Genomic DNA, 69,453 nt, shown 5'->3' with positions numbered 1-69,453 from the left:
GACTCAGCTTTTTGGTGCTATATATCATGTTGTCACATCCTTGATTACGGAACATTTCTTTCTATTAGTTTTTTCTATTAGATTTGGTTTTGTCTGTATGGTATTGATATCAGGATTGTTACTGTTCCAACTCTCATGTATTGTGAATTGTGATGATCGCTCCTTTCCTGTATCTAAGGTCAGGTGTCTTGTCTTCTCATTAAATATTATATCTAGTGCTTGCCGCTTTATAGTTTATAGGCATATGGATACTTTTGATTTTACCCCTATGTTTGATATTCCATTGTTATGCAATGGTTACCGTCAGAAAAAATAAGTTAAATGTTTCAGATTTGCACTGCAACGATTTTTTATTTTTTTATTTTTTTTTATGTGGTAGAGAGATTTGATCCCATTCAGATCCCAAAATTGATGGAATCTATAATTAATCTGAACTTAGTTTCTTTTCAGACAGTCTGCAGGTCTATTTTGACTTTTGCAACTCTATAATGTATTTTTTTGTAAACTCTTACAGGCGGACTTCATCACTTACGCCATATAAGTTAAAGTGCGAGAAGGAGCCACTCAACTCTCGGTAATTTTTTCTTTTATTTTAGTTTAATAGATCTGACTAAACTAGGAATTATTTGATTGCATATTAGGACATTGAATAAATCATGTTTTTCCTTCCTGGCTGCTGCAACAGAATTATATCTGAATGGAGTTTGTGTGGTTGTAATTTTATTTATATGGTGATATAATGGTTTTCTTGAATAAAAATGCTGTAGAATCTGAAATGTTGAATTGAATGAATTTTAGAGTGAAAATATATGATTGTTTAATCACTGGCTTCACTGCTTCTATTTTGATGACGTTTTCTTTTCCTTTCGTTTCTTCATCATCAGTTTCGCAAACCCAATGCAAAATGAATAAACACTGAGATTCTTCTTTAACGTATTTGTGTTATTTGCTTCTGATTTCTTGTTTTTCATCTCTCTGTTGCTGTTTAGCCTTGGTGCACCTGACTTTCATCCACAAACTGTAAATTGTCCGGAGGAGACTCTCACCAAGGAGTATGTGCAATCTGGTTACAGAGAAACAGTTGAAGGGCTTGAGGTAACCAAAATAGGCATTTTTCATTCTCTTTGTTCACGTTCTCCTTTGTTTTTATTGGGCTTTTCTTGTCAAGCCTCCTTGGACCTCTTCAATAGAACGTAAAATATCCACATTTACAGAAGACAATTTATTATAGTCATTTTGTAGATATACAAAATTGATGTCTCTTATATGACAGTGAAAGGTGTAAACAAACTTTATCTCTTTTATGGATTACCTGTTGGATGATTGGCTTAGAGCACATGTCTTACCTTCTGTTTTTTTTCTAGATATGAATGTTACATCAAGTAGCTTAATTCTGTCTGTTGCAGGAAACTAAAGAGCTCTCAGTTACACAAGTCAATACTTTTACGGCACCTGTTGTCCTTAAATGCAAAGAGGTGAGAACTGCCGGGGGGCTGCTGGCAACTTTAATATGGCTTTGTTAAATATTATTTAATGGATGTGTGGGCTGTATTGACGTGTATGAAACTTATCGCTGCAGGCAATTAGGAAACGTCTTAGAGCTATCAACGAGTCTCGTGCTCAGAAGCGCAAGGTAATTATCTTTTCGTAATGCAGCCTTTATATTTGCTTCTTGCTTTTCGATGGTGGGTATCCTAATTTCTTTTATTGGGTGATATTGAGTGAAACTGACGTCCTGCAATTCAATCCTATAGGCTGGCCAAGTTTACGGAGAGCCACTTTCTGGTTCCTTGTTGAGTAAATCTTGTGTGTTTCCAGAGCAGAAGTCTTGTGGCGAGGACTTTAAAAAGAGATGGATTGAGGTTTGTGTTCTCACCTTTTTTTATTTTATTTAAATCTTAGTATGTTATTGGAAGTTATTGGAAATTGATAATATTGGCGGGCTGGCAAATTTTATTAAAGTTTCTGGTACTTGAGTACTATCTATGGTGCTCTCTTCATTACAGAGTTTGTGCCAGTTGTACTTGAAATTTTACAGGTTTGCTGTTATGTTCAAATTTCATAGCTGAATTTCACAGACCTTTCTGTAGGTTAGCAAATATTTGGCCTATGGTTGTCAATTTTTCTTTTGAAATTCCAGATCAGGAACTGGTGTTGCTTAGTGTGATTTAGTAGTGGTGGTTCTTGTTGGAATGTTGTTTTTGATGATTATGGTCAGTGTTAGTCATGGCAGAAGTTGTGGTTGGCTGGTGTGGTGTAGAGCCAGAAGTGATGGTGTGGTGTGGCGTGGCGGAAGGAAAGATATTGTTAAAATCTATTTTTTGTATTCTTTTGGTTAAATTTAACAGGAGGAGGTTAGGAGGTGTATGGGGACCCCATTTTTTGGGGGTTTGGATGGTTGTCTTTCGATCAACAATTTGTCTTAATTACTTTGTTTAAACTTCAGCTTGTTCTGAAGCTGTTCCTGATGGTTAAAACATGTGAACAGAATAGGGCCTTAGTTTAAATTCCAAAGAGGGAAATATGTGACCGCTGACAAAGAACTAATGAATACACTAAGGGTAGGGTCAATAGGTGAAAACTTATGCCTTCCGCTGAATGAGTCGAATATGAATAGAAACATGTTCGTTGTTGAAGGGAGTACTACTTTTGTTGCTCATAGTACTCATTTTCATGCATGAGTTTTGGCTGGATTGCTCATACTAATGAATATTCTAATTTATGCGTACTCAATCTGTATGAAGATTAACTTTCGGATACAATTTAATGTAGATATTCTGATTAGGTAAACATAGTAATGGCTCTATATTGTTGGCAAACATGCTAAACTATTTTATGGAAATAATATCTCTTGCTGAATACTATTTTTGTAATAGTGTCTTTAGTAAGGCAAAATGCGGCTGTCATGAAGTGCTTTCTCCTTTATTGGAAAAGCTCATTTTAATTTTAGAATCTTGCATGATTAGCTTCCTTTTTTTTTCTTTTTCTTTTCGAGTATAGATGAGACTTTGTTCTTAGTTTAATTTTGCTGAAATTTTGCTTAATTCAACTTAGCTTTGCTGAACTTAACTCGTTTTTACTGTAAGAGTTAAGCTGAGGAGAACATAGCTTGAGTTGGTATATATTGTCAAAATTTTTGTAAGAATATAATTCAGAATTTTGGAAAATATGCTGATTATATAAGATTATGTTTTTGACACACGTGCTGTAAATGTGCTCCTCTGATATATGTTTGTGCCTTCCTTTTCCAGGGCTTATCCCAATACCACAAAAGCCTTCGGTCTTTAGCAGATCATGTTCCCCATGGCTACAGGAAAAAATCGCTATTTGAGGTTCTCATCAGAAACAATGTTCCCTTGCTGAGAGCAACATGGTTTATTAAAGTAACCTATCTCAATCAGGTATGTGATTTCCCTCCTTCCCCAAATCACACATGGAAAAACCATTATCTTGTGTTCCTTCTATTTGCCAATCGTTAGCTCATTCACCTAGGTACAATTGGTTGTGAAATTTGCACGTTTGACTTAAATGGGTAAATTAACTGGTTGTGAAATTTGCACGTTGACTTAAATGAGTAAAACATTTACTAAGATAACGAGCAAAAAATATTGTGAAATAATATAATGTTCGACTTAAAATGGAAAAACTTTTTATGAGTTGAAGTTTGGAAATTATTAATATTGCTGTTGGGGTAATATAGAAGTTTACTTTTGTCTATATATTGTCCATTGAAGAGTAAACAAATAAAAGAGTTAAAAAAAATATGATCACTCCGTCCCATATTCTAATTCCTATATTTCTTTTTGGGTGTCTCAAAATGTTGTGCTTATTGTTTATTTATTTTTATTTTTTACTTATTTTCAAATAAAAAATACTCCTATATTTCCCTAAATTTCCGTGCCATAATTTAATTAGTTTACCTTTTTACATAAAATACCCATGTATCCAACACTTCATCAAATATCATTTTTTACTTTTTTTTTTTCCAATTATAACATACCTTAATTTTTAAGAATATTTCACAATCCCTCAACTACCCTTAATTCTTGTGATAATTTTGAAAAGGGCACTATATTATGGGGTGGAGTATTATAAAAGTTGATTCTTTGAGGTTAGAGTTTGACACAGCTAGTTACCCCACGAAGCCATTTGGAAGTGGTGACAGATGTGACTGTTTGAATTTACACTTTTTGAATGCACTTCAATTTTTGCATATTTTGGTATTGTTGTTGACTTGTTGTGGTATGCTTATTGGTCAGAATTGTTGTCCGTTGCTAGCAATTTGAGGGCATCATGATATTCTGATATTGTTGGCCTAAATTTGTTAACACAACCTATTGATGGGATGCATATCATTGTTATTTCCACTTGACCTCACAGCAGTCTTTCAGTTTTAATGTGTCATCCTGCATTTAAAATTTTGCAGATTAGGCCTGGATCTTCAAGTGTCTCCAGTGGGTCTCCTGACCGAATTCAGTTATCGCGTACAGAGATTTGGACAAAGGATGTCACTGATTACTTGCAGTATATTCTGGATGAGTTATTCTCTAGGAATAGTTCTCATTCCCGATCACAACAAATGCTATATGCAGGGTCAGTGCAAAAAAAAAATGATCAAGTTTCATTGGCTTTGGATTCTGAGGAGCCGTCATTGCATACTAAGTGGTGGTATGTGGTGCGTATTCTTCATTGGCACCATGCAGAAGGACTTATTCTTCCTTCTCAAGTTATTGACTGGGTATTCTTGCAGTTTCAGGTGATTTTCTTTTCTTAATTAGATTTTAGATTTCTGACATATTCACCTAATATTGTAGAAAGCTATCTGATTTGATTGATTTTCTGTCTTATTAATGAACTGTCTTCTTGTGTACACTGTAGGATAAAGATTTATTCAAGGTCATGCAGTTCCTTCTGCCAATAATTTACGGAGTATTGGAAACCATTACTACATGTCAAACATATGTGCGCAAACTTGTTGAAGTCACTCTGCGTTTTCTCAAGGAAGCTTCCACGGGCTGTTCTGATCCGGTGGATAATTCTCGAAGAGCATATACTTGTTCTGCTCTTGTCGAGATGCTTCAATATTTGATACTTTCTGTACCGGATACTTTTGTTGGTCTGGATTGCTTTCCTTTGCCGCACTGTCTGATGATGTCTGCAGAAAGTGGTGTGCCACATCATTCTAAGTCGCCTGTGTGTTTTGAACACCCAAAGGATGATTCTGCAGGGGTTTCGCATGTTATAACAGACAAACGTCCTGATGTCAAACATCCATCATCTTGGTTTAGGCGTGTAGTTTCGTCGATCAAGAAACGATCGACTTATTTGGCAAAGGCTGCTAGCCCTGGCTATTCTGGGCAGAATGTTGCTAAAGCTGTGCAAGCCTTAGATAAAGCTCTTGTGCAAGGAGATGTCCAAGAGGCTTATAAGTTACTCTTTGAAGGTATTTCTGACTCCTCTGTTCATGAAGGTTGGATTGGCGAAGTAAGCCCATGCTTAAGGTCATCATTAAAATGGATAAGATATGTTGGTCCTCCGTTAGTTTATTCCGTGTTTTTGCTTTGCGAATGGTGTACTTGTGATTTCAGGGATTTTAGAACTTCATCTTTTCATGATGTAAAATTTACTGGGAGAAAAGATTTTTCTCAACTTTATGTTGCTACTAGGCTCATGAAGCAAAAGATGAGGGAGATACAAAGGTCAGAAAAAGGAAAGAAAGGTTCTGGAAGTAGGGCTGATGTAAGTTATGACAAATATACCTGCATTGAAACATCAGATTATTTTGAAAGCCCTGGCCCCTTACATGATATTATACTATGCTGGTTGGATCAACATGATGCTCAAAAAGGGGAAGGTTCTAAGCGTGTACAGTTACTCCTCATCGAGCTCACTCGCTTTGGGATTTTTTCTCCATTGGCATATGCAAGGCAGCTCTTAGTTAGTGGAATTATGGACAAAAATGGTCCTGTTGTTGATCCAGACAGACGCAAGAGACATTTTCGGATCTTGAAACAACTTTCAGTTTCATGTATGCTTGATGTTTTTGATGAAGATCAGAGTGCTGACAGGTCACTACTTCTGGAAGCAATACATGTATACTCTAATGAAAGGTGCCTTCTTGTTCGTGGATTGCTTGCTGATGAGCACAAGCAAATTAGAAGTACTAATTATGCACCCAAGAAGCAGAAAGAATATCAAGTCTCTCAAAGGGATCATTCTTTACCTCCTTCCATATACCAGTTGAAAACACCAGAGACTTTGTCAGCTGTGTCTTATAATAAGAGCAAGAAAAATGGTCTTGACCTTGAGAAATTGAAACTCTCTATTCTGGAGCTGTTGCTCCTGCCGAAGTCTGCTGCTGATGCTGGAGCTGATGAATCTCAAGTAAACATGAAAAGGTCTGTTGGACTCATTTCAGGCAAGCTAGACATTTCAGATGGAACACCTGGCTGTGAAGAATGTCGAAGGGCAAAGAGACAAAAATTAGGTGAGGAAAAATATTCATTTCTTCATGGACCCTCTTCAAACCCATTTGACGATGAAGATAATTGGTGGGTGAGGAAGGAGCCAAAATCCATGGATTCCCTTAAAGTAGAACAACCAATCAAGCCGAGCAAGCAAGCCTCGAGAGGTCGACAGAAGTCTGTGCGTAAAACACAAAGTCTGGCTCAACTAGCTGCATCAAGAATTGAGGGAAGTCAGGGAGCATCTACAAGCCATGTATGTGACAATAAGGTGGGATGTCCTCACCATCGGCCAGTTCCGGAAGGAGATGCTGAAAAATCTGCTGATGGCAACAGGGCAATCAGTGGCACAGATATTGTTTCTATTGGAAAAAAGTTGAAACGATTGAAATATGCTGAGAAGAGGAGCATTTCTGCTTGGCTAGTTAGTTATGTCAAGCAGGTTGTTGAGGAAACAGAAAGAACTTCAACCAAGGGTGGTCAGGTTAACCGGTCTTTATCTTCTGTTGATGAAAAGAGCTCAGCAAAGTGGAAGCTTGGTGAGGATGAGTTGTCTGTCATACTATATTTGATGGACATGTGCACTGAAGTGCCTTTGGCAATTAGTTTTCTCGTTTGGCTGTTGCCTAAGGCTCTAGGTAATCTTAATGCCTCTATACATGGTGGAAGAAATATGATGGTGCTGCCTAGAAATGTGGAAAGCCATGCATGCGAAGTGAAGGAGCCATTTCTCTTGTCAGCTATACGGAGGTGTGTTGAGTATATTATTAATTGTGTTAGTGGATGTGTTGTGCTTTATACTTGTGCATGGATAAATGGACAAAACATTTGGTTCTTTCCTATGGTCATCTCATGACTGTCTCTTCTGCTATATTGTTTTTGTAATGTGACTTTAACTTTGTGTGGAAGTTGTCTAATTTCTGCATTGAAATGGTTTTTAATTTTAAATTATTTTATCTTATTTAATTAATTTTTTTTTTGTCCTCTTGCTTAACATTAAATAATCTCATTACTTCCTCTGTTTCTCATTTATTTTTATCATTTCACTTAATACACTATTCCTATATTAACTTTTACCATTTTTTATCACTAATAGTAATAAATATCATTATTTTATTTGTTGTTTAGATAATCTCGTTAATATTTTCAAAATATAATTATTTTTTAATAAAAGCATCATTAAAGTTATAAATGGTCAAAGTAGGGTATTTAAACATGTGTGGTCAAAATGATGCAATTAGTCAGAAATGATGGAAGTATAATTTTTTGTTCCATCTTCCATTATATTCTTTCAAGGAAGTCATTTCACTATTCCTTGTCTTGTCCTTTCTTAATATATGATAACAATTATATCACGATGAGATTGCTCCACACCAGGTCAATGGAATACTTGAGCTTTATATAATTTTAGGCGTCTACATTTGTTGTTCTCTTTTGAGTTTTTTTGAATTAATCTGGGGGCATACAAGATCTATTGTTGTATACTATTATATCTTTCTGTTTTTTTTGTATTCATTTTGCAAATTTTTCCCTTTATTGCTGCTGCAAAATTTTATCCCTCTTTTATCCATGGTAAAAAATAGATTTGAAGAAGGATGTATGGTTAAAGATGTTTTATAATGTTTCTGCGTGCACTGGCTTTATTTTATTTGTATCTTGTTGCCGAACCTGCTTTCTTTCATTTTTTTTTCCTCTTTTTTTACTGTTTACCTGTTTTAGGTATGAGAACATAATTCTTGCTGTGGATCTTTTACCTGAAATCTTGTCAAGCACAATGCATCGTGCTGCCGCAGTTTTGGGCTCCAATGGCAGGCTTTCCGGTTCACCAACCTTTCTGTATGCTAGATATTTGCTGAAGAAATATTGCAATGTTAGCAGTGTAATAGATTGGGAGAAAAGTTTTAAGGCAACTTGTGACAAAAGACTCCTTTCTGAACTTGAATCTGGAAAATTGCAAAATGGAGAATTTAGTTTTTCTTTTGCAGTTCCAGCTGGTGTTGAGGATCTTGATGATTTTATCCGCCAAAAAATTAGTAGTAACCGTTCGTCTAGAATGGGTATGAGTATGCGAGAAATTGTGCAAAGATGTGTTGAAGAAGCAGTTCATCACCTTTTTGGCAAGGAGAGAAAGCTTTTTGGGCCTGGTGCTCAGAAGAATGCTGGCATAGACAAATGGGATGATGGGTATCAAATTGCTCAGCAAATTGTTGTTGGGCTCATTGATTGTATTAGGCAGACTGGTGGTGCTGCTCAAGAAGGGGATCCTGCTTTGGTTTCTTCTGCTGTTTCTGCAATCGTTGGCAATGTTGGGCCAGCTATAGCTAAAATGCCAGATTTCACATCAGTCAGTAATCATTCAAACTTTCCTGCTCCAACTGGGTCGCTGAGTTTTGCTCGCCGAGTTTTGCGGATACATATAAATTGCCTGTGTTTACTCAAAGAAGCACTTGGTGAGAGGCATAGTCGTGCTTTTGAAATAGCTCTTGCTACAGAAGCTTCTTCTGCTCTTGCTGGAGTCCTTTTGCCAGGTAAGAATGCTCGAGGTCAATATCATATGTCACCTGATGCTCATGATTCTAGCGTGAATTTTTCAAATGAAGTACCTAATAATTCCACAAAAGTTGCTGTTGGAAGGGCTACAAAGATTTCTGCAGCTGTGTCAGCTCTTATTATTGGGGCAATTATCCACGGGGTCTCTAGCCTGGAGAGAATGGTGACAGTCTTCAGGCTTAGAGATGGTTTGGATTTGGTTCAGTTTGTTAGGAGTTCTCGGACCCACTCAAATGGGAATGCAAGATCAGCTGGGGCCCTCAAAATAGACAATGCACTTGAAGTTTACATTCATTGGTTTAGGCTACTTGTTGGGAATTGTAGAGCAGTGTCTGATGGTGTAATTGTAGAGCTTCTAGGTGAACCCTCTGTGATTGCTCTTTCAAGGATGCAGCGCACACTTCCTATTAACCTTGTGTTACCTCCAGCTTATTCTTTGTTTGCATTTATGATATGGAGGCCATTTATCTTCAGTTTCTCCCCAGGAGGCCGTGAAGAGATTCCTCAGTTGCTACAGTCTTTGTCCTTGGCTATTGGCGATGCAATAAAACATGCACCTTTTCGAGATATATGTCTAAGAGATAGTCATGGTTTCTTTGATATCGTGACTTCTGATACTACAGATGCTGAGTTTGCATCCATTTTAGAGCTGAATGGTTCAGATAGGCTTTTAAAGGCCAAAGCTTTTATCCCTCTACGCGCTAGGCTTTTTCTGAATGCGTTAGTTGACTGTAAATTACCACATTCTGTGTCTTTGCAGGATGATGGTAGTCGATTATCTGGGACTAGTGATGCAAAGGTTCAATATGAGGAAAGTGAAACAAATATTTCTGATAGGCTTGTTAGTGCTTTGGATGCTTTGCAACCTGCTAAATTTCATTGGCAGTGGGTTGAGCTTAGGCTTTTTCTTAGTGAGCTAACCCTTATTAGTAAACTAGATTCCAATGACACACCATCAGTAGCTGAGGCTATCCGTTGTCTTACACCTAATCCTGATAAGGGTGGTCCTTTGGAAAATGAGAACAATTTCATTCTGATTGTCCTTACAAGGTTATTGGTGAGGCCAGATGCTGCTCCACTCTTTTCAGAAGTAGTACGCCTTTTTGGAAGGTCATTGGAAGATTCATTGCTGTTACATGTAAAATGGTTTCTAGAAGGACATGATGTGCTTTTTGGAAAGAAATCTATTAGGCAGCGGCTTGTGACCTATGCAGATAGTAAAGGTATTTCTACTAAGGCCCAGTTCTCGAAGCCCTGGGGCTGGGCTAACTCCAATTCTGACTCAATAGGAAGTCGGGGAGACAAAAGGAGATTTGAAACTCCATCTGTGGAAGAAGGTGAAGTGGTTGAGGAGGACTATAAAAGACATGCCAGAGGTGCCTCAAAGCAGTCAAATCGTGAAGGCCTTAACACCAATCAACAGTTTGTGACGGAGAGAGCTCTTATGGAGTTAGTTCTTCCTTGCATTGATCGAAGTCCTGATGATTCTCGCAATAGATTTGCAAGTGAGCTTATTAAGCAGATGAATAATATTGAGCAACAAATAAGTGGGGTGACTTCAGGGTCCAGTAAACAGACAGGATCATCTCCTTCTGGATCTGAAGGTTTTACTAGCAAAAGTAGTATCAGAAAGAGCATGAAAGGAAGTAGCCCTGGATTAGCCCGACGAGCAGCAGCAGTAACAACTGATTCAGCACCGTCTTCTCCTTCAGCTCTGCGAGCATCAATATCACTGCGACTGCAGCTACTTGTGAGATTGCTTCCTTCTATATGTGCGGATGGGTAAATGCCTTTTCTCTTCTTGGTACTTTATTACATGTGTACTTTGCATGTTGAACTTTCATCCTTTTTGCGTTCAATTGAAAACTATTGTTTTAACATTCACCCTTTTAAAGAAAGGAAACCTTCTTACGTAGTCTTCAAAATAATTAGAAATTCTTCAGAACATGAGATTTCTAAGTAGATGCTTTATTGTGGCTACATGAATATTGTAGCAAACTATTGTTTATAAGAGTGTGCTTGTGGATAATGTGGCTTTGTGGGTGTAGCTTAACCTGGAGGCAATTGCCTTACTATGTGTTCTGTTCTGTTATTTTTGGAAATGCACATCATTTTCTGTTGCTATTTTCTCAGTCGGTTATTGGATTTTCCAGGGATTCGTCAAGTCGCAGTTCAAGGTTTATGCTTGCATCAGCTATACTCCGTCTTCTTGGAAGTAGGGTTGTTTATGAAGATGTGGACATGTCTTTCAATCCTCGACGGGGATCGCCGCTGAAAGAGGCTGAGTTACAGATGGAAACTTGTGCTGATGTTTCTTTGGATTTGTCAGGGAAGAATTTATTTGACTGGCTATTGCTAGTATTACATGCTTTGCTGAACAGTTCTCAACCCAGTTGGCTCAGATTAAAATCTCCCTCAAAGTCTACTGTTGTGTCCTCTAAAGACTTTGCTGGATTTGATCGTGAGATCTTAGAGAATTTACAGGTTTGGTTCTTGTGTTGCTGTGTTTCACTGGTTTGTTGTGTCCATGATGTCTGCGTTTGGCACGTTTTTTGTGTTTTAATAACTGAGTTCCTCTCTCCTTTGATTTTCTTCCCATCATGCTGAGTTCATTCAAAAATCACCTTTGCAAATTTTTAGCTTTTCCATGTTACCTTTTGATTTATTATGTGTTTTTAATAAATTGCCACTTCAAAAGACTTGAATCGGCCATTTTCTTCTTTAAGCAATTAATTTGTAACTCATATATAAGGGTGAAACAATCTAATAGGTAGGTAAAGATGTGTGAAAGTTACTAATTGATGATTTGTTGACATATTATTGGTTCTGTATGAAACCAGAAACAGTCAGTATTCTTCAAGAGAGCTAGGATAAATCTTTGAAGCTGTTTCTGGTCAACTTCTATTTGATGCAAGATGCAATAAGGATGCACTTAACTAAAATGTTTTGCTCCCTCCTTCCCTAAATAAACGCCTCATTTCTTTATTAAGGTATATATATTACGGTATGTATGTATGGTTTTTCTTTTGAAAGGAAAAATTACCAGAAAACCATGTGATGTCAATTGCTCCAAATTGGTTCCTGCCAATCTGAGCTAGTTAGCAACTGGAGAAACAGACCTATTCAACTAGTTGCTGCATGTAATTATTGTGATGTACTTCCTTGGATTAAAGGTCACCCTGAGGGGTGAAGGGGTCATCTATTCTGAGCTCATCTTATCAAGCAACTATGCTCAGCGAAGGGGTCAGCATGTGACTTGTAGTTTTTGTTTATATTCTGTGTGAATGTTAGTGCCATTTGCCATTGGTTGATATAATGTTTTTTCTGAGTGTGTATCTGATAGGTGTATCCTTGGGGTATCATTTCATCTTTTTTTTTTTTTTTTTTTTTTTTCTGTTTGCTTATTGCAGAGTGAGTTGGATCGGATGCACTTGCCAGATGCAATACGATGGCGTATTCAAGCAGCCATGCCAGTTGTTGTACCCAACCCACGAACCTTTATCACTTGCCAGCCGCCTTCTGTTGCATCTACCGCTCTTGCTTCACTTCAGCCCAGTGTCAGTTTTCCTTCTAACCAAGCAAGCCCATTGCCAAAGAATTCACTGCCATCTGTGCGCACAGCTACGTCTGCTGCCATGCTGGGAAAATCAAAATCAGCGGTCTCGCAACCTGATAACGATTTGGAGGTTGACCCATGGATGCTTTTGGAAGATGGGGCTGGTTCAGGCTCATCTTCAAGTAACACTGCAGTTATGGGTGGCGGTGACCATGCTAACCTTAGAGCATCCAGTTGGCTGAAAGGAGCTGTCAGAGTGAGACGGACTGATCTCACATACATTGGTGCTGTGGATGACGATAGCTGATCCTACTTGACCTTGTAATTTATTTGGTCCCAGAATGAGCAGATCCTTCAGGGAAGAAAATCAATGATTTATACGGTGCATTAAGAAGGCAATTATCTCTCTTGTTGCTGCCGTCTGCTCTTGGTTTGCAGGGGCAGGGGGCAGGTGGAATACTCGCTACTTGTTGGCATGGGGGCTGACGATTTGTGCAAGCTGCTGTTAGATTTTATCCTGCCTGAGTGCCCAATGTGTCTGCTTATCTGAAGTCTGCTTCATTAACTAACCTATGATCACCACCGCCACAAGCACGGGTCGGAGGCTTGTATATAATTAGATATAATGGTGACCTTGATTGCTTGAGCTCGGTAAAATCTCTGCTCTGTAGCTTTTAATCTTTTTTTTTTTTCCTTTTGCAATATCTTGTCTCATTCTTCTCCTTCTCTGATGCTCAGAGTATATGCTCACCAGATATTCTGGTTGGTAGCTATCTATATTGAAAAATGTAGCTAGGGCATAGGTGTTATGACTTTTGAACTCAGCATTGAAGAAATGTCATTGTAGATGATGGGCCTGAATATGGCTATTTGCCATTTGCCTAACTTGTTAGATATTGAAACTGTGGTAGCGCATTCACGAGAAAGATTACAGCCTTTTTTCAATCTCTTTGCTGGTACTATGTAAATAATTTCTTACAGTTTTTTCATGTGTGATGTGCAATGTTGCCCTTGAAGAAGGATATTTCCACACTTTCGGTGCATCTACTGAATCATATGATTACATTCTATGTCCTGCGTTGTCATATTTTATAATTTGGCACTATTCACTAATTTCACTTTAACCATCATTTTTAATTACTCCCTCCGTCCCTTATTAAAAGCTCCATTTCTCCCCAAAGGATTGTTCATACTCCCTCCGTTACGATTTACTCTCAACAAAGGGGTGAATTGCGGACTCCTAGGCAAAACTTTTAAGGGGGTAGATTAAAGTGGAGGGGTATGTAATTAGAGGAATTAAAAAGGGAGGGAAAATCAACTTCCATAGTTAAATTACAGACCATAATTTGAAGTGCCATTGTTTGCAAATTACACAATAACCAACCTTAATTGAAATTAGTCCTAATTCCTAATTGTTGTGTTAGTTGCAGTATTAGTTCTCTGTACAGAATCATGCTCCATTGAAAGCTTCCAAAAAAAAGCAAGACACCTCCACTTCATCACCAATCTAAACTGAAATTAGTCCTAATTCCTAATTGCTGTGTTAGTTGCAGCATTAGTTCTCTGTACAGAATCAGGCTCCATTGAAAGCTCCTAAAAAAAAGCAAGACACCTCCACTTCATCACCTACCTCTTCATCTGAAAAAAAAGGGACTCGTGGAAGAGGAGTTTGATGAATTTTTCAACATCAATCAACTGCTTATAGAGTAGAACACAGATCAGCTGCATGACACATACATGCAAGAAGATTCAAACAGTTCTAATTCACTGGTCAGACTCAACTGAGTCATCAAATCAGCAACAAACAGAATCAGCAGAGTCAGGGGAGTCAGAGTCAGAGGCAGAAGCAAATGAGCAACAACAGGTACCAAACAATGGTAGGCAGAGCAGAGAGTTAAATATCCAAGAAAAGAGGCAAATAGTTGATGATATCATGCTGAATATGGAAGGGGACTCACTTCCAAGAGGGGTTCTGTCATCATTGGCAAGAAAACATGGTGTTCAGAGATCCACAACAACAAGGTGGTTTCAAGAAATCAAAAAACACATTCAACAGGGGGATGTTGTAGATGTCAGGAGCAAAAAATTAGGCACCACAGGGAGAAAGCCTAAAGAATACTCAAATGAGTGGTTTATGTCTGTGCCTCTGTATAAGATAACCACAAACAGAAGTTATGGTGCAGCTCTAAATGTAAATCATGTCCTCATACACAGGTTAAAGAAAAAGGGAAGACTTAGGGCTGTCACAGCAACCAATCACCTAGCATTAAGTGACAATCACAAGATAGCAAGGCTAAAATGGGTGCTGCAGCACATTCATCCTGTTCCAAGTGAGGGAGACCCATCATTTATGGATTTGCAACATCACATCCATATTGATAAGAAGTGGTTTTATCTAAACCCAGAGACAAGAAACTTTTATCTAACACCAAATGAAGAGGTACCATACAGAGCACAACAATAAAAAAGGTTCAAGTTAAAGGCAATGTTTATGGGGATGATAGGGAAGCCACTGTATGCACAGGATGGGACTCTACTTCACTCAGGAAAGTATGGGCTTTTCCCTTTTGTGAAGCAAGAAATGGCAAAGAAAAAAAGCAAGAACAGAGAGGCAGGGACTATGGAAACCAAAGCAATTCAAAGTGTCAACAGAGAAGCTATTAGAGAGATGATTTTAAACAAAATCATTCCTACTATTCATGCTGAATGACCACAACAGTTAAGCAAGAACATTGTAATACAATGGGACAATGCAAGGCCACATCAAGTGCCTAATGATGAAGAATTTGTGGCAGCAACACAAGCTAATGGTTTCAACATTCAATTTGTTTTCCAGCCTGCCGAATCCCCTGATTTGAATGTGTTAGATCTTGGTTTATTTAAGGTCATACAGTCTATCCAATATCAGTCCTTCCTAAAAAATTTGGATGAACTTATTGAGAAGTTGGGAGAGGCATTTGAGGTTTTTGATCCAACCCTCAACAGGTACACATGGATAACTCTCCAATCATGCATGATAAAAGTGCTTGAGAAGCAAGGTGGGAATAACTTCAACCCACCACACATGTCAAAGGCAAGATAAGAAAGGGAAGGGACTTTGGAAGACATACTTAAGGTAAGCAGGGAACTCATTGCTGACACTGTGAACTACCTCAACACACTTTTTGTTTCCTACTACAGGGCCTCAACCAGAGACACAAGAGATGGAAGTAGATGCTGACTAAAAAAGATGCAAGCATACAACTTTTTGAAGATGATGATGCAAGACACAATTTTTTGGCATTGAAGATTGACAGAAGATGCTTTTGAAGTTCATGGACTGCCACACATAACCATTAAAAGTAAAACTTGTTTTTTGTTTGTTTTTGTAATGGTTAGTTGTCTTTTGTGAAGTAGCTTAGGTAGTTTAGTTAGGCAGTCATGACATACAAGTGTATATGGGCTAGTACATTTGTAAAGTTCAACACTTTTTGAGAAATGAAATGAAACCATTAACTCCTCAAGGGGTAGTGTACTCAAGACATCTAAACAATGACAAAAATCCATCAGATGGGTGTTTACATCTACATATACCCCATCCTAACAAGGCACCTCAACAACAACTTCTTTATGAAATTGTTGGAGCATCCTTTATTAAGGGGATACAATCAGCAGAGTCCCTTCATCACTTGGATCAACATTCAACAATGAGGCACATCACAAGAGGGGGACTCAATTACTCAAGTATACAAGCAACATCAGGGACTCAGTGCCTCATTCAAACAGCAAGCTAATGGGACTCAATCTCAAATGTGTCAATGCAGAAGCCACACACACAATAATGGGATCCAATTCACCAGAGGGACAGTCACATAAGCATGAGTACAATGGGACTCAATTTCAACTATGTCGAAGCAGAAGCCACACACACAACATTTGGGACTCAATTACACCAACACAAAAACACCAACAACATGAGTATTCCAAAAGCAAGACAACCAAAACCATGCTCATCATCCATACAGTACAACATCCCCATTCAATTACTCATCATAATCAATAACAGATAAATGAACAACAACATTGAAACACAAACACACACATCAGGGACTCATATTTCAGAGCAAACAAGCAATAGCAGCACCAAATTAACACAGAAATTAAAGCAATTAGGGTTTAGTCATAGTTACGCTGTTGTTCAAAGATTTGGGGGGAAGTCATTAGGGTACTTATCCCTGAGATACGCTGGGTAGCATGGATCCCAGTCGCCGTAGTCTTCCTTGAAGACAGATCTGGACCGTTTCTGGCCCCTAGGAGAGGTTGAGGTGCCTTCTTCCTTTCCCAGAGTCTCCTCCTTCTCCAGGTCTGCTTCTTTTGGGGACTCCTTCTCCCCGACTGGCTCTTGAACAACAACAAGAGCAGATTCAGACAGATCTGGCACAGCCGCCACCTTAGCAACCACCTTATTGGGTGGATCTACAACAATAGCATCCTTCTCATCTTCGCTATAGTGGTAAACCAGCTTAGCCCCAATTTTTCCAGTCTTGTACCTCGCAAACGTCGGAGAGCACCTTCGTACAGGTTTCATCACTCCATCACCACGTCTAGCAATGTAAAGAGTGCACTCATTGTCCTTCTCAGATGATTTCAAGGACTCGATTTCATTTTTTTTGGGACTCATTTTTCCAGAATTGCAGAGGAAATGGTGTTAGGGTTTCACAGAGAAAAGGGAAGAGAGAGAACAGAGAAGGAAGAGGAGAGAGAAAATTGGATTGATGAACAGATCTAGGGTTTATGAATTTATGAACTCGTTATAGAGAATTCTCCAGAAGAAGAGAAGATTGTGCTGCATCTTTGAGGAGAATTGAATGAAGAACATTCATTTGAGTGGTTGGGAAGATGAAAGGTGGTTGATGATTTAAGAAGAGGAGGGGGTAATTTTTGGTGGGAATTGTTAGTGTAGATTAGTATAGAGTAAGTTAGATTAGAAATTAAGCAATGTGTTTAACAAACACTTAAACAATCTTAAAAAAAAAAAAAGTAAGGGTAAATCTGTCTTTTTACTCACAAAAACTTACTATAAAAGGAAATTTTTTTTTTTTGCAAGTAATGTGTAACACCCATATATGGTAATTGTTGCGAGTAAATCGTAACGGAGGGAGTATAAAAAAAAAACCCATTTCTCCTTTTGGTGGAGTCCATCATCCACTATATTTTTTTAATTTCACTTTAAATCATTATGGAGTTCAACTTATACTTTTTACTACCTTCGGTTTATATTACTTGCAATAATTTCCTAAAAAGGATAGTTCATATTATTTGCAACATTTTTTCCCCTTATTTAGTAAGTTTTTGATGGAATTTGACCAAAATACTCTTTCTTTTTTTTAAACACCCTAATTAAAAAGTATTAACTTAAACCCTAACATTAATTAAGTTAACTATTTCCACCAAAATCAATCACCTTCCATCTAATCAGCCACCAATACCATTCTTAGCCACCTTCATCATCCTTCATCTTCTTCCTCGCCATTATTTTTCTCTCTCCTCCTCCAACCCCATTTCCATAACTTTTACAGATTTGTGGGTTGGAGGTCGTGGGTTTGTGGGTGCGGTGGTCGGTTTCGTGGGTTGCAGATCGTGGTTAGTAGGTTTCGTGGGTTGCATATCGTGGGTTCGTGGGTGCGGTGGTGGTTTGTGGTTGCAGTGGTGGGTGCGGTAGTGGTTTCGGGGTTGCTGGGTTGTTTCGATTGCTCACAAGCAACTTGTGTCACTAAAAGTGACTTGGTTAGCATGCTATTAACCCCCAAAATTTCCATTTGGGGAGCAGCGTTTAGATTTGATTTTTTGAAAGCAAAGAAAACACGTCTCAATGCCAGCCAAAACAGAGAAAAAACATAAGACAATCTTGAATTGAATACCACGGATTTACAGAATCGGTACGAAAAACCAAGACCCACGAAAGCCACACCTTCCAACTATGCATAACTCCTTTCATCATCCTAACACTTATAATACTCCCCCTAAAAGGAGTATTAAAACACAAGGTAAGACCACTAACACCCACCCAAACAATTTCTTCAAATCTCCAAATTGGAAATATCCGGACAATATATCCAAAAGCAATCTCATAAAAGGAAAACCACATAAAGCTAAACTCACAATCAACAAACTCAATACGGAAACCACCAACCATAAGGAAGAAACATACCCAAACCACCCACAACAAAGTTTGAGAAATTAACAAATAAAAGACAACTAAAGTACTCCATAAACAACATCCCAACCAACAGGTTAACCAAAACTAGAGAAATGATAAAAAGGAACAGGGATGGAAGCCACTTATTGTGGTGCAAACCCGTGGAAGGTGGTAAAGGTAGACTTAAACTTAAAGCCTTTAATATCAAAAACGGAAGCCCTAACCTTATCTTCACCTTTACCGGCCACTGGACGGCGGCAATAAGGCTAGCTTTTGATATGACCATCACCGAAAACCTCTTAAATTCAGATCTAGAAGAGATAAACAACTAACTAGAAGACTAAAGCAATCTACCCAAACAGGAAACCCCAATCCTAACTTTACCCCGGAAACCACTAAGCCGTGCGTGGCGTTAGGACTAGCTTTGGGTAAAAGATCACAAGAGCTTCCTCAATCTAGATCTGAAACAAAACTCTGGTAAAAAGCTCCGATTAACCCACCATAAAACAATACTAAACGGTTAAACTCTTTTTATTAACCTTTAATTAACTAATAGTCAAATATTAGCTCATATATTTTAGTTCTTTTGTATAATTTTAATGAAAATATAGTATAAAAATCGCAAACCGCATTAAAGTACGGTTTCGTCTCAAATTTTTGGGAAACCGCACCAAACCGCAAAATTGCGGTTTGGTTTGCGGTTTGGTGCGGTCTAAATCGCACTCTGTACAGCCCTACTTAAGAAGAAAAGTATGGAAAAGGATGCTCGTCAACGACCAAGGATGAACAGCTATGCTCAGGCCGCCGGCGGCAGATAGGAGGAAGGGGAGATGGTTTTTATTTAGAGAGAGGAGAGAGCATTTAACTTTAGAGAGAGAAAGTATGTTTCACAATAATAATAATTGAGATTCAGTGTAGATGTGTATTATATATTGAATTGTTCATGTAAAAGTTGAATGATTTGTTTTTATTATGAATGATTTATTTGATTGTAAAAGCCTATTAGCTCAAATAGAGAGCAATGTGCCTTGCACATAAAAGTATGTTCAATTCTTACATAATCTAAAATTATAACATAGTGTGTTAATTGGATGCCCAAATAAAAATAGGATATACGAGTATTACGCTTGTCTAATTATGATGTGACTTATAAAAATAGGATATACAAGCATTACACATTCCTTCTATATATACGAGTATCGCGCCATCTTATTTATCATAGTCACCTCTAAAGTAAAAGGCCATTTATAAAAATACTAAACTGTCTCAAGAGTGCTAATAAACAAACGACTTTAGCGGATCTTAACCAATGTAAAATAAATCAAACATATATTATTTGATTTTTCTCCATTTTAGATAATCCAAAGAAAAAAAATTGAGAAGGAAAAAATCAATATAATGTGGGCAGGGCATTAAAAAAAAATGACAGTGTTGAAATAAAACAATATGTCATAATTATGTAAATAAAAAAAAATAATTATAGTTACATGTATAAAGAATTAAAGAGTGATATCTAATTAATATCGTAAGATTCAAAATTGATAAGTATCATATCATATAACTAATATATAAAGCTAAAATTTTAGCGAAGCCACGAAACAACGATACTTGACATTCCAACTTTTTGCCAATTGTTGCGCTAGGTTGGATAGATTTAAATAGAGACTTCATAAGATAAAAAAGTTAGTTTAGAATTCTATTTGGATAGAATTTTAAGATAAAATTGTTAGTTTAGAGTTTTATTTTCGATAAAATACCAATATTTCAGATGTACAAATTGAATTATAATTTTATTCAAAAATATTATTAGATTAAAATTCTAAAAAATTATCACATAAATTTATTTTTTATATCATAATATTTTTTTGGTGCGAAGGAAGTAGTTCAAAGCGTAAACATACATTTAAAATAATATTCTTCACAATCTAATAGAATTTTATTACTACGTAGACTTGTCAATTAGGGTCGGGTCATGAGTCATCTCAAGGTTTCGAGTCTAGAAATGTTCAACCCTTGCCCAAAGTTTTGTGTTCGATTCAACCCTACGGGCTTTGAACATTTATTTTATTAAAATTATTTTTTGTTAATTTTTAATTTTTTTAATGTATTAAATCGAACATTTCCACCAACATTATTATTAGTCATTACATACCTACTAATCGTCACAAAAACACATCAATTCCTAACTAATTTTGTATCAATGATGTATTTTAAAATTTGATAAATAGATTAAACATTTATCTTAAAATTCAATAAACAACCCGAGCATCGCACGGGGCACAAAACTAGTCAATCAATAACTTAATACTAAAACAGATATCGGGAGTGACATATGTCACATCCTGGTGTTGTTTTTTCCCTCCAAAACTCCCCATCCCCTTTTAGCAATATAAAAAATCTTTTATTTTTGGAATATTTGTATATAACTATAATAATATTATTCTAAATCTTATACTTCCTCCGTTCTTTTTTTATTGCACTATAAGGGATTTCACACTTGTCAATGCATTACTTTGGCTATTAATATCTTTAATTATACTTTTGTAAAAATTATAAAAAAATTGATATTTGAAAATTAGATTTCAAGACGAATCTAACTGGATCGCATATGACTATGTTTTACCTAATATATAAATCACAAAAGATGGTCAAAGAAGATTAAGTGAATAGGTGTAAAAATCCTTATGGTGCAATAAAAGAAACACAGAGGAAGTATATTATCTCTATATAAAATGTATTCCTTTCATTTCATATTTAAATGTTTTCATACACATTTCCCTAAAATATAGTTTCAACTAGCCTCTTTTTAATTATCTTTTAGACGGAGTATTATTGAATTGAATACTACCGAAAAAGTAATAATAAAATTGATTCATATAATTGATATTACAGAATTTACTAAAACATCACCTTTTTTTTTTTTTTTCAAATACCTCTAATTTTTTGTTTTTAGACTAATGGACTATTAGATATGTTTATAAAATAAATGTTGTGTTCGACAACTATGTCATATATGTCTAATTCAAAAATGTAATTTATCAATTTTTTGTTATTATGTAATTAAAAAAAAAACAATAATATCTTAGTAAATATAAAAAGATTTTATTTTTTTTATATGCATTGCATTTGGTTTTTTTTTTTTTTTTTAATTTTTTTTTTTTTTGACACAGAGCATTGCATTTGTTTATTTCACATAAATTGCCTAATTTATTTATTACGAAGTATATCACAATTAATTATGAAAAATATATTATTATCGTGTATCGCACGGGCACTAATCTAGTTTTTTATATATAAAGTAGTCCTACGTATAATCTAAATAGGTTGTATGATGTGAAATAAATCAAAAATTTTAAAAATATGAAAGGGGGGGGGGAATATGGTGGGCACAAAGATTTGATCCTTCACCATCTTAGCTAAAGTCAAACTATGCATAAAAAATGCAAAAAACAAATAATATAATTAATTAATTTTCATTGTGGTACATTGTGGTACGTTGCTTTAGTGTTACGTAGCATTTACTGTAGAATTTTCGTTTTCATAAAGTCACATTAATATACAATAACAAATAATTAAAGGAAATAACTCAAGTAAGCGGCAAAGCTCCTGTCAAAAATAAAACTCAGAAAAGCGTCCGTCAAAAAAAAAAAAAAAAAAAAAAAAAAAACACACACACACAAGAAAATGGAGAGAATATTATATAATTGTCCCTGGTTCTCTACCTTAATTAGAATACGTTGAATTATTAAAAATAGGTTGTTCAATATGTAACTCGAAAGACCACTTAATTATTTTGACTCCTCTGTTCCATAATAGATACATCATTTTGATTGGACATGATAACCAACATACTAATTCAATTATGTTTTAGTAATAATTATTAAAAAAATATATCTTGAAAATATACATTGAGATTAACTCAGCAACAATTAAAATGTATTAATTTATTTTTATATATTACTAGTCAAACATGATCAAAGTTAGTTTGGAAATAATACAAAAGGTCAAAATAATGCCTCTATTGAAAAATGGAGGTAGTATGATGTTTAACTTGTTAGAAGAAATTGTGACATGGATGAAGATCGAATAAAAAATGTAGCAAATATGGGGCTTGGATGTTGGTTCAACGTCCTGCCAAAAAAGACTAATAAGAGCAAGAAATTACAGGGCAATATGGATGGGTCTACTCATAAACAAATTAGTCCTCCTGTGATGAACTCCAAGGTTAAAGAATATAATCAGACTAAAACTCAGGAAAAGAATTCTTCTGGTTCAAGATTTGATATTTTGAATCAATGAAATTGAGTTGGAAAAAATAGTCAATACATAATGAAGAAGAAATTGCGGAAACAGAAATCCTGGAGAATGATTTGATTTGATTTGATTTGATAGCTAAAACTAAGGATCGGAGTTTGTTGACCCTCCCTCAATCAGAGTATTTTCCCAATGGATTTTGTAGTCTTGAAGGAACAAATTAAAGAAAAAAGGAATTGAAGATAATCATTCTCATGAGATGGCCACTATGGATTTAGGAAGTGACAATATTTGTTTAGATGATAATCAAGGCAAGGATTAAGATTCTGTGATCATGGAAGAGGTTGTTGCTACTAGGGGTGTTCATAAATCGGTCCGAACCGAAAAAATAGACCGGACCACCTCAGACCAAACCGGACCGAATTAATTGGCTCGGTTTTCGGGTCTAGAAATTTATTTTTTCGGTCCTGTCCGATCAAAAACCTATAAAAACGGTTTTGGACCGGACCGATTTTTTTATTAAAAATATGCGTGAAACCTTAAATAACGGTTAAACCCTATAAAAACGGTTTTGGACCGAACCAATTTTTTTATTAAAAATATGCGTGAAACCTTAAATAATGATTAAGATTATCCTTAATAAGCTTTGAAAACTTTAAATTTATGAGCTTTTTTGTACTAAATATACAAAAAAAAAGACATTAAAGTGTAGACTTTCCTTTACTTTATTCGAGTTTTTCATAAAATTATTAAAAAATTAGTATTCTTTTTAAAAAAATTCTTAAATCGGTCCAAAGCGGTTCAGTCTGGGTTTTGGACCGATTCTTTTAATCTGGTCCGAATTTAGTCCTAACTTAATCGGTCTAGTGTTCGGTTCTTAAAATTCTAATTTTCGATCTTGGGTCCAGTCTTGGATCGATGAACATCCCTAGTCCCTAGTAAAGATATAGTCCGAGTGGGATCACAGTACTCTTTCTCTTAAGGCAAGGCAAGATTCTAAGAGTTTTGGATCTTTCTGAAGGTCAAACTCTCGTGATAATTTAGGAAAAAAGAATCTTTTTCCTAAACAATATCTTTTTAAAGATAATAATCAAGAAGGCAAGGGTAATTGGGTAAATCCCTAGATTCTAGAAAACTTCTTATTCCACATGTTGAGTCTTTAGCGAGGATGTCCCAGTTTCTCACAGTGAGAAACAAATTCGTTTCTCATGGTGGCATTTTTGTGAATAAATCAACAACTTTTTCAACTTTATTCAACTGTGGAGCCCACAATATTGAAAAAGTTGTTGATTTATTCACGAAAATACCCCCATGAGAAACAAATTTCGTTTCTCACCATGAGAAACAGGGAATTTCCCGTCTTTAGCGGCAGTAGGAAAGGAGATTTTTCATTTTTTCTTTCTGAGTCTTTTTCCACGAGACTTGACTACAGCCGCAAGAGTGATCCTCCGAATTTAGTGGATAGTAAAAGTGATAATGAATCCACTCAGACAAACCTATAACATTAGAGGTTTTTATACCACCGGAGTACACAACTTTTCTGGAGTATCGAACAGAAGGACCGTCAATGCTGACAGTGCATCCTTTAATCAACAGGGTACAACTCAATGTGATCCAGTGCACATACCCCATTGGATCTAGGGTACCCATTGAATGCCTTGAGAAAAGCATTCATGAGCATCGTACCCTTCTTTCCAAATGTTTAATATGTCTATCAAGATTATGATATGGAATGTTCAAGGTGCGGGGAAGCACTCTTTTTTGACAACTCTTGGAGAGATAATTAGGATCAACAAACCTACTGTATTGTATTGGCTTTAGTTGAAACTCACATTAGCGGGGAGGTATTTGGCTTTTCTGGAAACAAGAAGTTCTGGTTAACCCTGTGGAAGCTCTTGGACAACACTTAACAGTAGAAATTGCAAAGCATGGTGAGACTTCCTGGTTGTTTTCAGCTATCCATTCGAAGAGAGCTGTAGAGAGTTAGAGAATGTTAAAAGCAATTTTTCTGGTCCATGGCTATTGGCAGGAGATTTTAATGAGACAAGAACCATGGAGTTAGAGGTTCTGAAATGCAACGTAGGTGCCTTCAATTTAGTAATTGGATGGAAAATAATGGATTAATAGATCTTGGCTTTGCTGGTCCGCATCATACTTGGTTCAGAGGAGACTCTTCTTCTACTTGACCGTTTCTTAGCAATTCAGGACTGGAGATTAAAGTTTGAAAAAGGCGCAGTTAGACATCTCCTAAGTGCTTGCTCAGATCACTGCCCTATTATCTTGATTGAGTACGTGCGGTTTTCCCCCAATACCGACAAGCTTAAAACCTTTTGGGTTTCAGGCAGCTTACTTAACTCATGAAAAGTTTTAAGATTTCATGATGAATAATTGGAAAACTCAGAGCCTTTGATACCTTTTCAAGCTTCCTTCTCAGATAAGCTTTAATAGGTGGAATAAAGACCAAGGATAAAATAATGCCAAGGGGCCATCCATGTATTTGAAATTTTACATTTTATTCAGATCAAACAATTTAAATTGTCTAATTTGAAATTTAAGATTCCAAAAAAGAAAAGATAGATTACACCAAATATAAGGAAGATGTCATTAATGTCATTAAGCCATTGTTTTGTTCTAACAAGGTTTAATAAGGCCCCGATCTGTCACCTTATTAAAGAAAAAATTAAGTTCAAATAAGGGTTAAAAAGTTAAGATAAATTCATAAAAGTTAAAATTAAGTTCAAATAAGGGTTAAAAAGTTAAGATAAATTCATAAAAGTTTAATTTAAGTTCTAATAAGGGTTAATAAAAGATCCTTAAGTTCAATTACAACTAAAATAAGTTCTAATAAGATCAAATAAGTTCAGATAAGTTCGGGTAAGATCACATAGGTTCCAATAGATAAGTTTAGGTAAGATTACATACGTTCAGCTAGAAAAAAATCAAGTGAATAGAACCTACACTAAATACAACAAATTTTTTTTATTTTTTTTTTGTAAATACACAAACCCTCAATCTTTATCACTATATGTCAAGACTCTTTTTTTTTTTTTTTTTTTTTTTTTTTTTTTTTTTTTTGTGTTATACGGGGTAGATGATACAGAGTACTAACATCCTCCACAAAAAAAAAAAAAAGAAAAAAAAAAGAAAAATCCCGAAATAACCAAACGCTTTCATTTTTGGCTTAGAATACAAGGACAATTATCGCAATTAACTAGTATTAATCCCGTACGATAAACGTCGGAATAATCTAATATATATATATATATATATATATATATATATATAAAGGGGAGTTTTTTCACCAGTTTTTAGAGAGCCACGTAGAATTTAATTTTTTCAACGCGCCACGTAGGATAATAAATTTTAGTGATAGCCAATTAAATACGAGATTATTAATTTCTTTTAGAATTAAATAATTTAAATGACACGTAAGCAAAATTGGCGAATGAGATTTTCCAGTTTAAATTAATTAAATATAAAATGTTATCTTTTGATATCAGGAATTTTATCTAAATCTATAACAAATTTTAGCACATAAATATGTATATAAAAAAAATTATTTTAAAAAATTCAAACAAACCGTGCATCGCACGGGCTTCATCTAGTGTATTATAATACCGGCGATTTAATGTATCATAATAATTGTTTTTGTATTTGTATTTTTATCTAGTATTTCAATTTCATATAAGAATAGTATAAAAATATATATTTTAATAGTAGTGTTATAAATTCAAAAACCCACTGGTTGCAAAATGAAATAAAACCAAAATTCTAAAACCCATTGGTTGCGAAATGAAACAAAACCATTTGCGATTATACTAATAGGGGAAATGTTTGTTTCATTCATATGGGGTATCGATTTTTTTTTTTTTTTTTTTTTTTTTTGAGGAAATCGTGAGCCAGTTTTATTATTGCAAATCATATTCCTCCAAAGTTATAAGACTTTGGGAAAAAGAATACATACAAATACATTCGGCATTGCCATTAGTGTTCCACCTCACCACAAGGTGAGCCAAGGTATTACCGACTCTCTTCACATGAGAAACCATACAAAAAGAAAATAAATCAAACAAAGCAATTTTCATAGAAATACTTAATTACAACACTCTAAATCCATTATAATGCCAAATACTTCTATAGATATTTAAACTCAATTTATACAAACAAAACTTATATAAAGGTAATCAAAATTCACATAACCATTTCTTCAAAAAAAAAAAAAAAAAAAAAAAAAAAAAATCACATAACCATAAATTGATACATCCTATATCAAGCATCAAGCACGTTACTAATTAACTATATTTTTTAAAAAGGCTTGATTAATGAAGATATTTGACATCAAAATAAAAAATGCAATATAAACCTAAAAAATCCAGAAGCAAGCAAATTGTAACTAAAAAAAAAAACAATGATTAATTAATAAACAATGATAATTGATTATATTTCAAAATGCAATATAATTTAATTGATAAGTGAACCAAAACTTAAAAAAAATATGGAACTTTCAACAGCAACATGTACAATACTTGAATAAAAGAATCCATTCTAGCATAAAATACAATTTGTTGAACAAATTTATTCCATTCGAAAGTATGATTGCTTCTGCAAATAGAATAATCCATTAAAAAAGTATAAATACACTAAGTGATGACCACAAATTAAATTTTCAATGCAACAATAGCGTCTATGAACCATACATTTTTAAGTCCCAAACTTAAAACCAATAGAAATCATATAACGACGACAGTAGAAAAATAACCTTTATCTTGACAAATAAGTTGAATAGGAACTTTGTCGCAATTACTTTATGAAACTATGGAATCGCCTTAAGCGCTTTGCAAGGAATAATAATTTAGAATGTATCATGTGGTTTGATCGAAATTATAGAATTATTGAAGAGGAAGAGAAAGGAGAGGGCAAGAGGCAAGAGGGAAAGGAAGAGGTTTCCAAATTGGAAAATGAGGATTATTGTTTGGAATGGAAATTGGAAATCAATACAATGTAGTACTCCGTACTATTGCAGGGCTTCTCGACAAAAATAGATCATTTAGTGATAAATGGATCATTTAAATGGTGTAGGTTTGAGTCAAATTAAGTTAGTAAAAAACCCAATAACTCCCCCCCCCCCCCCCCCAAAAAAAAAAAAAACCCCGATTATCATTCACGAGTCACGACGACGTTTTGCCAAAATTCAAGCACTTGACCCTTTTTTTTTTGAAGGCAAGCACTTGACCCTTGTGAAAGTCTAAAATTGTGTAATGTAAATTTGATACCTTCTCTCTCCTCTGATAATAATGTCTTCCTTTATTTCCAACATTTCTCCCTTTTTTTTTTTCTCTATTTATGCAATGTAGGGTTTTAATTTTCCCCAATTTACACACTTGAGAGCCAAATTATCATTTCAATTTTGTCGAAACCTTCTTCTGTTGCTGCTAATTATTTCGTTGATACGTAACTTTGTACAAACATGATGACGAGGTTTATTTTATTTTATTTTTTGGGGTTTGTAGTTCAAAACTTGATATACACTAAACTTTTTAATAGTTTTGTTTGTTTGATTAATTTGATTGCCATATTCAAAATTGTTTTGGGTATGATGGGGTTCATGGAAAAAGGCTATAATATTCTGTTTGTTTGACTGTGTTTGATATTTTAGTATGTAGCCTATATGGTACCATGAGATTTCCTGTCTGCATAATTGTGGAAAGATTATATGTTTAGTGTTCCTGAGTAAATATTATCCCTTTGGGATGCAGGAAGCTGTTGCCCGTGTTGAAGAGTTAAAGAAATCGATAGAGGCAAAATTGACTCTTTCCCCAAGTAATTTGAAGCCTGAAAGACCTGGTCAGTGAACTGGTTTCACCTTTGCTCTGTATATGAAATTTGTTCACTTGTCAGTTAAATCACTGCAAAGACTTGCCAATCAGATTGCTGCAACTGCCTGCAAGCTCCCCTCCCCCCTTCCCCTCTTTTGGAAATTGTCAATTGGGTAATTAAGGGGATAGGCCTCTGGAACTTGGGGCATATTAACCTGGAGTTTGTGTGGGGAAGTTGAGATTTTTTTTTGGATTTGTGCACTGCAGTTCATTACAGAGAAGTCTGAAATACAAAGGCCTAAATCATTGACCTAAGGCCCATAGATTCTGTAAAATGAAATTACTTGGGAAGTCCATATTATAATTCATTATTATTATTATTGGAACATTGACAACTGTTTGGGAAACTTCGTTGTAGTTTAGTTGAATTATTTTTTCTGGTTGCAGGGGTTAATTTTTTTTCTATCTAATGAGTAGGGTACGAGTATGTTTGTATATTGAATTTATGAAACTTGAAAGCATACTTCCTTTTTGGTATTGTCTTTGTGATCATTGATTTTGTTCCCTGTTGCTTTTAGATCCTGCTTTCTTGAGGACGCTGGATTCCAGCGTCAAACGTAACACGCATTATTAAAAAGCTTAAACAGATAACTGAAGATCAACGACAAGGCTTGATGGATGACTTGCAAGGTGTCAACCTTGTGACTGAGGCAGTGGCAGCTATATGTGATGCGAAGCTAAAAACTTCAGACATTCAGGCTGCTGTTCAGGTAAGCATAGTTTGTGGAGCTGAACACTGTCTTTCCCCATATATTGTCCTGAGTGTGCCAATGTGCCACTCACCTTTGCTTTAGACTATCAACATTTCGTATTTCTATGGCATAATATTTAAATATATATTTTTTTTTCCTATTATTTCTTACCCAAAAAAACAGATGGAGAATAGGGGAGATCAGGTACCAATAAGATTATGTGCGAAGAGGATGTGCTTTTTGAGCAAGAATGAAAAGTTGGACCGGATCTCATGGTTGCCGGAACACATCATCCATGAGATACTTGATAGTCTCCCCTTGAAAGATGCTGCTCGAACTTCCATATTGTCCAAAACCTGGAAAGGTTTTACCAATTCGTATCCTATTTTACATTTCGATCATAACTTATTTGGGTTGAAATGTCTATTAGCTGCTGGCAGGCACAAACCTAATATTCGTGAAATAAGGGAGGAATTCATGAATTTTGTGAAGTATCACTTGTTCAAAGTGATGCATCAAAAATTACCTCTACGAAAATTAGCATTGAATGTGGCAATAGACGATTCCAAGTGCTTCTCTCGTGTTGATCACTTAATGGATATGGTCTGTAAACTAAATAAGGTCGAGGAGTTGTGCCTTTTTGTACAAACTAATGACAGTGGGTGGGATATCCTAGATGAGGATAATGTTTGTTACAATATTCCTTTCTCGGTTTTGGCTTCAAAAGGATTGCGTTCCCTTTATGTGCGTGGATGCAAGTTTTCCAGTCTGGCCAACAACGTGCCCGTTGCCTTTTCTTCTCTGCGAAAGTTGTCCTTATCGTATGCTGCGATCGATGAGGATTTTGTAATTAATCTGACGCATTGCTGTTCTGGGATTGAAATTTTAGAGTTTGATAAATGCACGTTTTGGTTTGAATTCCTTGAGCTTTCAGTATTTCCTAGGCTAAAGAAAGCTTCTTTCCTGAAGAATTACGATTGGCTTTCTGATACTATTATTGATCATACTGGTCTTGAGAGTTTCAAATGTGATGCACATACAACATGTGAGTTCACTGCAGCTGCTTATGGTAGTATCAGAGAGCTGACCTTGTCATCAGAGTGCTCTTTAAGCCCGTCCAGTCTTTTTGAAAACCTTACAAATACTTTTCCACTCCTTGAGGAAGCAGAACTTAGTATAAAATTGGACAGTATTGATAGGTTTGAAGCATCTAATCATCATCTGAGGAAATTATCGTTTTCCATTCCTGAAAATGTTCAATTGAAGGAGATCTATATTGACCGTCCAAATTTGGAGTGGCTCAAGCTTGACTGTTGTGGACTGAAGAAGGTTTACATCAATTGTCCTAGCTTAAGACAGTTACTCTATATTGGGGATGCAATGCCAGCGTTTCCTTTGTTTAACTCATCAGCTGCTTTAAAGGTTATACGTTTTCAAGTTGGTGTATTTGCCTATTTCAATAGTTTGTGGTTCATGCGCTTAAGGGGACTAATCAAACAGATGGCCCAAGTTGGACGTGTAATTCATTTGAACCTTAGTTGTTGCCCAGCGATGGTGGGTACTACAGTTTTTTTTTCTTTTTCTCTCTTTCTTTTTTTCTTTTATTTTTATTTTTATTTATTTATTTTTTTTAATACATTTATTACTCCTCATGTGATTTTGATTTGATTTTCCAAGGTTTAATTCATTCCATTGGAATTTGGAGCTTTCCAGGTTTCAAAACAGAGCGATGTTCACTTAACATTTGGGATTGCAGTTCGAAATTTAAACTTCAAGAATCCATCGGGATTGATTGATGGCTTGATTTGGAGCACTTGTCCAACAACCTTAACGTTTGCTGGTACATGTTATGAACTTGTGAAGGGAATAGATTCTATTTACTTGACAACTTGAAATGAACATTGCACTTGATCATACAGAATGCTGATTAGTATTTGTATTTTGAAGGACTTGTGTGATAAATAACTAAGAAACCCCAAAATGAAAGTTGCGAGGAAATCTGCAACAAATGTTGGTGGCATTACATTGTAGATTTTGAAGTCGAATGCTTGCTCACAAATGAAGACATAAAGGAGAATTTGCCAGTGTTTGTGAAGATGTACCGAGAATGTCCAATGAAGCCAAGGTGTAGTTTCAAATTATACTGGTGCTGCAATGAGGGTTGCCAAGATTATCTCCGAGATGTGCAACAAACTTCCACATCTCAGGGGCATTTTGGAAAATATAAGGGGGTATTTTGGGGTCTATGGGAAAAAATTGAGGGATCTGTTTTCTGAAGTTGACGAAGTACATATTTAAGAGTTTCTCCCCTTTAACTCTTTAAGTCCACTATTAAGGTTGCATGAGTCCTTTGTAGTTGTTAGTTTTATATATTGGAGTCCTTTTCGTGTTTCTCTGTAAGTGTATCGTCTTTTAAGTTGCATATGTTGAAAGTAGGGGATCTTGATGTAAAGGATTTAGTTGGATTGACGGAGATAGGTATTGTTACTTTGAGAAAGGGTTGCATGATATATGAAACGGGTTTAGATGGTATTGTCTCCAAACTCGGATGCAATGGAAGAGAATATCTTCAAACTTGTGAATTAAAACCTCAAAAGTATAAGACAATCATCTGGTTGTATCTTGACTAAGGACCAAAACAACATCAAAAGCCTCTACATACAGAGGAGGCCAAGCATATGCAAGACCTTAGCTTGAAAAAACATTACTCCGTACTCCGTAGTATTAGCACCTCGCTATCAAATTGGGAAGGGAATTTCAAGCCTTGATAAAACATCATGAGCAGCTCAGTGGTCTCCGACAAAGGCATTCCGAATGAATCTGCCAAACCAATTAGCTCCTTGCATTGTAAATCAAAGATTGAAGCTTTCAAATCATCTGCTTCTCCTCCTCCTTTAAAACCTCTCCCTATTCCCAAGATTCTCACCAGGGCTTCTCTTACTGATGTTTAATTCTTAATTATACTATTTTAGGGTTTTACCCCATCTTTTATTTGGTACAATTCTTGTATAAATTTGCTAGATTTGGGGTTATAACTTAGGATAACCCATGGAATTTTGTGGGTTTTGGATATTATGTGAAAATATTAACAAAGTTTAATGCTTTTGGAATTGGGGCAGAATTATGAAGGAATTTTGTGGTATATTTGTCTTTTGATTTTTATATATTACTGTCTTGTATTGTTGTATCAGTTAAATATTTTAAGTTTCTGGGTGATCTGTTATTGTTTGCAATTTGGTGGAATTGGTTATCACAAAATTTTGATGTATCTTGCATTATTTGCAAAGTAAAATCACACTAATCTGTACATACAATTGTACTCGAGAACTTGTGTCGAAATTTGATTGATCAAAATATATGAATGGAACTAGATAATCTTAATCGATTCGTATTAGAACAAAGCTAAATATTGTACAAGTTAGACTTGAATTTGACAATTGAACTTCGACTGTTTTCATAGTGGAGTTGAATAGGACTCTGCACATTTTTTCAAATGATCATTTGAGCATTTGGACTTAGCAATATGTACAAGTATTCAGGCAATGGCTTGCAACTTTAGAGCCATATGCTATATTTAAGAACATAAGATTCAGTTATAGTAGTTCTTGCTGCACCATTCAACTTAAACTGCAAAAAAGACCTAATGTGCTAATTTTGGTGTTCATCATAGATGTACATATGCGAATTGTGTTCATCTCTTAGCCTTGTCGACCTCATGTGATGAATATTTTACGTGCTGTGAAGAAGCAAAATAGGCAGAAATTTCTGGTACTTGGACGAGTATTTATGTTTTCTACTGTTCTTGGTTTTTCATCAACTTGTCTGCAGAAAGTACATCTTCAATCCAAGCAGCAAGATTGAACGCAAAACCTTCCAGCACTCTTGAATAGCTTTCTAAGATTGCTTGGCCAACATCCTGCAAAGAGTGCATTTACCATCATTTACGAATGTTTTCTCTCTATATTATGATGTCCTTATTGTGAAGAGCAGTAAAATTTACCCTATTGTATTGGATTTTGCACGTGTCTAATGTTGTCTGCGATAGTTCAGGGAACCTATGTTTTAAGAAAAACAGCAAAGATTCAGCTCTTTCTGCAAGAACATGATTCTTGTCATTCCTGTCCGGTTCTGACTTGTAATCCTTCATCACATGCCATGATCTCGATTGTGTCATTCCAGACTTGCGTTTCCATGTGTACATGGAGGCTTCCACTCTGTCAGCAAGGTCAAGTGCTTCATGTTCCGAGGTTATCTTCAATGTATCAAGGAGGTGATCAGGGGCGAAAAATTCTGCATTGTGCATGTACTTGTATATAGCATCTCCTAGGCAAGATTTTCCACTCTGAAACAATTTAAACAACAAAAGGTACCATCAGATATGACAGTGAAAAATTGTCAGTGTTTCATGCTTCAGTGTTACTCCATGTTACTTGCATCTAGCAGGATAATGGGAAGTACCTTTGGAAGCCCTAAAATGTAAGATTCTGGTACTTCCATTTCATTAAGAGTGTTATTGTTGATGGCCATGGCAGCTTTGTGAATCTGATTGGCACAATCACGCTGGTGCTTTAAATGTTTCCTCCCAGTTTCAGAGAGTCCACCTGGTGGGATACAGGGGATTGGCAGCCACCATTTTTCATCTTTTCGTGCAACAACCTTCCTGAATGAGGTTGCTCTCGATGTTGAATTCATGGACGCGTTACCCTGTTCAGCATACCAAAACTCTTTTTCCTCGAAACTGTCCAAAATGTCCTGTGACACAGCAAATACGTAGTACTGAGTTTTTTTTCCTTATTGTATAATAGTATGGAATGCCAGATTCAGTAGCTGCAATATGAATGGTGATAGAGGCATATATATCATACCATGAGCATTCCATCAAGTTTCCTTAGTGCAGGCAAGTTCATTTGAATATCTGTCCTTGGCCTTGTACACATTACCTGCAAAATATTTAAACATATCTTTCTTTATTACAACCATTCAATCAAAACTTAGTTTTCTACTTATATTAGGTGTTCTGAAATGTAGAAATTTACTTGCCTCAATATCATGTCCATCCTCAGGAACAAACTCTACAATGTATTCACACACTGAGAGTAGACAATCCATTTCTTTTTTCCACATCATCTTCTTCTCCGGTTTCATTGGTTCCAACTTCAAAGCATTGCCAAATATAGTAGCTGCATGCGTTGGTTCATAAATCACGTAGTTTAGCATTACAAAGGCAGGATAATCAATAAAATTCGGTGGAAAATAATGTTTTACTCGTATGTGCAACATACTCCATACAAACTTCAAACTTAGATAAACACTTTGAAGTAAAACAAAAGTGTCCACAACTTTCTTATACAAAGCATGTTGCACAAATTGCCTAGACTTTATGTTGTAGGGTTTGAGGACAATACCATAGAGATTAGTAATGGCATTAGAGATTGTGACTGCAGTACATACACCTTTCCCGCTTCCTGACATGTCTTCACCCAGTAGAAGCTTTGAAAATCTTTCTTTCATAATCTCAAGCTCTTAAAATTTGCACAAGAAAGTAAAATCCCATGTCAGCTTTATCCCCAAAGTTAAGGCCAGTTAACAAAACAAAGTTGAATTATTCTAAGAAAACTGTAAAGATTATGCTGTGATCATAAGACCTGAGAAACATACCTATATCTACTGCCTCCAATTCATCAAGCCCTGAATCAATGCTATACATGTACTTCTTCATTCCAAGCCTAGAAGGTGAAGCCATAGGAGGGGTACTGGCCCTGGGCGGGTGCCACCTGACAGGGGACGCACCCTCGGAGCAGCTATCATTTGGTTCAGAGAAGGTTGACATCTCTGAATTAGTCCTGCAGTAATTAAAAGAGACAGTACTCATTGGAGAATTTGTCAAATGATCGTTGGGATCGAAAGATGATGGTGAAGCTTCATAACCCAGATCATAACTCTCATCTGTTAATGAATTCTCCATGATTTCTTCTGTTATACTTCCTTGGAAGCAAAAGTTACCTAACCTTAATCTGCAGTCCCCCATAAACAATTTTTGTGTAAGCATTAAACCCAAAAATCGAAACAAAAAGCTGCAAAAAAACTCAAATGAAATTCAAATTTTACTACTGCAACTAAAATTCTTTTGTAAACAACACAAAAGCATAGGAAAAAGTCTAATCTTGTGTCCTTGTCATTAACAGCAAAATTCAAGTGAAAGTTGTGAAGAAAAAAAAAAGGTAAAAGTTGCAAAAAAAAAGAGTAATACAATTCTTTAACAAGATTAAGAAATAAAATGTTACCTTTAATTGCCAAAAATTTTGAATTTGAAGAGTAAAATGTGGGTTTTTGAAATAGTTCCCTCCCAATTAGTACATTACTTTTTTTTCCCTCCTGTTCTGAAGACCTTTGCTTTCCTGGAAAAAGAGCACAATCTAAGCATGCTAGTTAGCTTATTTCCTCTTACACAATCACCATATTTTGACCACTTAAAGGCCTAAAATTCGACGATTCGACTGCAGTGTCGTCTAAAATGAGGCAAACCCAGATCAAATCTTGGAAAATGGTCTTCAAATTTTGGAATAATGTTGCGGGAGAAAGAAAAAAATGGCCTGCAAGAGGGTTTGAAAATACTAAAAACAGGGTTTTTTTTTTTTTTTTTTTTTTTTTCAATGAGTTGAATGAGTATTGAGAGAACATGCACTAAATTTCTGAAAATATACGTGACATGAAGTATATTATATGGGGAGAATTAGCATAGAATTTTGTTAATATTTTTTATGGGGTACTATATTATTATTAGAAGTATACAATTATATTTTTCTGAATCAGTACGATTATAATCACAAAATCAAGATTGTGCAGATATTAACCAGGGCTAAATTACCTGTCAATATCATCCTAATATCTTTGGTCAACTTTGATAATATAATTTATTAGCCTTTGGAGGATTGCTATTGGACGATGATTAGACAATTAGAGTTTAATTAACATAATTTATGTATGAGGATTGCGGTTGAGGAGTGGTCAAGCACTCAAGCTGTATTTCTATAATTATTGGTTATGGGGATGAAAATGAAAAAAATTGCATGTGTAAACTTGCATGTTTTATGACTTGAATTACTCAATTATATATTCCTTATATATTTGGAAGTTGATATATTATAAAATAAATTATATGTGTAAATAATGTATCTATATGCTATGTATATATGGAAGTTGTAACACAATACGTAATTTATGCGCACACATGGAGGTTTTAATTTCAGGCAATCTTTAAAAAAAATATAAAGAGCAGAGGTGGTGATGAAGACGTGCATTCCATGAAATGTTTGTAGGTTTATGTCCATATATCAGATTTTTGTATATCTAGAAAAAAATAAATAAATAAAAGAGAAGAAGTAGTTTTTGAGCTAACTAGATTTTGCTATTTTAGACCGCACAAGCAACACAATGCTAAGGGTATATTTTATTAATCAAATTTACATTAGGATGGTACAAAAATACGTATATAACGGACAATAAATGTGATGTTGACTGATAGAGAGGTTATGGATATTAAACTTTTTATAAGTGATACAATTTAGAACTAGTAGATCACAAAGAATATTGCAACTTTGCAGTTTAAAATCTAATGCTTGGGAGATCCTTCAAATAACCCCTTAACCATCTTCCTAAATGTATATGATTTCAGTAACAGTTTATGCCTTTGTTAGCTTCAGTACTTGCCTGGCTTCAATATGGACCATTGGGAAAAAGTACTCGCCACCACGATATCTTTAAAACTCTAAACAAACTTCGAGAGACATCATGTCCTGCTTCCGTAACCAGCACAGTTTCTTCTTTGGTCGCTTTGTGCCCTTCTTTCTGCATACAAGCAACAATTGATTGTCATACAAGTGTTGGAAAAGTACTTGAGGTAATCAAAACAGTGGCAGAACCATAATTTTACTACCTTTGGGATGGACCAAACACAACTTTTTAGCTAAGGGGGACCAATTTAAGAGAGGAGGAAAGGAGTGGTACATTACTGCCCCTCCTACCTAAATTCCGGCCCTAAATTAAAGCAGGAAAATAAAATAGTACTCACATAAGCTTCGAATTTAAGCCCAATCTTAATTTCTCCTTCGTATGTGGTGTCTTCATGCACAACATTATATGCTGAAGGATGTAATTCGACAATTCCCCTGTCATTTCCTTCTGCAATAATCTCACCCAGAAAAATCCTGCATCACAGGAAAGGAACTGAAACCATGAGACTTTATCAGACAAGTGAATCAAGGTTGTGTTTGTTAACATACATAGAACGACCAACAAATCCAGTATCGTTGAAAGATTCATCATCCATTATACTGATTTCCAGATGAGTCAAATTCTTCCATTCAGAAAATGAAAAGTCAAACTCGAACTTCTGATTCCAAAAAGCTTCATGGTGATAACCTGTAGTTTTCAGCATTGAGTTTATGGTTAACTACAACAACAAAAAAATTATTAAGTATGAACTCAAATAAATTTGACTATTTGACTAAGACCTCTGGTAGCCTTGCTCCTCCTCACTTCAGTGCCACATTGTATAACTACATAATAGGCCGGTTTACCTAGGAATAAAGAATTAGATAACATCAGTTGAACAAAAATCCAAATAAGATCAGAATTGTTTCAAAATTTAAACATATAAATATTTCCACCCTAAAACGTCCTAAGAAACAGCTATATAATAGAAAAATCATGCTTCTCGTAAGACAAGAAGCCTTACCAAATAAATTTCTTGGTTTGATTCCTTCTGCATTAACAACTAGTACTTGAAGGATACCACCTTCCATTGTGAAAAAACCCTGGCTAGCAAAAAAAAAAGTTGAATATTCTGCTGGAATATATGATAAGAAGAGTTTTGTTCTTCATAAGAAACCTGAAGAAGAGAATTAAATGAGCAATAAATGTCTTATTTAGTATCATTCAAGTTTAAGCATAACAAACCTGCTAATTAACATGACATTTACTGAGGCTAGTAGTTATAAAACATGGGAAAGTAAGTAATAATGAAACCTATTCTTAGCACATTATGTTATAAGTTCTGTAAAATTAGAAGAACATTTAAAAATATATATATATTAGAAAGCACTTGCAAAAGCTTCATCATACCAAGGAACTTTTTTAGGGTGTTTTTAGGATTGAACTATACAATAGCAATCGATTTAAGTGGCATAGCAAGAATTCAAGGGTAAGACATTTTAACCTACCATGTTTAGGCCCAAGGATTTAAATCTCTAAATCCTGAGGTTTTCTTTTGTGAGAGTTCAGACTTCAGGATAACATTACAACAGTAATCAATTGACAGAATTTATCACTCAAAAATTATGAACCAGAAAGAAAGTATTCAAAAATGCTTGTAGTGCTAGTCACAAACTCACAATTATTTTCTCAAAAAGATATTTTCTTCTTTCAGAGAAAGATATAAAAATGGTAGATTTACCTTCTATAAAATTGTAACATATCTAGCAGCTGATCAGATATTATCAAACAGTGCAGTATCCTGTTATCTTTTCCATTCCTTTATCATCAATCAATTTTCTTACCCTCTCAACATCATCCCATCTACCTTCTTCTGCATAAAAGTTTGACAAAACAACATAACAGCTTGTATCTTCTGGATCTAATCTAATCAGGTGTTCAGCAACACGTTCTACTACAGTGATTGATACATGAGTTAATCTACATCCAGCAAGAAGAGACCCCCAAATTCTCTTATCAGGCTCTACTTGCATACTGTATACAAAATCAAGAGCTTCTTCAACATTTCCTTGGCGACTAAGCAAATCAACCATGCAAGCATAATGAGCAACTTTTGGCACAATTCCATACTTCTCTTGCATGCAATAAAACCAGTGCCATCCCTCGTCTTCTAACCCACAATGGCTGCAGGCAGACAGGACAGATACAAAAACTACATCATTAGGCTTTACTCCAATTTCCAACATGTTTGAGAAAATTTCCAAAGCCTCATTTGCACAACCATTTAATCCATACCCATTAATCATTGAACTCCATATTATCAGGTCTTTGATTGAACACTTGTCAAAGAGTGCTCTTCCTTCCTTTGTTTTTCCAAATTTACAGTATAAATCAATTAAAGCTGAGATTAAGAATGAATTATTCAAGTAACCAGCTTTAGTTACATAACCATGGATGCTTTCACCAAGCTCTTGAGTGCCTGATGAAGAACAAGCTTGTAGCAAACTGACAAAAGTGACCTCATTAGGCTTCTCACTTGCTGATTGCATATGCTTAAATGTACTTAGAGCCTCACTCGTGTAACCACTCTGAGCATATGCAGAGATCATTGCAGTCCAAGCAATGAGATCCTTTAGATGAAGCTGATCAAACAGTAACCAAGATGGTTCCACTTCACCAAACTTTGCATACATTTGCAGAAGAGCTGTCCCAACAGAAACGGATACAGCAAAGCCAGATCTTAAGCTATAGCAATGCAACCCAAGTCCAAATATAAACTCTTCTGTATCAGATACTGCACCAATAACATCACAGAAAATGCCATTATCTATTTCACAGCAAGACTTGTGCATGTCAGCGAAAACAAATAATGCTTCTCCTGAGTAGCCAATCTCAATGCATCCACGAATCATCGTCTTCCAAGTGACTACATCTTTCTCTTGGACTCGAGCAAAGACTTGAGCAGCATACTCGAAATTCCTACATTTTGCATACATGTCTATGAGAGAGTTTTGGATGTTATTTACATAATAAAATGATGTTTTAAGAGCAAACCCATGAACTTGTTTTACCAATATCAGTGAATCAAGCTTAGCACAAGCTGGCAAAATACTCACAATGCTCACAAGATTAGGTTCCATGCCTTCACATATCATGTTCCTAAATACCTCAATAGCACCCATATATTCACCACTCTTTGCACATATCGAAACCATCGCACTCCACAAGACCAAATCCTTCTTAGGTACATCAAAGAAAAGCTTCCATACAAAAGGGGTATGAACATTACCATAAACACCAATTAAAGCAGTCACAACTGAAATCTCCAATTCAAATCCCATCTTGATCACCAACCCATGAACACCGAACGCGATGTTCTTCCACCTTAATGCATTGATAGACCGTAGCACACTCAATATTGTAACATAATTCGGCCTCTGTTCATTGAAAAGCATCAACTTGAACACATCAATGGCATCTTTCGGGCGGTTTCGACTCACTAAACCAGAAATGTTTGAAGTCCAATGCACCACATCCTTGAATTCACCATAAAATTCATTTGGGTCTTTTATGGAGGCAGCAGTGTGGTATAATGTACTGCAACATAAACTAAGTAATGGAGTTTGGAGGGAAAATCTTCTGTTGGTAATTTTATCGAACAGGTTGTGTGCATTCCTGAAACAGAAATAAATGGGATACTTAATGGCCATAATTTCCAGATAACTGGAGTTTAGAGGCAGGAGAATTTATTGAAAGGTGAAGGAATTGATGCCATGAAGAGAGAGACAAAGTGAGGAATTCGTTTGAAAGATGCAAAAAAAAAAGTTTAGAGACAAAGTTTTTTATTTTCATAGGAATTATTTTGTATTTTCTCCAAATTTTTGATACTCTATATATAGTCTATACTAGATTATTGATTATACTCGTGCCAATTCACGTAATAATTTTAATTAATGGGGTAGTAGAATAGTAGGTACGCAACAATGCGGGTGTACTTTAATTTATTGTAAAACGGGTTAAAATTATGTTAGTATTTAAAGTTATTCTCTATTCTGCAAAAGTTAATATTTTTCTATTAATAAATTTTATCTTACAAAAAACTTATAATGTATTTGATTGATCATATAAGTGATTATAATATATAACCACTTATCTATAAGAAATTATACATTAAAATAAAATTTAAATCAACGAAAAATTAAAAGTTACCCTTTAAATGGTTAAAGTTACCATAAAAATAGTTAAAGTTACGCTCAAACTGATCGTTTTGCAATAAAATTAATGTACACCCGTTATACACATGACTTATTCGTAGGTAGGTAGTTAACTAGTTATAGGAATTTTATTTTCTTTTAAAAGATGTGTAGTGTGGTATTTTTATGTAAGAAAGTTTCGAAAAGTAATAATAATAACCTAAAAGTTTTTATTCTACCTCCGTTTCTTACCCCATTTTCTTCTTTAGTCCAGTTCTTTATGTTTGCTCCATCTTATTACTCTTTGGGGCAAATAAAAGGAATAGAGACAATCACTTGATTTTTTTTTTTTTTTTTTTTAAATATATAAACTCGTCAGATATTCACATACTCCAATTTTACTTAAGCCTTATATATTCCACACTATTATTTATCATTTATAATTTTTTTTAATTATTATTAAGTTTTTACATTTTTTAATTATTATTTTAATGATATGATTTAGTCTTCCATTGATTAAAAAAGGAAAATGAGAAATAAAATAAATTTATTAAAGTTTAGGAAAAGAGAACTGGGCCGAATACTAGCCCAAATATAGAGAGAATGTGATAGCCTTAAAGCGAACTGGGCCCAATTTAGGAAGCTGATTTTGGTGTGACATTCAACAATCTACAGTACTGTAATCTGTACACAGCAGAAGTATAAAGAAAATTGACGAAACATTTGTTAGATTAATGGCGAAAATGAAGAAAATTTGACGAAGCATTTGTTTGATTAATGGCGTAAAATGAAGAAATTTGAAGTGGGTTGCCTTTATTTCTTCTGGGTTTTTTGTAAGGTAATCGTGATTTGCACGAATGCCATTGAATTTGTAGTGGCAATGACTTCTCAAATTATCTTAGTGAGCTTGTTAAAACAATTTCCTGTGTTTTTATTTCCTAGTTGAATACTGATATCGAAACTTTCAAAAAAAAAAAAAAATAATAATAAAATATTGATTTATGATAAAATTGAAACTTTAAAAATTCTGCAGCTTCATTTTTTTTTTTTTTAATATTTTTTTGGTGATCTTTGCCGAGGTTGTATTGATTTATGATAAAATTAGGGGATAATTTTTCTGGGGTTATTTTTTTAATCTGTTTGTCAAGAAAATTTTAGCATATTTGGTGGTTTATGCATTATGCATAACCTGTGTCGAATTGAGTTGCGTGGAATTTGGGTCATGTTAGACCTAATGTGGGCAATTTTGGATCATGCTTTGCTAAGTCTTTAAAGCTGGCGACTTGGCTACTTTTGTCCGACATGGGTACATATCCAAGTGTGAGACTCAACCACAACCATTTTTCCAAATGTTCACATGTTTTGGCCTAAGTTGGAATGTTCAATTTTCAATACCCGTGTCGAGTATTTGACATGGGCACTTAAGATAAAGGAAGAGTCCCTGTGACATAGTTTCATTAGGTCTTGGTTATAAAACGTGTTTTGTTTGTGACAAAGGCATAAATTGCAATTTAATTGACTGATATGGATTGCAGGATAAACTATTGATAACAGTTTCTTTACTAAATGCTAAGAAGGATGTTTTCATGACAATTTTTATATGACCTTGATCTTTGTGTACCATTGTTGATTACCATTGACACAATTGCAATTCATTTGTCTTTCAGATTGTTGCAGTAAATAGATTCATGGGATGGGACTCGGCGGCTAGGACAATTGCTTGATTGTGATGGAATAATGATATGGTCAGTAGTGTCTCTGCTCTTATCTCTATGGCATTGTTAATTATTACTGAATATCATAATATAGTCATGTTATAGTTTATAAACCTTAATAGATATGGTAAGGTGAAGTAAAACTCTTCCATGGATTGAAGTATTGGACAAAGTCACAAATGTACTACTGTAGTTGTGGTAGATTATTTAGTTTACTGGATTATGTGCCTCTGTAAATTGGAGATGTTAATTGAGCCTTGAGGTGACAACTTAATCTCTGCATGATAATGTGAAAGATGTAAGGTGAGATACTGAGGTTTGTGCATTGAGCAATACCTTTCGCATGCATAGTTTAGGATGTTTAAGAGGCGTTGCATTCATACATGTTAATTTATATGACTGTTGATTTTAGTATTTATAGATGGCTCCTATATGTTTTTCACTTACCCATTTGTAGTCTAAAGAATTTACTGGATTGTGCTTTTTGGTTGAGGAAAATTACTGCCTGGGGCTAACAAGGGACATAGCCTGCCTCCTGTCGGCCTAAGTATGACAAATCATGAGAATCCAAAACTATTTGATTATGTGCTGCTGCAATTTATGGGTAGCTATAGTAATCAGATTTGATCATGCGTCTTAATTTAGTTATCTTCTATTGATTTGTATCAATATCGAGTAAAATGCTCGTTTAATTTATTATAGTAGTAAAATAGACAAGTGTAGACGGAGTAGGTTGAAGATGTGAAACAGATCATGAATTGAGGTGGAGCGAAAAGAAAAAGATCTGATAAGGTATATGACTGATCTTTTTTCAATTTTAAAATTTATCCAAAATCTATGACTACTCTAGGCAAGTACTAAGGAATATTAAATACAGAGATATTCTTTGTACCAATCTGATACAAGTGAGAACGTTGTTCTGTTCAGTGGGATTCGAGGTAGCTAAGTTAAATTATTATAGAAGATTAATGTCTTTTTCCATGGCTTGACCGAGTTCTTTAGTGCCGGCATTAGAAATGTTCAATTGAAGGGAAGACAATGCCATAATGTCCTTTGTTGAACCTTGAGACAACTGGATTAAGGTTTGTATATGGGGGCAGATTTGAAGATTATACATGATACTTTTCAGACATTTGCTTCATTCTTGTTCTTATTTGAATTATCCAATTCTCATGTCATATCATTACTAAGATTTGATGATACGATATGTGTATTTAAGACAACAGTCAAATTCGCCCCATTTTACATTTATTTATCTTACCTGTCTGCAGAAAGACCACTCATAAGAGTTACCTCATATCCTGTCAATGTTTACTTATCTTACCTTTGAACTATGGCTTAATTATTAGTTTATTACCTTGCTCTAAATGAACCTTTAATATATTGTATGAATGAGGATCTCCTAGGTTTCTTTTCAACTGTAATGTGTTTTTCTCAAGCCTAGCTGAGGTCATAATTTCTGCATATGCTTTGGAAAATCTGATGTGATAGGATGAAATCTGACATGTCCACTAGCTGAGCCTGTATTTTCCTGAAAGGTGAATTTTTCTTATGAACTGATGAAGCCAAAAAAACATTATTTATAAACCTCTTGATATAATATTGCTCTATCCTCTTCACCATGAACCTTATTCTATTTCTTACATAATTACTTATAACCTTCCCAATAAGACAAAGCTGATTCAGGCATTGCTATTCAATTGCTTAACTAGCAAGTTGCAAAAAACTTTTTAATTACTTAAACTGTTTGGATGGAAAACTTTTCTTTATGTAGTCAAACATTCAATACACCCAAATGCCTAGATGAAAGTAAGTGAGAAGACTTTTTATTCAAGTTGCTGCATATTATGATATAATGACCCAGTCCTAATAGTCATTTTCTACTGATAATACGGCGCTGTATATATCGAATTCTAACCATCAAGAAACTCATATGTGCGTAGGAAATAATCACTGCTGCTGATCCTAAAAAGGTTATATATATAGGACATAGACATTCTCTCTGCCTTGTAATCTAACCTTCTAACTGTATCTTAGTGTACAAGATTAGTTGGCAGCCAAACCTTTTTGTCTTTTTCTAGAATAGAATGTCTCAATCTTTAAGCTCTCTAAAGCTTTCAATCTTGGACCTCTCAAAGGAACCAAATCCATCTTCTTTGTCCTCTCTTTTGGAAGCCTGCAAAGAATGGGGCTTCTTTCATATCATTAATCATGGAATATCTGAAGAACTTTACAGCAAGTTATCCTCATTTTCGAGACAAATTTACAGCCTTCCCTCTGAGACAAAACTCAAGCTTGGTCCTTCATCGTCTGTTAAGAGTTATACACCTCAATTTATAGCCTCTCCTTTCTATGAGGGTCTTCGAGTTTTAGGGCCAGACTTCTTTTCCTCTGCTGAATGTTCTGGGAAAGTTCTTTTTGGCCAGAAGAGTAATGAATTCAGGTAAACACTGTATGCAGCCTCATCATTTCCTTATCTTTCCTTTCGTTTTTTTTTGCTACTGGGATGGGATGTTGTAGGTTTTATTTTTCATCCAATTTAGCTGTAGTGTTATCACATGTACATAAGTTTTCTTTGACAGTGAGGTGGTGCAAGAGTATGGGTTCAAAATGACAGAACTATCCAGGAGGATTCTAGAGGCCATATTGATGAGCTTGGGAGAAGGTTTTGAGAAAAAATTCTGTGAAACTGAATTTGGGAAATGTTATGGCTATCTAAGGATTATAAACTACAGTCCCCCAGGACCATCTCATGAAGAAGTAGAAGGGCTTGGTAAGCACACAGACATGTGCTGTATGACAATCCTGTATCCTGACGATGTAAGCAGTCTTCAGGTAAGATCAAAGGAGGGAAAGTGGATGGATGTTGAACCTTGCAAGGGTAGTCTTGTAGTGAACTTAGGTGATATGATGGAAGCTTGGAGCAATGGAAGTCTAAGGTCATCTGAACATCGAGTCATGTTAAGGAAACCTAGAAATCGTTTGTCCTTGGCCTTCTTTTGGACTTTTGAAGATGAGAAGCTGATCTTTGCACCTGAGGAGGTTGTAGGAGAAGGTAATAAAAGGATTTTCAAGCCATTTGTTTGCTCGGACTATATCCGTTTTAGAGAGTTTGATGATAAAGAGAGGTATGAAAAAGTGGGGAATACAGTTAGAGATTTCGCAGGGACAGGAGTTGGGATGTAAATAATCATGAATACTCCAGAGACCATTCTTTATAGTAAGATCAGAAAGAAAATATTGCCTCCAATGTACTATTGTTAATTGTATTATGACTGTTAATTGGTTCCGGTTATTTAATATAGTGTGATCCTAACTGCGGTTCATGATTGCTTGCTAATAATTATCCAACTGTTTTTTTTTTTTTTTTTTTTTTTTTTCTGTTATTCAAGAGAAAGACAGATCACAACGATGTAAGGTTTAGTTTATAGGCGACTTGGAGGCTTTGACTTTGTTGCTTGTTGTTGTGGGAACACGTATGTGTTGTTGCTCCTTCCATTATGAATTATACAAGTAATATTTGGTTTTTGTGCCCAATATTTTTGTGCAAATGTTAGTTATTAATTATGGTCTTACATGTATGCTTACATCAACATCTAGCACTTCAGCCGTGGCTGCAAGTCACACAGAAAGGACATGAATAATGAAAAATGAGCAAGTTGTTTCATTTTTACCTGCTGAATTATGAACATGTCTATGTGCTCCCCTATAGGATGATAGTTTCCATTGATTAATGACCTGGGAATATAATATTAGATGCAGTAAACTACTGTGGATCAATTTTTGTTTTATTCCTTTGAGAGGCTGAAATATGTTACTTCCCAGGCTGGATTTGTAATAATTAACGTATTTAGGCGGCGTTAGCTCATCTCAATAGTTGATTACATTTGTTTCATGATAAATCTTTTATTTTGGTCTAGTGTAGAGTTCAATCTACCTGTTATATTACAATATTCTATGATGGATTTAAGTGCTTTATTTTTGTTCTGAGATAAAAAAAATACATAAAAGTCAACTTTTTATCGTATATCTCATAAAAGTATAATATTCATGGTATCTTAACCCAATTTCTATGAAGTTGCCTCAAACCAAATGTGGCCTACTTAAGAGAGACGGAACAAGTATCAAATGTAACTTAAACAATAATGAAAATTTCCGGGAAAAGATCGAAAGATGCAGTCACTTGGTTGGTTTTCTCTTCTGCAAGAGTATGTTAAAAAGTCTTACCAAGGGTCTCATGCTCTAAGCTAGGAGTATGTTAAAATATTTAAACCAAGTTATGTTTGACCAAAAAGCCTATTTAGGCTAGACAGTCACTGTAGATGTGACCCTAAATTTGAGGAGCATAGTTTAAGAAATAGGCTGTCTTGTGTGAACTCATAGTGGCAGAGTTTATATTGTTTAAGTGAAGTGTGCACTGAACTTGCTACCACACCAAAACATGTGATAATAAACAATTAAGGTTCACTTAGCCTCACAACTAGTAGATTTGGTATTACCTCAGTTGCTTATTACAGTTGGCTTGTAAGGACAATCCATGTTTTCCTATGGCTATATAGGAGCTTCTTAGAATCAAGATGCTTACACCTTTGAACAGTCGTTGCTGCTTCTAGAATTGATTTACATGTAATGATGTAATCGACTATTTTGTTTATTGGTACTATTAGTTAAATATATGCATGATTGAAGCTAAGCCATAAAGTTTAAGAAAAAACTATAGTTGGAGCATTAGTCAAAGAAGCAATAGATCCCCTTTTAAATTCCTTAGACACACAGGATACAGCTGGGAAATTACTTATCTTATTGATTTGAATATATCTCCTATGCCTTCTTTCGCTTTCTAGAAGACCATGTAAGATTGTTGCTTGAGTAAACTTAAGGCCAATTTAAAATTTTTTTTATCCTTGCTTGATTCACTGTGCTAAATTGTAGTCATATATGTAGCAATTGTGTCCTTTCACTTCTTGACTTGAAAATTAATCAGAATCACTCAAGTTTAAGTCACCAATTAGCCCCTTAAGTTATCATTGTGTCTGATTAAGATGTGAGATGATCAAATCAAAGGGTTTGATGTGCTTAAATTGATTGTTTCCTTTAGAACGTTTATAAAACAGAAGTTGATTGATCTTTTATTTTCATAAACTAAAAACAGGGCATCTTGGTAAAACATTTGATTTCCCTGTGTGGCTGTGTTCAAGAATTAGGGGCACATATATGATTTTGGGAATACTAATAGAAAATAGTCACTTTCATTACTAGTAACAGATTATGATACGATAGATTCCCAAATGCCCATACTTAAATCGGGTGATGGAGATTAGACATGGGCATTTATCATAGAGGCATTTTCAAGAGTATAGATTGATAAATATGATTGTCATTTTCAGAGCAAGTAGCTCATAATAAATTACAGATTAAAAAAATACTTCGAAAACATAAAAAAGAACCCTTATATGTCTTTCAACTTTGTTGAAAATTAAAAATAATAAGTTTATTTCTAATAGATGTTTCAACTAGCTTATAATTTGATATGTATTCTGTTTCTTTGTTCTATAAATATATTGTAGACATCTGTTGCTACTGTTGGAATATGTACTCAGTTTCATGTGTATTAATAGTAGGTCATAGGCTAGTAGCTAATAGGCGTACAGCTCAGTTGAGTTGTCTTAGGAGAGCAACATATCTGAATTCATGAATCCATTCTTTGGTTATTTGGAGACATAGATTGGCTGCAGCATTTGATATTTGTTGATTTAAGCAGACTATATAAGTTTATGATGTTGATAAAAGACCTCTTACTTGTCGGGACAGATATTACATTCACTATCTTACATAGATGTCCTATATAAATTGTTACTATTCGAGGTAGAAAAGAACTTTGACTTGAGTGAGTTTGAACCTGAAATTCTTGCACGAAGCCTGACTAATTACTTGCTGCTTCATTAAGCATGAGTTTTTAACCAATTTGGCCTTAAAAGCAGTTGCTTGTCTCCCTCTGCTTTATTAATTTCAAGCCTTGTACATGTGCTGCTTTTTCCTTTTCTTTGCCTTCAATTGCTGGTTCGACTATCAGATTAAGCAACTTAGTTTACTAGAATCTACATATCTGGAGCACAAAGTAACTAGCTACTTGGTGTACATAGTTTAGATAAAAAAAAATAGAAGATTCAGTTTCAAGTTTTTTATTTTTTTCAATATACAGAGGCTGCTGATTTATTTCCACATCTTAGACCAGCATCAGAAACAGTCCGGACTCTAGATGTCCTCATTTAATTATTTACTCAATTTAAAGTGTTCAAGGCTTGTGTAGTAGGCAAGTATCTAAGGATTGGCACAAGTAATTTGGTGTGAATTGGAGTTTGAAGACTGAGTAGCATTACACTGATAGAATCATTTTACATCTCAACACATTCTGATAGTTCTACTAAGAGCTTCTTTGATCATCCCTTCTGATGCAAATGCTGCCTTCTGAAACTGAAATTAAGATAAAAAAAATAAAATAAAATAAAAAATAAAAAATTCAGCATTCATGAAATTACCGACCTTATTTCAGGATATGTCTAGAGTGATGATTATAAATGAAAAGATATCCATCAATAGATTTGCTAAGATTCAGTGGTGGACTCAAACCTTGGATTTAAGGAACACGGAGAGAATACCATTAAGAGTTGATGATTGAACTGAGTGAGTCTCCAAGTTAAGATTGCTTAGTACTTCCATAATACGAATTAATAAGCATTCCCTCCATGGGCATTTCATTGTGATTAGAACCTCAAGCTCTTCTATGCTTACCTCTATGTCAATGTCTAATGGCTGCAGAATTTCTGTTTGAATAGCCTTATTTGAATTTGGGTCAATTTCATTGATCTCAGAAGCCATACTCTTGTTATAAATGTCATATGCCTGTTGATTCTGCTCTAGCATATCTAAGTCTTTTGCTGTTCCTGTTCCTTCCAAATCTATGCTAGTTTCTAGCTCTTCAACTCCAGCCAAGTATTTTGTCGCATCAGTTAGAATAAATGCTTCATCCATCTGAAATGTCATCAGTGCTGGGATCAATCTGCTGACAAGTAAACATAATTGCAAATTTTTATGTTTTTCCTAAAACTAACTCTTCCTTTTTACTCTTTCCAATTCACCACACTTGCAGTCTTTGTTTCGTGAAAAATCCTTAACTATGGTCTTTCATTTGACAACCTATTACATTCTGTTTTGCGTCTACCACCTTATGTTACTATTCTATTAATAAGTGATGAGATGGTCCTTTGTTAAACATGGCTCATTCTTGTAAAATTGAAATAAAGGGGCATTTTGTCATTCATTGTGTTATATAATAGGAAAATGGGGACTGTATGTAGGCTGTTAACAAAATGTAACCAATATATGGTTAGTTGAAAAACTGAAGATTAGGAATGGTCCAAAGGATGCTAAGTGGAAGATGCTTTATGAATAAATAGATAAACTAAAATAGATAAACTAAACCAATTCATAGCTATTTATTTGGTTAAAAGTGTTCCTGCTAGTTCTGATGTTTGTTGACGAAGTAGTGAAATAAAGATACAAATAGAGATGAAGTACCTCAGTGATGGAAGGAATCATTGACTCTTGTACCATATACAGTGGATTGTCTTTCTTTTCCTCCAATTCGGAGAGCAGTAAATTAGCTGTGGTTTCCTGTAAAGCAAAATCCAGCTTATATACATCATAAGTCTGTGGACTCATAGGATAGTCTTGCATTTCATCTTCCTTTACACTGCCTGAGTTACTCCTATTAGTTTTTATCAAAGGTACTCTGAATAAGACCTTTTTCAGAATATTCTGTGATTCTTGCATTCTGAAATTATCGGCTGTTAATTCTTTCTTCCATGGCATGAAGGTGGATGTGCAGCTGTAGAAAGATTCCTCTGCATGGTGGCTGGAGTCATTTGAGCAATCACCTGGAGAACCTATGAATTCTTCTAGGACACTTTGATATAATCCATTTTCAATATCTTCGTCAAACTTTATTTGTTCGGCAGAGTTATGAAGGCTTGAGAAAGGTAATATATCCACCATCTCATCCTCATTCTCGTTAATGTTAGCAATTACATGGTCCTTGTCAGAATCTTCCTTTTGTGAAACTGATGAAGCTTTGGGGGAGCAATCAGGCTCTATAGGTTGTACTAAGGCAGTTTTTATGTGTTGAATGAGACTTATGTCCTCTAATACCTTGAATGAAAAGCAATAATGAAGAAATCATTTCAAAATGTATTATTATGGCGACAAAGTATAATATGTGAACTTAGGTGATTAGTGGCTCTGTATTATGAGTATAGCGCTTACCAAATCTGTTACACCTAGCTCTATCACACCCCCCTTGTGTGGAAAACAAACTACTGTCTGCAAGCAAATAACAGAAGCAAGGCATTCAGTCATTCAAGTTATTCTTAGGCTAATGCTAAAGGGCCTAAATTTTTAACCACTTGACACTTTTTGCTGCATAGTGTTGGAAATATAGAAGCATGTCGATTGAAACTTAAATATTCAATGATTTACCATAGTTGTAATGAATAGTATCTGGTGGTATAATTTGTATTTGCTTGTTTCTCAGCTTTGAATGTGTTACTACTGCTAATACTCATGCCACATAGGATGAGTTTGTTATAGATTCTTTAGTTTGTTATTTGCTGATGTAAGCAGGTTGTTACAAAGTTTGTTATGCCCTTCTGTAAGAAACTTCTAGCAGCAGTATATATTCTGCTCTAGCTTCCTTTTTCCTCATTCATTGAATCCAATACAATCTTCTCTTCTTCTCTCTAAATTCTCTCTATCTTCTTTAGCTTGAATAATCGCAGAATTCAATATGCTATCAGAGCGACTGTTCTTCAGTCATCAATTGAATTCTGTTGGTTTTTTTATCTTCGTCTTCCGCATTTTTCTGCTTGTTCTCTGATTGAGGTATGCAATTTTATGATTGTTGCAGTTGATTTCTCTGATTTTGATCGAATTTCTGCGGCTTAGTTCTTGAGAATTTGATCATATTCTTCCAGTTTTTCTGGTATTTTTTTGGAATTTCTTCATATTTTGTTCATCTCTTTGTTTACTACTATCAATCATGCCTGAAAATTTTGTTTCACAACCTACTCAAGATCCTGCTAGTCCTTATTTCATTCATCCATAATACCAGTCAATCTCTAATTTCGGAGAAATTTTCTGGAGAAGGTTATGGTGAGTGGAAACGTAGTATGATGATTGCATTATCAGCTAAAAATAAACTAGGATTCATTGATGGAAGTCTTCCTAAGCCTAGTTCTACAGATTCAGCATTTGCTACTTGGAAGAGATGTGATGCTATCATCATCTCTTATATTCTGAGATCTCTGGATACTTCAATTGCTCGAAGTGTTTTATATTTGACAACATCTAGAGAAATCTGGAAGGATTTAGAGGAGAGGTATTCACAAACCTCAGGACCTCAATTGTTCACATTGCAGCAAAAATTATCATATCTATCTCAGGGTCTTGATACTTCTATTGCTGATTTTTTCACTCAAATCAAGGCAGTTTGGGATCAGATCAGTGAGATGAATCCTATTCCTGTTTGTTCATGCAGTAATTGCACTTGTGCTCTAACTCAGAAATTCTTGAAACAACAGCAGGAGGAGAGACTTGTTCAGTTGTTAATGAAGTTGAATCACAAGTTCTCTAATACTAGATCGAATATTTTGATGATGCAACCACTGCCATCTATTTCTCTTGCTTACAGGCTTTTAATTCAGGAAGAAAAACAGCAGGAAATGAGTTTGTTAGCTGAGGAAGCAAATAAGACTATGGCATTTGCTGCAGATTATAAGAAGCCTCAAGCATTTCCAAGACCTCAATACCAATCTGCAAGCAATAACACTCATAAATTTGTTGTATATAATAGGAAACCTTTGTTATGTGATTACTGCAAATTTCCTGGTCATACAGTGGATAAGTGCTTCAAAATTCATGGATATCCACCAAATCATCCTAATAAGTTCAAAGGCAAGAGAGTAGCTGCAGTTGTTCAAGGTTATGATGAAGTACAGGGCACTGAGGATGTTCAGATCACTCACATTTCTCAGGAACATTACAGCAATTTTCTGAAATATATGCAGTCTCAGAATGCAAGATCTGGAGGTTCACTTGCTCAGCCTGAGTCATCTGCAGGAGCCTATGTTGCAGGTACTTGTCTAATCACATGTTCCAATTCTAACTGGATAATTGATAGTGGAGCTACAGATCATATCTGCTCTAATATTGCTTTATTCAGTGAACTTAGAAATTTTGACAAGCATCCTAATACTATTACTATTGCTGATGGAAAAAGAGTAGTAGTTAATCATATAGGCACAGTTAAGTTTGATAATGGTATACAACTTAATAATGTGCTTCATGTGCCTGGTTTTAAGTTCAACTTGATTTCTACACATAAATTGTGTAAGGATCTGAACTGTGAAATCACTTTCACTCATGATAAGTGTTTAATTCAGGATCCAACTTCGAATCAATCCTTGGTTCTTGGTAATCTGAGTTCTGGTCTGTATGCTGTTGATGATGCTGGACAACACAAGTCACAGGACATTCTATCTGATGATAGTTTTTCTTTAATAAGCAGTTCAGAAGAAGCTAAATTGTGGCATCTTAGGCTAGGGCACATGCCTTTTGATAAGTTGCATTTAGTGAATAAGAAATTTGGTTATATTGTTGGATGTGATACAGTTTGTCAGGTTTGTCATAAAGCCAAACAAACTAGATTACCTTTTCATTCTAGTACTTCAAGGAGTAAGAAATGCTTTGAGTTGTTACATGTGGGTACTTGGGGACCATATAGGGTCAAAACTCATGATGGTTATAGCTATTTTCTTACTGTTGTGGATGATTATTCAAGGCATACATGGACTTTCTTAATGAAGAATAAAACTGAGGCTGTTTCTGTTCTAAATAATCTTGTTTCCTTGATTGAAAATCAGTTTCAGTCTAGAGTTTTAAGCATTAGAACTGATAATGCTAAAGAACTTTGCGAGGGAGATATTTTGTTTCTGTATAATGAGAAAGGTATCATTCATCAAAGAACTTGTTCTGACACACCTCAACAAAATGGGGTAGTTGAAAGAAAGCACAGACATTTACTTGAGACAGCAAGGGGTTTGTATTTTCAGGCTAGAGTTCCTGTTAGATTCTGGGGAGACTGTTTGTTATGTGCAACTCACATTATTAACAGAATGCCATTGAATAGTGTGCAATTATGTTCTCCATATGAAATGATGAATGGAGTTAAGCCTAATCTGGAGCATTTGAAAGTGTTTGGCTGCTTGTGTTTTGTCTCTACTTTGAAAAATGACAGGGCAAAGTTTGATCCAAGAGCTTCACCCTGTATTTTTCTGGCTTATAGAGTGTTGAATCTTGAAACAAACAAGATTATTGTCTCTAGGGACATCATTTTCTATGAAAAACACCTTCCTTATCATTTTGACCCAACCTTTTCCTTGCTTAAATTACCTATTTTCCTACCTGTAACCACATCACTTGATCTATCCTCATATTATGAGATCCCTGAACCTTTTATTTTTCCCATAGACAATCAAAATTCTCAGCCTAATTCACAACCACAAAATCAAACACCACAAAATCAATCCAGTCTAGTTACTTGTCCTGTTCCCAGTCCAGTTCCAAATTCTGTTCCTATTTCTGCATCACATGATCTTTCTCAGTCAAATTCTACACCTATAACCCAACCTGATACTCAAGTTCCCATTAGACATTCTTCCAGACCTACCAAATGGCCCAAACACTTTGATAATTTTGTGTGTATAGCAGATTCTGTGATTGAGCACTGGTGTAATATTGTGAAGTTTGAAGTGATTCCATCAGATACCAGGGCTTTGATTAATACCATGTCTCAAATTAGTGAACCAGTGAGCTATTTTGAGGCTTCTCAACATCCAGAATGGGTGGCTGCTATGCAGAAGGAGATAGATGCTTTGACAGCAAACAATACATGGGAATTGGTTCCTTTACCCAAAGGCAAGAAACCAATAGGTTGCAAATGGGTTTTTAAGGTCAAGTTAAAAGCTGATGGAACTGTTGAAAGACTGAAAGCTAGGTTGGTGGCAAAGGGCTTCACTCAGAAGTATGGCATTGACTATTTGGAGACTTTTTCACCTGTGGTTAAAATGGCTACTATAAGGTGCATTTTGGCTATTGCTGCAAGTAAAGGCTGGAAATTGCATCAACTTGACATAAACAATGCTTTCTTACATGGTGAGTTATGTGAAGAGGTGTATATGAAGTTGCCTGAAGGGATGCAGAATTCTGAGAACTTAGTTTGCAGACTAAAAAGGTCTTTATATGGACTAAAACAGGCATCTAGGCAATGGTTTGCCAAATTGACTGAAGAATTGGTGAGTATGGGCTATGTTCAGTCAAAGAATGATTATTCTTTGTTCTTAAAAAGGTCTGCAAGTTCTTTTGTCATGGCTGCTGTATATGTTGATGACATAATTGTCACTGGTTCTGATGAAAAGGAAATAGAGTTCTTTAAAGCTCATCTGCATTCAAAGTTCAGTATCAAGGATTTAGGGTTGTTGAATTTCTTTCTTGGCATTGAGATTAGTCACTTGCCTGCTGGTATTCTTATGACACAAAAGAAATTCACTAAAGAACTCTTACAAGGCTGTCATATGGAACTGTCGGCTGCTCATTCTCCACTCCCTACCTATTTGAAGTTACAGTGTGATGTTGGTGATTACTATTCAGATCCTGAGTTATATAGAAGTCTGGTGGGCAAACTCAATTTCTTATCTCACACAAGGCCTGATATAGCTTTTTCAGTCCAGACTCTCAGCCAATTTTTGCAGCAACCTAGGCTACCACATGTTACAGCTCTGCACCATGTGCTGAGATACATTGCTCATACTATTGGTCAAGGAATTCTGCTGAAAGCCACAGATAAGCTGACATTACAGGCATATTCTGATTCTGATTGGGGAGCCTGTCCTAATACTAGGAAATCTGTTACAGGCTATATTCTTTTGCTGGGTAGTTCTCCTGTTTCTTGGAAATCAAAGAAACAAACTACTACTTCTACAAGCTCCAGTGAAGCAGAATACAGAGCAATGGCAGCTACAGCATCTGAAGTTGCTTGGATGGTAAGATTGTTACAGGAACTTGGAGTGAACAATTTGCAACCAGTTACTCTGAGGTGTAATAATCAGAGTGCTATTCATATTGGGAAGAACCCTGTCTTCCATGAAAGGACTAAGCACATTGAGATCGATTGTCATTTCACAAGAGAAAAGGTCTTGGAAGGGTTATTAGAGCTCACCTATGTTCCTAGTGGAGAGTAGTTAGTAGATATTCTGACTAAGGCTCTGCCTGTTCATCAGCATTCGAAGCTCAAATCCAAGCTTGTAATGTCTGCCTCTGACATCCATTCCAGCTTGAGGGGGGCTGTTACTACTGCTAATACTCATGCCACGTAGGATGAGTTTGTTATAGATTCTTTAGTTTGTTATTTGCTGATGTAAGCAGGTTGTTACAAAGTTTGTTATGCCCTTCTGTAAGAAACTTCTAGCAGCAGTATATATTCTGCTCTAGCTTCCTTTTTCCTCATTCATTGAATCCAATACAATCTTCTCTTCTTCTCTCTAAATTCTCTCTATCTTCTTTAGCTTGAATAATCGCAGAATTCAATAGAATGAAAATTGATTTCTGTACACAGCTCTCAGAGAATGGCATGGACAACTAATCACTGCTGATCTTGAGGTATGGAATTCCATATCTTATCTTCTCCGATAAATTTTTTGTTTGCATTTAAGTCTTAATATTTTTAGATTTGATGCAGAATTGCTTTAGGTGTGATTGAGCTATGCTGCTAATGACTGAACTACACAATGTGGGGTAAAATTGTTTCTGACCCTCGAATATGAAGGTGCAGTTTCCTGGTAAAGTTACAGATTAGTACTGCATTATTTTTCTCTGGTCAAAATTCAAGTGTGCTGATATTTGGTAATATGCAAGAGATTACACACTCAAACTTGTGAATGGTGCATATTGTGAGGCTGATGTCAACTATATAACGTAGGAGCTACATATTTTTGCATCTAGTTTGAACTATAGTGTCATATCATATTTGAGTATCAAGTACAGTACTAGAATAATCCACAAGAACAAAAAGACTGAAGCTTATTATGATAGGAGATAGGAGAATTGATCATACCTGGATAGATGCGCTCTTTACGAACCCAGATTTGTTGTGGAAGGAGAAAGACCAAAAGGAAATGAGTAAAAGAAATTAGCAAGTAGTTTGGTATAATTTTTTTCTTAATTATAATATATGCGTATGAAACAGATTCTAAATGCCCCCAATTCTAACCTTTGCCAGTAAAGAGCGAGAAAACAGTTTGCTATCAGCAGATTGAGTGTCATATAGCCAGATATGTTGCCCGGTTGCCAATGCTCTTCCTGGCAAACTGGCCAATTGTTTGAAATATAACAGTTGTGAGTTTAATTAATATACTATATGTAGAGAGAATTATTACACACTTAAGGTTGATTCGTTTATTAGAGTTGTTTTATCCTGGAGTAACATCTATCAACAGGCTCGTTGTCTATTATACACCAAAGCCCCTAGGAATATGCTTGTGGAGTGCACTGGTGTACCGTCCTTTAGGTACTACCATACTAGGTACACCTTGTTGTCATAGGAGTTTCCGAACAAAACTATATGGTTCAGGCAGTCAGACTTTGGGTAATAATTGACATGGATTAGATTTTTAGAATTGGAATGAGGGGGAAGGTGTTTTCTGATTCGGTTACATACTGTATCATAGTACAAGTCAGAACCAACTACTTAAGGCTGAGATAGAAATAATGACTAGCAAGATTGAGGGGATTGTTATATACTTTAGCAAGGTAAAATTTATAACATTCAAGACAAACAAGATGGAGAAGATTGGTCCTGTACCTTTGGTCAACTTTAAAAGTGAAGGACATGGAAACCAAGTAATACCACTCTAGATCAGAGAGGTCCTCCAGAGATAGTGCCAGTGAGAGTTTCTTAGTTCCTTGCTCGGATTCTCCCTCTAAAAGAGCCTCATAAAGCTTTCTCAATTGCTCACTTCTCTCTAAACCTAGTTTGTGGTTGTCAACATCCTTGTTGTGAACTGATTTTCTCGTTTTAATGTGTCCATTGTAGTAGCCTTCACCCCATTCCAGTACCCTGCAAAGATTATTTTTAATTCCACGCAGCAATTGTTGAGATAAATCAAGTTTATCAAGAAAGTGTATAGGGCTGAGATAAATCTAAAGGACTAATATGTATAAAATCTTTTACTCCCTCGTCCCTCCACGGCTGACGGCTCCACCCTACTAGTACATGGGTGGACTTATCATCTCTGCTAACGCGATAATAAACTGTTAGTGTATGTTCATCCATTGAACAATCTGGTTTTGAAATAACAGTAGTTTCTTATATTCCACTTCTTCAATTGTTTTTCATCTCAAATATTTATTCTGCACATCTTATCTCCCTAACCAAACTTCCAAGCCCTTTTTCTTTTATCATTTTTATTTATTTCAGGGGGTCTTTGCATCAGAGTATCAGACAACTAATAAGCCTGCTTAAACTTATTAAGAGTTATTTTCTTGTCTCCGATCGAATAATAGTGAAGCAAAGTTTTGTTGTTGCTAACTCAATAGATAGGTTGCTTTCCTATAGGTTAGGTTAGTTATTTGGTAGAAGTCAAATGTATACCAGTTCTAGCTAGTATACCTTTTCCTCTATCCCACAGCTAAGTTATACACAAAGTATTATACAGAGAATAAGGACAGGAAAAAAAGAAAAAATATGAGTAGATGGGTAGATTTGATGTCTCTTTTTTGTTAAGTAGAGAGGAAAAAACTTACTAAAAATGGTTTTTGATACTTAAATATGGGACATGCACACATACGTTTCACAGCATAGTAGAATATAAAGTTTTGTCACGCACAATTTCACAATGCAACAAGCTGATCAAACTTTTTATTTACTGTGATAGGCCTTTTATGGAACAAGCTGACGAACAACCCAACGATTTATCTAGCTAGGTGATCCGAGTTTTAGTTGTTCAACTGAAATTCTGTCCTAAGGATTAGAGTGTGATCATTATATATCGGACTACTTGGTGTCGCTGCTCACCAGCACAGCACAGCCCTGATAATAAGGCCTGTGAAACACATCATAACGAGGTAATGAACAAAACAAAGGGGGGTTAGGAGATGTACCCTTGCTCTGCAGTTGACAAGGACCAGAAGACTGCATAGCTCCATTGTGAGCTTCTAACTGCAAGAGCTAGCTGCTGTTTTGTCAAAATTTCTGTCTGTATTTCTTGATCTTCAATGATCATCTTCGTATATTTTATGGCCTTGTATATATCTGCAAAGAGAGAAGTAGTAGCTGCAAATTCAGGTGATAAAAAACTAAGTTAAAAGTTTGAATGAGTACGTGGGAATACTCAAGAGGGTTTTTGAAGAGTAGCATGCATGTATTTATAGAAATTAACTTAGCTTTTGTGAAGAAATTAACTTTTTCCATATTTCATATGTTGCAGGAAAAAAAATAGTTGTATAGTTGAAATGAGTTATGTTGTTTATTTGGATGGTTAAGAAGCTGACTTTTTAAAGTCAAAGGAGCTAGACACCATGTGAACACTGATAAGTATCAAGAGATCGATACGACTTTCATTCATACTCTGCTTATGTTGTTTGCCTTTGCTCCTTATGTGTGTGATTGACTTTATGAAATGTACTCCATAGTTAGAAATGTACATTTTATTCAAAGAAACACGGTGTGACATGGCTAGGTCCGATCCCCATTGGGATAACGAAGGGAAAAGGATTTGCTCGATCCGAGGACGCAAGAATGTATGGTATGGTATGGTATGGTATGGTATGGATGGATAAAGAACTCGTCTTGGGTGTGTGTGTGTTGAAGTTGGGAATAGGAAGTTATCCCAAAAATATCATACGTAGTACGTCTTTTGTAAACTCGTCTTGGGTGTTTGTTGAGACTTGAGAAATAAAGTGTAGTAGTATTTTGTAAATTACTATATATATATATATATATATATATATATATATATATATATATATATATATATATATATATATATATATATATATATATATATATATATATATATATATATATATATATATATATATATATATATATATATATCCAACCCATGTACATGATGGCCATCAACTTGCCATATAAGGGATTGTTGATTTATTTTATAAATTTTAAATTATCATTCTCAAATCATTTTCCATTCTCTAATCCTCCAATTCTCATTCTACCTATTAAGGCCCTGTTTATTTCACTTTAAAAAAGAAATATAATTGAAAATAAAAATAAGTCCAGTTCAATAAAAATAAGTGATCTTAAAAAATAAGTTCAGCTCAATAAAAATAAATTCGGTTTAATAAAAATAAGTAATCTTAAAAAATAAGTTCAGTTTAATAAAAATAAGTTTAGTTCAATAAAAATAAGTAATGTTAAAAAATAAGTTCAGTTCAATAAAAATAAGTAATCTTAAAAAAGAAATATAACTAAAAATCAGAAAAATAAGAAACTTTTGACATTTGCTACCAATGAAAGCACCTTGCTTTACATTTACTACCCGTTGATTTTTATTTATTTTTATTTTTTTTTACTACCACCCAAATCCCGAAATTTTAGATATCACTGCCTTTTGCCTTATGTCATTACTATTTCCGTTAGTGGGGCCCAACCACCTCATTGCCATCTTCCAGCCACCACTCCATCTTCAACCACCCTTATTGCCACCATCCAACCTCCATTTCCCTATCAACATCGGCGTCGGCGACCCCACACATCCCCTTCCCCATCAACGCTGCCCCCAAAATCACATCAACCCACACCAACATACACTGTCCAACGCTGGCCCCCAAATTACACCAACATACACCGTCCAACCCACACCAGCAGCCGCTGCACATGCCTCCTCCATCGCGATCCCTCCTCTTGACCCGAACTCTTGGCGTCTCCTCGACATCACCAGCCATAACCCACCCAAAATCCGTTTAGGGTGTTGTTAACGAAACCACCACCCCGACACCACCCATTCCCCTTTTCCCCCAACCGGAAATGGCCTTTCCCCTTCCCCCAACCTAAATCGACCCCCCTCCCCTTCTCCCACCCAAGAACCGCTACTAATACCCCAAACTCCACGCTGCCTGAAACCACCTTAAACGGGTTCTAGGGTTTCGTTTGCACCCGTTTAGGGTGGTTTCGGGCAGCGTGGAGTTTGGGAAATGGTGGAGGTGGGGTTCATCGGCGTCGGGGGAGCGTTTGGGCGTTGGCACGGACGACGGAAGCCGGCACAGGGAGGGGGGAGGGTGGCTGACAGGGATGGAGAGGTGGCTGTGATTTTTTTTTTTAAAAAAAAGTTTTTTTTAATAAATTTAATTATTAGTATAAATTTGGGATTTGGGTGGTAGTAAGATAGAATAAATAATTAAATCGGTAGTAAATGTGAAACAAGGTGCTTTTGCTGGTAGCAAATGCCAAATTTTCCTATAAATAATTGCAGTTCAGTAAAAATAATTTCAGTTTAGTAAAAATAATTTCAGTTTAGTAAAAATAGTTTCAATTTAACAAAATAAGACAAAGTGAATGGGGTCTAAATATTATATGCACCATTGAGACAATATATTCTTCCCATTTTTAGCTACTCTCCTTTCTATCTTCATGCCTACAAATTTATGTACATTTTATTTTTTAGGATTTTTTTGACTTTTACCACCAAAAAAAATCAAAAAAAATGTTTTTTACCACCAAAACTTCTAAAACTTTTATTTTACCACCAAATAAAAAATTAAAAGTTGTTTTTTACCACCTGTCGTCAAAAACCTAACGGAATTTTTTAAATTCTTCGATTTTCGTGTCAAACACATGCTCTTAAGGGGTTTTGGGGGGCACTTTGGCCCTATGGGCCCAATTTGAGGTCAGAATTGAAAAAAAACGATCGAAAATGCCTCGTTTTACGTGTTTAAAAAAACCTCGATTTGCGTGAACACGCAAAACGAGGCATTTCCGATCATTTTTTGTCAATTTTGACCTCAAATTGGACCCATATGGCCAAAGTGCCCCCCTAAACCTATGAAAAACATATTTTGCGCACGAAATTCGAAGGAAATTTTTTTAAGCCGTTAGATTTAACGGTTTTCTTGACGTTTGGTGGTAAAAAACAATTTTTAGAAATTTTTTTGGTGGTAAAATAAAAGTTTTAGAAGTTTTGGTGGTAAAAAACAATTTTTTGATTTTTTTTGGTGGTAAAAGTCAAAATTTCCTATTTTTTATCTTTGTATAAATTACAAAAAGTTAATATTAGGAAAAGATGGGTTGTTTATGTCATTTCATCGGGTTAGTATGAGACAGTAAATTAGCTCCGTTAACTACCATATATCCGGAAAAAAATTGCGAGATTGATGAAGTTTTCAATTTTGTAACAATGGAGTTCATGAAAATCAATAGGGGAGGGAAACTTGCAAGCAAATTGATATTCATGTTTTATATGTTATTTTATCCCTTGTCCCACGGTCATTTATATGTATATTTGAGCTCTAGGAGCTACTTTTAGTACTAATGTGTGGTTTCAAGTGTTTTGAAGAGTTTTCATTTGTTTTGTAGGAATTTCCCGGATTTGTTGGTGATTCCTATGGTTTCACGACCACTACGAGATATTGGAGCTTATAACACATTCATGGCCGTTGATAGTAGCCCAAGACCGATCATATCGGTGACTAAGGGCTTGGTTCTTGGAATTGGTCTGAACTATGGACCAATGAGTATTAGGATTGGGTCTCGTATGAGTTAAAGCCCAAAGAAGAGAAAGCCACGGCCAAGAAAGACCGGGCCCGATCGGGCGAGTGCCCAGATTATGAAGACGGAGCAAAAAGGCGGGCCCGATCGGGCGCGTGTTTCTGGAAAGCGTTTAGGCGTCGATTAATTTGTTTAAGCTTAGGATTTTCTGGTTTTGGTTTTAAGTACGCTCTTGTTAAGCGAGTTGATTATCTTTTCTCTCTCTATCTTTTCTCTCTCTTTCCTCTTAATTAAACTCTTAGAATTATCTCTCTCTTGTTTCTCTCTCGACACTCTTGATTTATGCAATTTCATACTTCCTTATTTTGGTACTATCTCTTCTCTCTTTTATCACTTATTTTCTTTGCTTTAATCTTAATCATGTCTTCTTTAATTGCTTTGTTTAGTTTAGATTTAATTATGTGTGAGTAGTTTAATTCTAGGGTTTTGGGGATCCATAATTAATATGAAGGGATAATTTGTTATTGTTGATTATTGATATTGCATGATAATTTCTTAATGAATTGTTTTAATTCTTTACAATTAGATGATGAATCGAGCAGATGTGATTTGATTGTAAAAGTATAGCAATATTGAATTGATGAATCGAGCAGATGTTAATTTGATATTAAAGGCTATTTTCAATAGGAACTTAGATCTAGTAAATTGCGAGAGCCTGTTAGATCTATGTTGATTAATAAATTGCGAGACCATGTTAATCATGTTATATGTGCAATGTTAATTATTGATTTTTATGTTTTATGCCGGAATACTAATTATTGGTGAACCTATGACCCTAGGCCTTTTATTATTGATTTCTCCCTATTCTTAATCTCCTTAGTATAATTATTTTCACAACAATATTTTGGTTACTTAATAATTTAGATTATATTAATAATTTAGGAATAGAAAGACTTGTTTCCCTGTGGATTCGACCCAACTTCCCTATCTATATTAGTTAGAGGACTTAGGTTTTACTTTTGATTAGGTGATACGACTTTATCCTATCACAAATGAGACACTTACCAACACCTTTGGGGTTAACAACACCTTTAATTTTTATATTTTTCTTAGGGTTTGTGAAATTTGGCGGCTAATGGAGTGTAGGGTCAGGGTTAATTACGGAGATGATATTTGTTGTGTTAAGCTAATTCCACCATTTTTGCATTGAATTGAGGAAGGAGGGTGAAGAAAGAGGATGAAGAGACAATAGGGACGGAAAATTAAGGCAGACAATAAAGCTTTTTGTGAGTCAGCAAAAAAATAATAAAAAATTAATCACTTCACACACAGTAGCAAAAAGGCATTTGAGATACAAAAGATGTATCAAAGCTCCTTACCCAGTTGCATTTTGCTTTAAGACTTATGTGTTATTTTAAGCCTTTATAGATATTGTGCTTACCTTGTTTTAAAGCATTCCCATCAAACCAAGAGAACCTCAAAAAGACGCCCTGCTTCGTCAGTTTCGCTTATGCCCGCTTCAAAATATCGGTCGTCACAAGTCCCGACCTCGCACCTGTTGTAGACGCGTGACTTATTGATACACTTGGTCCGTGTTGTTGTGTGCTCACGTACCATTTTTGTTCTAGGCTTTCGCTCTTGTCGCCAAAAGACACGAGCGCATCGCACACTTCGGTATCAAAACACTCAGACCGTGACAGTTGATATTGAGATACTAGGGCTTCCTCTTTGCCTGCAAATTTATGTACATATATTTTTAATTTTGTATAAAGTACAAAAAAGTTAATTTATAAGAGATAATAATATATTAATGTGAGAATTTATTATATCGTTTAATTATACGAATATCACATTTCTATAACTTTTGCGTGGATGGAAATTTTTTTAAAGCGTGTAAAATCAAATGGGGCAAAAAAATAGAGAAAGAAGTCTCCAAAAAAATGTAAATATAATATAATTAAAAAAAACACGTACCATCATCGTTCTCTAATTCTCCATTATATAGTCTTATTAGTCCAAGCCAAAAACATACATATACTTCCTTAGCTTTCATTTCTATTCAAACTCCTTTTACTCAATAGCATTGCACAAAATTATCAATGTTTGTTTTCTCTTTAAGGAATTTCTTCAACTTCATGATGAAATCCTTGATAGCACAAATCCAAATATTTTGTATTTACTGGAGAAATTAGTGATGGATTTAAAAAAATCCATCAATGAAATTAAGTTTGTATGTTTACGATTTTTTTTTTGTAAAATTAGTTCCACTTTTTCTCACTTTCGCAAATAACTCCCATTAACTCAACTTTGTGTAGGAGATGCACATGGAGTCGAGTGAGTAGAGCACTTCGATAGAGGTATGTATTCGATCGGTTTGAGATGGGTATGTGTAGTGTCGATTGTCGAACACTTGAGGGGAAATGAAAAGTAATGTAGATATTTGCATTTCTATGTAGGAGATGCACGACTTACTTCAAGAGCTTCTGCGATTTCGTAGGAGGTTGCTGGTGATGAGAAGGTAATGGTTTGGTTTGTATTTCGTTCATAATCGTTCTGGATAAGTTGGTGGACATTGGAAATATGTTTGTGTATGACAGGTCAAATTTAAAGATTATGCATGTTACCTTAGAACTACAGATATTTTAATAACCTTGTTATAAATGAATTTTTGGTATAGTACAATGGATGAGTGTACTAGGGTACATTGCAATCTATTTTATCTGTTGCGGTGATTTTAAAGAAAGTTGGAAATAAACAAGTATTTCAGTTTCTTAATGTCTTCTTTTCTCAATATGTTGGTACAGGTAAATTGCGAAAAGCTATTGCAGATTATTAATGTCAGATATATTGGACTCACCATGTGTCCAAGTCACCTAATTTTTTTTGTCCAAAAAAAAAAGGACGGTCCATGCTTCCATCACCATTCTCTATTAGAGTTTCTTTTTAAAACAATTAAAATTTTTGATAAATAAGAGTAAAAGTTTAAATTTAATGTTGAATCCTCAAACCCAATAGAGTCCAATCCAATATAAACCTATATACTTATAGTCGATACATAACTTTCATTTCTAGTCTAATCTCCTTTTACTCAAATGACGCCAGAAAAAAAATCACCATATATATTTTCTCTTTCAGAATTTTCTTAAAATTTCACAATCGATATTAGTAATAATACGTGCAAAAACAATACAAAGTTTAAGTTCGTGCAATGCATATATATTATTGTTAAAATAAAATTAGTTAATAAAACATTATATATTATTGCATATTTGCATGAAACAAATTATATGAAAATTATTAAATTAACAAAGTACATGAAATTAGATGTATATTATATCAGTTAACACATATAATTATATAATTATGTGTATTAAAAATTAATCAAAATTTTTGTATTATCTTTCTCATATTAAATAATTTTATGTTAAATAAATAATATTTTTTAAAACTTAAAATATCATAATATTATAATATTAATTAAAATTAAAACAAAGTGAGACAGTTTTACTCTAACACTAATACGTGATTATAAAAAGTAAAGCATCCAAATTGAAATAAAAATTCCAGTTTAAAAAAAAATCCAACAACTTACACTCATTGAGATACTATAGTTTAAATGATTATAAAAAAACCTAAATATATTAATTATGTTTCATGAATAGATAGAAATCAATGACAATGTAAACATCAAAATGGGTAAACCGTAAGTTTGATTTTATATTCTTGATTGTTTTAAAAATTAATTTTTATCTCCTAATAAGTCAAGATATTGATCCTAATCACCAGTTTCAACTTTCAAGATGAATTTGACCATACTTGGTACACCATCATGGGAGATGAGTTGCTTAGAAGATTGCAACAACTCTACAAATTTATTCCACTAGTGATTGTCTTTTCAAAAAGAGGTCAGTTAGGTTGGTTCCTAAAAGAAATGGAATTCTGTTACAATTTAACTAATAGGGTATCAGTTGACTCAACCTTATTATTTCCAATAAAGGGCAAGATCGTAATAGTGGTAAAGGCTTTACTTGATTCTTCGACTCCGTATATTCACATGATGTTATTTTTTTATGTCAAACTTCATGTTATTTTTGTAGCATTCATTTAATACACTTCTGCCATTTTCGTCTCGTTTGTCAATTTTTATAGTGCTGGTGTAATACTATTTCAATCTTATTTGTTCAAGCTATAAAATAGTGCACAATCAAATTAAGGAGGCCACTATATCAGACATATACTTTAGATGCAAACATTATAATTGATTTCACACCTTCTTTATGTATAAAAATGGCAGAAACAAGAATAAATTATAATGCACCAAGGAAATGACACAAGTTGGAAGAATAACTTCATGATGATATGGTCCTCAAAGATATAAGCCACCAAAGGTAACAAATATCTTAACCTACATCACTTAAAATAGCTCAATTGACTTTTTACTTGTGAGTGTGCAAGCCTACAAGACTTGAATCTTTTGCAAAATTAGGAAATGTTGTCAACAACTACTATTTAAATGATCACTTTTGAAAATAACTACCTTTTAAAAAAAATTAAAAAAAACTAACTACAAAAACACAAAAACTTTAGTAACACTACCACTTTTCCGACAAGAATCTCCGGTTGAGGGAGCTTACTTTATAAATTTTCAATCAATTTTCTTAGAGAAAATAAGGGAATTCGGTAGCCGAACACTATTGTTTAGGAGTATTTTTACCCCCTTTTTATAGACAAATGAGAGGCCAACAAGTGGCCTAATTATAAGCCAACACGTGGCATCCTCCAATAAGAGCATGACATGTGGCCTAAAGAGAGATATCATAAAATAAAGGGCTCAAAGCCTATTAAGGAAACATGCCTAGCATGAAAGAAACCCTAATACACGTGTCAATCACGTATAGGGCAGCCGATCTTCCTAGGTTATGAAACCCTAGGAGCATGATCTCCCATTTCCCTATAAATACCCCATCATTTCATGATGGAAAGGAAAAAAACACACAATTCCCAAAATATGCTCTCACTTCTCTCTACTTTCTGTCTCTAAAATTCCGTTTTCCGGTCACTAACTACCGGAGATCCGTTGTTTGGCATGTGTTCAGGCCGTACGTGAAGGAATTGTGTCTTCGATAAGTGCAATTACTAGATATATCAAGGATCACTATTATGGAGATAATAAGTTCATTCTATTGGGGCGTCATCCTCTGTTGCTAGACTATGAGAGATGATCTTTGGGCTAGTCAAATAGCCCAAAGCCCTTTAGAATGGATCCTATATTGGTCACACACAAGGGTATTGGGTTAAGCAAGTTAGAGGCCCATTAATGGGCCTCATGAGCAATCAATTAGTCATAAGTATGAGTGGGCTAAGTATAGTTTGAGTGGGATTAGGAAGTGGGCTTGGATTTGGACTTGGACTATTATTTAGAGATACGATCTATAAATAATAGCCTTGCCTAGGGTTGGATATAGAAGTCACAATTGACAATACAGTGAATTGTGAATCAAGCAACCACCATCCAAAAGCCCTCATCCTCCCTCTCTCACACGCACGCCTATCTCCTCCCCTCTCACCCACGGCCGGCCACCCCTAGTGGCCACGTGGTGTTGCGCGGTGGTTCTTGCCTAGTTGATCGTTCGTCCGTCTCCGCAGAAGGTCGATAGAAGTGTTCTTTCGCGACTAACTAGCATTAGTGGAGGTCTTAATCTGTGCCCGTGGACCAAGTAGAGGAATCGCATTTGAGGTTCTTTATCTCCCCATTGTTCTTGCTCGATCATCGTGGAATCACGCTTCAAAGGTATAATTCTTACTTCTTTATGTGTTATGCATGAGATCCTTGGTTTGGTGCTATATGAATATGATTCATGTTAATTCCGCATTTAGTACCTATAATCTCCTACAGTGGTATCAGTTAGCCTCTTGCATTTACATATATTGAGTAATAATTCTTTGATAATTCACAATTTTAATTCAATTAGGAGGGAGAATAACTTAATTATGAGTCAATTGTTATTTTAAATATGATTTAACAATATAGAATCATTAAAGGTGTTTAATTTGCTCCATATTAGCCATCAATTGATCCGAATTTTGCCCCAAAATATTCGAAAAATTCGAACCCCTAAAACCCTAATTTCGAAAATTTCGAATTTTAAACCCTAATTTGTGAAATTTTGTTTTTAATTTTGATTTATTTCGATGGTAATATGTTTAAGGAATTTAATCTATTTGATTACATGTTAAAATTATGAATTTTTCATGATCAAATTATTTAATTTAAATGTTAAATTAAATTGGGGATTAATTTCATCAAGAACCCTAATTTCAAAATTGAATGTGATTTAATTTTGGGATTAATAGGACCACATAAAGTTTAATTGATTTTTACAAAATATGTTTTGTTTTAATTAATTAAAATCAAAAAAAAAAAAAAC

At 35.0% G+C, this 69,453-nt stretch overlaps 8 protein-coding genes across 11 annotated transcripts in view; 4 read left to right on the top strand and 4 right to left on the bottom strand.

Moving 5' to 3' along the window:
- Positions 1 to 13,515, top strand: part of LOC145586794 (mediator of RNA polymerase II transcription subunit 12-like) — a 14,824-nt gene extending 1,309 nt beyond the window's left edge. For both annotated transcript variants that reach the window (XM_081643717.1, XM_081643718.1), the window contains exons 4-14: positions 515 to 574; positions 990 to 1,095; positions 1,407 to 1,475; positions 1,580 to 1,633; positions 1,755 to 1,862; positions 3,252 to 3,401; positions 4,427 to 4,756; positions 4,879 to 7,214; positions 8,184 to 10,796; positions 11,168 to 11,498; positions 12,425 to 13,515. In XM_081643717.1, coding sequence (XP_081499843.1) covers positions 515 to 574; positions 990 to 1,095; positions 1,407 to 1,475; positions 1,580 to 1,633; positions 1,755 to 1,862; positions 3,252 to 3,401; positions 4,427 to 4,756; positions 4,879 to 7,214; positions 8,184 to 10,796; positions 11,168 to 11,498; positions 12,425 to 12,877 — 6,610 coding nt within the window. In that variant the 3' untranslated portion in view covers positions 12,878 to 13,515. The remainder of the gene's footprint in view (positions 1 to 514; positions 575 to 989; positions 1,096 to 1,406; positions 1,476 to 1,579; positions 1,634 to 1,754; positions 1,863 to 3,251; positions 3,402 to 4,426; positions 4,757 to 4,878; positions 7,215 to 8,183; positions 10,797 to 11,167; positions 11,499 to 12,424) is intronic.
- Positions 13,516 to 14,296: 781 nt separating this feature from the next.
- LOC145584464 (uncharacterized) lies at positions 14,297 to 15,794 on the top strand. Its single transcript, XM_081641302.1, has 3 exons — positions 14,297 to 15,010; positions 15,290 to 15,608; positions 15,751 to 15,794. Exons 1-3 carry the CDS (start codon positions 14,297 to 14,299, stop codon positions 15,792 to 15,794), a joined length of 1,077 nt encoding a protein of 358 aa, XP_081497428.1.
- Positions 15,795 to 28,281: 12,487 nt separating this feature from the next.
- LOC145585722 (F-box/LRR-repeat protein At4g14103-like) lies at positions 28,282 to 32,712 on the top strand. 3 transcript variants are annotated; one of them, XR_014100715.1, is made up of 6 exons: positions 28,282 to 28,480; positions 28,759 to 28,846; positions 29,397 to 29,588; positions 29,754 to 31,124; positions 31,248 to 31,410; positions 31,518 to 31,538. XR_014100715.1 is itself a non-coding variant. In XM_081642430.1 (6 exons), the coding sequence occupies exons 3-6, from the start codon at positions 29,493 to 29,495 to the stop codon at positions 31,526 to 31,528; spliced, it is 1,605 nt and encodes a 534-aa protein (XP_081498556.1). In that variant the 5' UTR covers positions 28,282 to 28,480; positions 28,759 to 28,846; positions 29,397 to 29,492; the 3' UTR covers positions 31,529 to 32,712. The 3 variants fall into 3 exon arrangements, 2 of the variants coding, with proteins under 2 accessions (XP_081498556.1, XP_081498557.1); XM_081642430.1 differs by having other exon boundaries at positions 31,284 to 31,410; positions 31,518 to 32,712; XM_081642431.1 differs by having other exon boundaries at positions 28,282 to 28,846; positions 31,284 to 31,410; positions 31,518 to 32,712.
- Positions 32,713 to 33,026: 314 nt separating this feature from the next.
- Positions 33,027 to 36,125, bottom strand: LOC145585720 (rop guanine nucleotide exchange factor 2-like). Its single transcript, XM_081642429.1, has 7 exons — positions 35,229 to 36,125; positions 34,976 to 35,092; positions 34,611 to 34,750; positions 34,436 to 34,510; positions 34,029 to 34,322; positions 33,571 to 33,912; positions 33,027 to 33,486 (listed from the first exon to the last, which is right to left on the bottom strand). The coding sequence occupies exons 1-7, from the start codon at positions 35,617 to 35,619 to the stop codon at positions 33,364 to 33,366; spliced, it is 1,482 nt and encodes a 493-aa protein (XP_081498555.1). The 5' UTR covers positions 35,620 to 36,125; the 3' UTR covers positions 33,027 to 33,363.
- Positions 36,126 to 37,174: 1,049 nt separating this feature from the next.
- On the bottom strand, positions 37,175 to 40,993 carry LOC145584461 (pentatricopeptide repeat-containing protein DOT4, chloroplastic-like). The gene is made up of 6 exons (XM_081641300.1): positions 39,025 to 40,993; positions 38,308 to 38,386; positions 38,084 to 38,149; positions 37,853 to 37,991; positions 37,642 to 37,777; positions 37,175 to 37,418 (listed from the first exon to the last, which is right to left on the bottom strand). The coding sequence occupies exon 1, from the start codon at positions 40,991 to 40,993 to the stop codon at positions 39,068 to 39,070; it is 1,926 nt and encodes a 641-aa protein (XP_081497426.1). The 3' UTR covers positions 37,175 to 37,418; positions 37,642 to 37,777; positions 37,853 to 37,991; positions 38,084 to 38,149; positions 38,308 to 38,386; positions 39,025 to 39,067.
- Positions 37,287 to 38,374, bottom strand: LOC145584462 (Calcium-dependent lipid-binding (CaLB domain) family protein). The gene is made up of 5 exons (XM_081641301.1): positions 38,308 to 38,374; positions 38,084 to 38,149; positions 37,853 to 37,991; positions 37,642 to 37,777; positions 37,287 to 37,418 (listed from the first exon to the last, which is right to left on the bottom strand). The coding sequence occupies exons 1-5, from the start codon at positions 38,372 to 38,374 to the stop codon at positions 37,287 to 37,289; spliced, it is 540 nt and encodes a 179-aa protein (XP_081497427.1).
- A 4,230-nt stretch (positions 40,994 to 45,223) lies between the features above and the next one.
- On the top strand, positions 45,224 to 46,569 carry LOC145585719 (gibberellin 20-oxidase-like protein). The gene is made up of 2 exons (XM_081642428.1): positions 45,224 to 45,634; positions 45,774 to 46,569. Exons 1-2 carry the CDS (start codon positions 45,279 to 45,281, stop codon positions 46,375 to 46,377), a joined length of 960 nt encoding a protein of 319 aa, XP_081498554.1. The 5' UTR covers positions 45,224 to 45,278; the 3' UTR covers positions 46,378 to 46,569.
- A 2,921-nt stretch (positions 46,570 to 49,490) lies between these two features.
- LOC145584460 (transcription factor MYC1-like) lies at positions 49,491 to 61,211 on the bottom strand. The gene is made up of 9 exons (XM_081641299.1): positions 61,127 to 61,211; positions 59,461 to 59,632; positions 58,163 to 58,417; positions 57,572 to 57,668; positions 51,514 to 51,570; positions 51,244 to 51,399; positions 50,770 to 51,192; positions 49,822 to 50,223; positions 49,491 to 49,665 (listed from the first exon to the last, which is right to left on the bottom strand). The coding sequence occupies exons 1-9, from the start codon at positions 61,209 to 61,211 to the stop codon at positions 49,594 to 49,596; spliced, it is 1,719 nt and encodes a 572-aa protein (XP_081497425.1). The 3' UTR covers positions 49,491 to 49,593.
- Positions 61,212 to 69,453: the final 8,242 nt, after the last annotated feature.

The sequence above is a fragment of the Chenopodium album genome, chromosome 16 (assembly GCF_948465745.1).
Source record: "Chenopodium album chromosome 16, dcCheAlbu1.1, whole genome shotgun sequence".
NCBI lineage: Eukaryota > Viridiplantae > Streptophyta > Magnoliopsida > Caryophyllales > Amaranthaceae > Chenopodium > Chenopodium album.
The sequence above is the reverse complement of the archived record's forward strand: the minus strand, read 5'-3'. Positions and strand labels throughout refer to the sequence as shown.

What these genes read in the sequence shown, in the direction of transcription:
- LOC145584464 (XM_081641302.1), top strand. Translation starts at nt 14,297, where the DNA reads ATGACACATACATGCAAGAAGATTCAAACAGTTCTAATTCACTGGTCA. An exon ending in ATCTAACACCAAATGAAGAG is followed by an intron (nt 15,011 to 15,289) that starts GTACCATACAGA and finishes TGACCACAACAG; the next exon opens with TTAAGCAAGAACATTGTAAT. An exon ending in AAAAGTGCTTGAGAAGCAAG is followed by an intron (nt 15,609 to 15,750) that starts GTGGGAATAACT and finishes TTCCTACTACAG; the next exon opens with GGCCTCAACCAGAGACACAA.
- LOC145585722 (XM_081642430.1), top strand. Translation starts at nt 29,493, where the DNA reads ATGGATGACTTGCAAGGTGTCAACCTTGTGACTGAGGCAGTGGCAGCT. An exon ending in ACATTCAGGCTGCTGTTCAG is followed by an intron (nt 29,589 to 29,753) that starts GTAAGCATAGTT and finishes CCAAAAAAACAG; the next exon opens with ATGGAGAATAGGGGAGATCA. An exon ending in TTAGTTGTTGCCCAGCGATG is followed by an intron (nt 31,125 to 31,283) that starts GTGGGTACTACA and finishes GGAGCTTTCCAG; the next exon opens with GTTTCAAAACAGAGCGATGT.
- LOC145585720 (XM_081642429.1), bottom strand. Translation starts at nt 35,619, where the DNA reads ATGCTTACACAAAAATTGTTTATGGGGGACTGCAGATTAAGGTTAGGT. An exon ending in TGCCATTACTAATCTCTATG is followed by an intron (nt 34,751 to 34,975) that starts GTATTGTCCTCA and finishes CAACGCATGCAG; the next exon opens with CTACTATATTTGGCAATGCT. An exon ending in AGGATGGACATGATATTGAG is followed by an intron (nt 34,511 to 34,610) that starts GCAAGTAAATTT and finishes AATATTTTGCAG; the next exon opens with GTAATGTGTACAAGGCCAAG.
- LOC145584462 (XM_081641301.1), bottom strand. Translation starts at nt 38,374, where the DNA reads ATGGAAGGTGGTATCCTTCAAGTACTAGTTGTTAATGCAGAAGGAATC. An exon ending in CAAACCAAGAAATTTATTTG is followed by an intron (nt 38,150 to 38,307) that starts GTAAGGCTTCTT and finishes CTTTATTCCTAG; the next exon opens with GTAAACCGGCCTATTATGTA. An exon ending in GGCTTAAATTCGAAGCTTAT is followed by an intron (nt 37,419 to 37,641) that starts GTGAGTACTATT and finishes GCTTGTATGCAG; the next exon opens with AAAGAAGGGCACAAAGCGAC.
- LOC145584461 (XM_081641300.1), bottom strand. Translation starts at nt 40,993, where the DNA reads ATGGCCATTAAGTATCCCATTTATTTCTGTTTCAGGAATGCACACAAC.
- LOC145585719 (XM_081642428.1), top strand. Translation starts at nt 45,279, where the DNA reads ATGTCTCAATCTTTAAGCTCTCTAAAGCTTTCAATCTTGGACCTCTCA. An exon ending in CAGAAGAGTAATGAATTCAG is followed by an intron (nt 45,635 to 45,773) that starts GTAAACACTGTA and finishes TTTCTTTGACAG; the next exon opens with TGAGGTGGTGCAAGAGTATG.
- LOC145584460 (XM_081641299.1), bottom strand. Translation starts at nt 61,211, where the DNA reads ATGGAGGAGGCATGTGCAGCGGCTGCTGGTGTGGGTTGGACGGTGTAT. An exon ending in TTGTCAACTGCAGAGCAAGG is followed by an intron (nt 58,418 to 59,460) that starts GTACATCTCCTA and finishes TAATCTTTGCAG; the next exon opens with GGTACTGGAATGGGGTGAAG. An exon ending in AGCTAGGTGTAACAGATTTG is followed by an intron (nt 51,400 to 51,513) that starts GTAAGCGCTATA and finishes TTTTCATTCAAG; the next exon opens with GTATTAGAGGACATAAGTCT.